General features: G+C 43.0%; 2 protein-coding genes across 3 annotated transcripts; both read left to right on the top strand.

Annotated features, from left to right (window-relative positions):
* Positions 1–19,095: 19,095 nt before the first annotated feature.
* LOC142741872 (uncharacterized) lies at positions 19,096–22,234 on the top strand. Its single transcript, XM_075851198.1, has 3 exons — positions 19,096–19,353; positions 19,535–22,182; positions 22,226–22,234. The coding sequence occupies exons 2-3, from the start codon at positions 19,774–19,776 to the stop codon at positions 22,232–22,234; spliced, it is 2,418 nt and encodes an 805-aa protein (XP_075707313.1). The 5' UTR covers positions 19,096–19,353; positions 19,535–19,773.
* Position 22,235: 1 nt separating this feature from the next.
* LOC142741353 (uncharacterized) lies at positions 22,236–60,165 on the top strand. 2 transcript variants are annotated; one of them, XM_075850732.1, is made up of 2 exons: positions 22,236–25,963; positions 60,087–60,165. In XM_075850732.1, exon 1 carries the CDS (start codon positions 22,273–22,275, stop codon positions 25,621–25,623), a length of 3,351 nt encoding a protein of 1,116 aa, XP_075706847.1. In that variant the 5' UTR covers positions 22,236–22,272; the 3' UTR covers positions 25,624–25,963; positions 60,087–60,165. The 2 variants fall into 2 exon arrangements, with proteins under 2 accessions (XP_075706847.1, XP_075706846.1); XM_075850731.1 differs by lacking the exon at positions 60,087–60,165 and adding an exon at positions 26,145–26,221.
* The last annotated feature ends 11,924 nt before the right edge of the window (positions 60,166–72,089 follow it).

Genomic DNA, 72,089 nt, shown 5'->3' with positions numbered 1-72,089 from the left:
GTTATTAATTATAATGCCGCCCACAGTATAATGCCCTATATAGTGCCCCCACAAAGTATAATGCCCCTTTAGTGCCCCCATAGAGTATAATAATAATAATATTTAATAATATAATATATTATAACCCCTTCAAGGACAGTATTTTGTCCTCTAATTGTGCCCACACAGTATTATGCCCCTAAATGCCACACACTGTATATTGCCCCATGTAGTACCCCCACACAGTATAATGTCTGCTTAGTGGCCCCCACACAGTATAATGCCCCCCTCCCCTGGCTGCCACACACAGCTCCCCCCTTGTAGATAGTGCCCCCTGTAGTTTGTGCCATACTCCCCCACCTCCTCCTTGTAGATCATGCAATACAGCCCCCACCTCCACCTTGTAGAAAGTGCCATACAGCCCCCCACCTCCCCCATGTAGACAGTGCCATACATCCTCCACCTCCTCCTTGTAGACAGTGCCATACATCCCCCACCTTCTCCTTGTAGACAGTACCATGCATCCCCCCACCTCCTCCTTGTGGACAGTGTCATACATCCCCCCACCTCCTCCTTGTAGACAGTACCATACATCCCCCACCTCCTCCTACTTGTAGACAGTGCCATGCATCCCTCCCACCTAACTCTTGTAGATCGTGCCATAATCCCCACCTCCTCCTTTTAGACAGTGCCATACATCCCCCACCTCCCCCTTGTAGATCATGCCATACAGCCCCCCACCTCCCCCTTGTAGACAGTGCCCCCAAACCAATTTTTTTTTTTACTTAACTAGGCCCCGTTCTCACGACGTACTGAGCTGCTCAACGACGGGATCCTTGCGTAGGCCAGAGTGATCCCGTAATCTAGCATAAATTCCCAACCTTTTCGGACTCGAGGCACCACTGAAAAAATAAAATTTCCTCAGGGCACCCCTACTAAAAACTTTTTCCAGAAAGACAGGAAGTGGCTAAAAACAAGCACTACACCCTTAGGGTATGTTCACACAGTGTTTTTTGTAAGACAAAAAAAAATCATCCTCAAAATTCCTTCAAGAATTTTGAAGAAGATTTTAAATTGACAGCGTTTGACATTTTTTTGCGTTTTTTTAAGACGTTGAAGCTAATGCAAAAGATCCAGGCAAAAAAACACCAAACGAGCGCCGCAGGTATTTTCTGCCTCCTATTAATTTCAATTGGAGCTCAGAGGTGGAAACCACTTGAAGATTACCAGCCCCTGCTAACAGTAAAATGAATATCAGCCCCCCCACTCACAGTAAAATGACCATCAGCCCCCCACTCACAGTAAAATGACCATCAGCCCCCCACTCACAGTAAAATGACCACCAGCTCGCCACTCACAGTAAAATGACCATCGGACACCCACTCACAGCAAAATGACCATCAGCCCCCCTCTCACAGTAAAATTACCATCAGCCCCCCACTCACAGTAAAATGACAATCAGCCCCCCACTCACAGTAAAATTACCATCAGCCTGCCACTCACAGATTCCCCCTCTAGATAGCCCACTGGTAGGTAGTGCCACACAGCCCCCTGGTAGATAGTGCCACAAAGCTCCTGGTAGGTAATGCCACACAGCCCCAGGTAGGTAGTGCCACACAGCCCCCTGGTAGGTAGTGCCAAACAGCCCCCTGTAGGTAGTGCCACACAGCCCCCTGGTAGGTAGTGTCACACAGCTCCTGGTAGGTAGTGCCACACAGCCCCCTGGTAGGGCCGCATAGCCCCTTGATAGGTAGTGCCGCACAGCCACTGGTAGGTAGTGCCACTGAGCCCCTGGTAGGTAGTGCCGCACGACCCCTGGTAGTTAGTGCCACACAGCCCCGTTGTAGGTGGTGCCACACAGCCCACAGACCCTTTCTAGATAGCACCCCCCTTCATGTAGATAGCGCCACTGTAGCTCCCTGAAGGAGTCAAGTACGTGTGGTGCCCCCAATTTTCATAACCAGCCAGATACAACACAGCAGCAGCAGCCTAGCATTACCAGGGTGGGAAGGACCACTGTTTTTGGACTTTGCCAGCCTGAAAATACCAGCTTGTGGCCGCCCCAGTGCCCGACCATCACTACAGATGGTCAACTGCCGACTCTTCCCAGTACCCCTGGTGGTGGTGGGTACCAGGGTAATAATGAGGGTCAGTGTTAGCCTCTGCACCGACTAACACTAAGCCCTGCCTTAGTAATGGACGCTGCCTTTACTAAAGCGGTAGTAATAAAGTTTAAAAGAAAATATAAAGACATAGATAAAATATTTTATTGAAATAAAAACCACCCCACGCAACCCTCATTAACTATTTTATTGAAAATAAAAAAAGCCGTTATTGAAGTAGTCCTCGAATCCGACGTAGTCCAACGACCGAACCAGTAAAAAAACACAAACACAAAAAAAACATTAGTAACACATGTGGCAGGCTTTGATACAGGGCCCATGTGTTATACTGCCTGTTAGACTATGTATCTAAGCCTACCACTAGATAGGCTTAGATTCAGGGCCCCAGCAGACAATAATCTTATACTGTATAAGATTACAGTCCCCTGGGGCCCTGTATCTAAGCCTACTATGTGGTAAGCTTAGATACAGGGCCCATCAGACAGGATCAGACATGGGTCATGTATCTAAGAATACCATGTGGTAGGCTTAGATACAGGATCCATGTGTGACACGGTCTGTTAGACCCTGTATCTAAGCTTACCACAAGGTAGGCTTAGATACAGGACCACAGCAGACAGTAATCTTATACTGTATAAGATTACTGTCTGCTTGGGCCCTGTATCTTTGCCTAACACGGAAGGGTCCATGTGTGATACTGTCTGCTAGACTCTGTAACTAAGCCTACCACAAGGCAGGCTTAGATACAGGACCCAGCAGACCGTAACATTACACTTACCCTCCTCTTTGGCTCCGGGTGCAGTGGATGTCCCGACACCATCTTGCATCGTGACGTCATCTACAGCGCACAGCGTAGTGACGTCATGACACAAGAAGACGTCAGGACTTCCACTGCACTTGGGAAGGAAGATGGGTAAGTATGTGTCGTTACTATAGTAACAGGGGCCCATGTATTTTGTTAGATAGGCCCCAGTTACTTTTTGTAACTTCTATAGATGTAGTGCGGGAGGCCGCGGCTCGGTCGCAATTGTGCCCTGAATGTGGCAGTTGCCGTGGATCCGGGGCTCCGGGCCAAAGATCCAGGGCTTGGGCCCCAAAGGCTCGGTGCTAGCAACGCCCCTGCATATGCATTTAATATATTCCTAACTCTGAGCACACGTGCTCCTTATGGGTACTTTCAATATATTTCTACATTTGAGTACATGCGCTCTATACACATTTATTCAATATATTCCTAAGTTTGGTCTTTGAACATCTATCTCTAAAAGTCTTTGGACTCAGTTGTTTCTAAATCGGACTTAGTACTGAGATGTATCGATCGTGTACGTTACTGTAGGCGCTGACAGACAATTGGCTTTTAGATTTTCTTCTCGCCATTGGCCATATTTTAGGTGCTGAGTATGGCTAATATCACTGCCACTCAGGAAATAGAGGAGGCAGAACACGATACCATCTGTGGATTGGTGGGGGTAAGACACTCCTATTCGAGTGATGCCAACCGAGGTTATAAATACTCTGTTTGTCTAATAGACGCTCTCATTAGCTCTGTTACCCATGAGGACGTAAGTATAGCAGGAAAACATGTCTTTAATATAGCAAAGACATCAACTGAAAATGACTATTGTATAGTGTGAATTGCTGCCACACTAATGCATCTATTCCAGCTATACTCTAGTTGGCTTGAATCTGTTGAATCTTGGCTGAACTGAATATTGTTGTAGGCCAGTTCAGCAAATGAATGCTAAGGACAGACAGTTGCATTTTTAATATTAGGATTTATTTGTTAATAATATATTACTAATAAAAGTTATATCGTAAATAGGGTGGAATAAGATTTTTGTTTCCAAATGCCAAATAGTATTTAAAAACGAATGAACTGTCACATATAGATGAGGAAAGAGCATTATGTGCACATAGGAGAGCTGGGGTTGGGAGTGGTCTGGCGCATACAGTAGTAGCGCTGAGGAGGCAATGGCCTGTTCATAGAAGAGCTGTGAAGGGAGCGGTTTGGCACATAAAGTAGTAAAGCTGAGGAGGCAATGGTCTGTGATAACTAGAGAGAGAGGATAGTCTTGTATATAGAGCATTTTTAATGGAGGGTTAGCAAGAGTGTTGCTGCCCACGAAAGAGGAGGCAAATTTCCCCTGCTTCCTCCTCCCACACCTGATAATACTCACCCAAATTTCTACATGGATTACATCATACATTTTTACATAGGGTGGTTAGCTGGTTATTGACAGTATTCTTGTAATATCATAGGGATCTAGATTGCCTTAACAGTTCACATCTCGAATTTCTGGTAGTCTAGGGGGAATAATAATGATATCCTCTATCCATGGTGGTCTAGGACTGTGATGAGGGAAGGATGTACCGGTTAGTAACCTGTTACACAGACTAGAACAGCATGTCACAGACTGAACATCCATGCAGGTTGGCTCTGTTAATAAACTATTTTTAGACACCAATACACTACATCCAGTAGCCAACAAATATAGAATCCCCAATAACTGCTGTTGTATTGAAACCTAACTTTTATTATATCTATTTAAAATATATTTATCTACCACAAAAGAACCATTTTAACAATGATTTTGGTTAAAAGGCCCGCGGTATGATTGTATTAGCTATTTTGTGTAGATTTCAGAAATATCTGGTTTTCGCAAGCTTATTTATGTATGTGTCCCCCGTGGAGCGGTAGAGCTCAAACCCTCCACATAGACATTATTTTCATATAAATTGCTATTTGCAGAAGTGACTCGCTGCAACAAATTACGGTAGCTACAAGGAACAGGCCATAAACAACGTTCACACTGGTGATTAAAAATTTCCACAGAAACTATTGAATAATAGGACATGTTTTGCCGATAGAATGGCATCCTCAGGGTTCTCTGCACACAACGGAGCCTATGAGGAGGGTTTTAATTCTACCGCTATATAGGGGGCATATACATAAATAAGCTGTGAAAAGCAGCTATTTCTAAAATATACTCAAAATGGCTAATACCATCATATTGCGGCCCTTTTCACAAAAGTCATTGCTAAAATAGTTATTTTGTGGTAGATAAATAGATTTTAAATAGATATAATAAAAGTTACGTTTCATTACACCAGCAGTTGGTGAGGATTCCATATTTGTGAACTACTGCATGTAATCTATTGGTGTCTAAAAATGTTAGTAACTAGGTCACAAGTGGTGATGCAGCAGAGTGGAGCAGGCCAAGAGTGGGCCATAGACACTGTGATGTGAACAGGGTCTGAGGTCGCAATCCTGAGAGGAGTAATCTACGACTGATTGGCTGGAAAGGGCCACCGCAAGTAAGAGAGTGTCAGTGACCCAAATGCAGTGTGAAACAACCATCCTAACCCTTCTCAGGCCATCTGTGTGCAGGGCCGCCATCAGGGGGGTAGTAGGGGAACTACTGTAGGGCTCCCGGCCAAACTTAATTGAAAGGGGGGCCCGGCAACTGCCGCGACTTGCCTTTGGTAGAAAAAAACAGGCCCCTGCAATGGGGCCTGTTCTTTTCACCAAAACAATGTCGTGAGCTGCGGGCCCCCCTCTCGTCAAACACCGGCGTGAGCTGCGGGCCCCCCTCTCATCACTGCCGCGAAACACCGCCCGCTTGCGCGCGAACGACCGCACGTGCGCACCCGCGCGCGCATGACCACAAGCGCGCGCGCCCACGCGCGAACGACCAGGTGCGCTGCCGAGAGGGCGGCGGTGCGCCCGCAACACATCGACCGATCTACGGGGAAGGACAGTCACACAGGGACAGCGGCGCACAGTCTACTTACCTGCTGGCCCGCCTCCGACTCCGCCTCCTCGTCCTCCTCGTCCTCCTCCTCCGCCTCGTCCTCCTCCGCCTCCTCGTCCGACTCCGCCTCCTCGTCCTCCTCCTCCGCCTCCTTGTCCGACTCCGCCTCCTCCTCCTTCTTCTCCAGAGCGTAGCTGCGTAAGGAGAGGGGGAGGAGTTTAATTGTTGCGCGACGGCAGGAGTTCTACGATCCTTGCCATTTTCTGGAGCCTGGAGGTGAAGAACTGGACGTCTGGACTGAAGACATCGCCTGAAGAGGACTGGAGTGGGAGCAGCTCTTCTGACACGGTGAGTAAAGTGTCTCAAAGTGCTGTTTATGTATGGCCCTGTTCACACAGAGTATTTTGCAGGCCGAAAAAATCTGCCTCAAAATTCCTTAAAGAATTTTGAGGCAGATTTTGACCTGCCCACACTATTTTGCCGCGTTTTTTGCTGCGTTTTTTGCCCGCTGCGATTGAGGACAGCAGACAAAAAACGCAGCGAAAAATGCATTTTCTGCCTCCCATTGATTACGATGGGAGGTCAGAGACGGAACAGCGGCAAGAAAGGACGTGCTGCTTTTTATTTTTTCCGCGACTGGCTCCCATTGATTTCAGATTAAATCAATGGGAGGCGGTTTTGGAAGTTCTTTGGTGCTGATTCTGACGCAGTGTCCGAGTCAATATCAAGGCCCAAAAACTCTGTGAACTGGGCCTTATTGTTAGGGTTTATGCAGACGAACGTGTAATACATCCGTGCAACGTGTGTGATTTTCACGCGCCTCGCACGGACCTATGTTACTCTATGGGGCCGTGCGGACTGTCAGTGATTTTCATGCAGCGTGTGTCCGCTGCGTAAAACTCACGACATGTCCGATATTTGTGCATTGTTGGCGCATCACGCACCCATTGAAGTCAATGGGTGCGTGAAAATCACGCCCAGCACTTCCCAGCAGTATAAACTATGAATGAAAACAGAAAAGCACCACATGCTACAAACAGAGTGTCATAATTATGGCGGCTGCGCGAAACTCACGCAGCCGTGCATCATACGCTGCTGACACACGGAGCTGTTATGGACCTTTTGCATGCGCAAAACGCCACGTTTTTGCTCACGCAAAAAGCACACGCTTGTGTAAATCCGGCCTTAGGGTAGGAACACACTAGGCATGAACACTGCGGATTTTATGCAACACATTTTATTTAGGAAAATCCGCAGCGTATACGAGTGGATGAGATTTTAACAAATCTCATTCACACACTGCAAAAAAAATGGACCTGCAGTGTGGCTTTTTAAGCCGCAGCATGTCAATTTATTCTGTGGAATCGCTGCTCCTCTGTTGCGGAAATGCTGCGGTTCTGCCGCAAAAATCACACATGAGAAAAAAAAAAGGTACTTTTTTACATTTATAAAAATGTTTAGACTTACCCCGGCCGTAGTCCTGGTGACGCGATCCTCTATTCTTAGCGCAGCTCAGCCTCCTGTCATGACGTTTCATCTCATGTGACTGCTGCAGCGGTCACATGGTCTACAGCGTCATCCCAGGAGGCGGGGCTACGTTCAGAAGAGAGAGATGCGTCACCTAAACTACGGCCGGGGCAAGTCTAAACTTTTTTCATACTTACCCTGAACTTCCTGCTTCCTCCAGTCCGGTCTCCCGGCCGTTGCCTTGGTGACGCGTCCCTCTCTTGTCATCCGGCCCCACCTCCCAGAATGACGCGGCAGTCCATGAGACCGCTGCAGCCTGTGATTGGCTGCAGGCTGTGCTTGGCCTGTGATTGGCTGCAGCTGTCACTTGGACTGAATTGTCATCCCGGGAGGTCAGACTGCAGGAGTCTCGGTAAGTCAGAACTTCTTTTTTTTTTTACACGTTCATGTATATTGTGATCGGAAGTCACTGTCCATGGTGCTGAACCAGTTTAACTCTTTCATCACCGTGGACAGTGACTGTCTCCTGCCGTCGCGTACCCGAACATTTTTTGCCGGGTTCGGTCAAAACAAGTTCGGCCGAACCCGGTGAAGTTCGGTGCGCTCATCTCTAATTTGACACTCCGTTTGGATGTTTGTAAACAGAAAAGCACGTGGTGCTTTTCTGTTTACATTCATCCTTTTGACAGCTCTTGCGCGAATAACGCAGTTCGCACGGAAGTGCTTCCATGCGGCATGCATGGTTATCACGCACCCATTGACTTCAATGGGTGCGTGATGCGTGAAAAACGCACGATTATAGAACATGTCGTGAGTTTTACGCAACGCACTCGCGCTGCGCAAAATTCACGCATCGTCTACACTGCCCCATAGACTAATATAAGTGCGTACGACACGCGTGAAAAGCACGCGCGTCGCACGCGCGTATATTACGCTCGTGTAAATGAGGCCTAATACTGTTGTTTCAAGTTGTTTGCAGCTCCTGCCTAAGCAAAAGAAGGAGAACCGTTATCTAAGTCTTTGCCTCCATTATTACTTATATCACAGCAGTTTGGGGAACTTCGCTGAAATATTGCTGGCCGCGTACAATATGAGCGCCCTCGCTTCCTGTTTCCAAAATATTAGGGCCTTGATAAACATCTCTTGAAACAGAAGGAATGTTCCCCTCTGGCCTGCACATCAGCATAAATTTAGATCCCCGCCTTACAGTAGCCATAACTTCTTTTATTTTTCTATTGAGGTAGCCATGTGAGGGCTTTCTTTTGTGGGATGAGCTGTTTTTTTATTGGTGCTATTTTGGGGTATATTTGACTTTTGATCACTTTTTATTCCATTTGGGAGACACCAATAAGACAATAAGACAATTCTGTCATTGTTTTTTATTTTTTTATTTTAATAGCATTCACCTTGCGGTATAAAATACATGTTTACTTTATTTTGAAGGTCAGTATGATTACGGCGATACCAAATTTATTTAGTTTTTACATTTTACTACAATTACAAAATAAACACTTTTTCTTTTAAAGAAAATCATATTTGTGAGTCGCCCTTTTCTGAAAGCCATAATGTAGTTTTTTTTCTGTCCAAGGAGCTTTGTAAGGGCTTTACTTTTTGCGTGTCATTTTTATGCTTGGGAATGGCTGCAGAAGTTAGAGGTCAAAGATGTCTCAGCAAATGTCGACGAGCCCAGAAGCAAGGAGGGTAAGTATATGGAGGCGTCTGGTCTGGGGTCATATTATTTTTTCTGGTCTGGGGTTCTTAATTTAAAGAGGCTCTGTCACCAGATTGTAGGTGCTCTATCTCCTACCTAATCTGATCATCACTGTAATTTAGATAACAGCAGTGGTTTTTATTTTAAAATACGATCATTTTTGAGCAAGTTATGAGCAATTTTAGATCTATGCTAATGACTCTCAATGGACAACTGGGCGTGTTTTTACTTTTTACCAACTGGGTGTTGTACAGAGGAGTGTATGAGGCTGACCAATCAGTGACTAATCAGTGTCCTACACTTCTCATTGTTCCAGCCCAGCATGATCCACAGCACAGTGTGATTGTGCAGTGAGAGAAGTAAACACGCCCAGTTGCTAAAAACACAATACACGCCCAGTTGGAAATAAGAGAAAACACGCCCAGTTGTCCATTAGAAAGGCTCATTTGCATAAATATAAAATTGCTCATAACTTAGCCAAAAATGATCGTTTTTACAAAAAAAAAAACGTTACTGTTATCTACATTGCAGCGCCGATCACATGAAATAGGAGATAGGGATTTGATAATCTGGTGACAGAGCCTCTTTAGGGGTCTGAGGTCTGCATTAACTTAGGGTTCTGGTCTATGGTCTGAATAATTTTGAATTCTTGTTTCAATATTAATTTAGATGTCAGTTCTGGGGTCTGAATTAATTTAGGGGTCTAGATTAATTTTGAGGTTTGGTCTTGAATCTGGATTAATTTAGAGGTCTGTTCTGGGGTCTAGATTAATATAGTGATCTGGTCTGGGGTCTGGATTAATTTAGGAGTATAGTCGGGGGTCTGAATGTATTTAGATCTGATCTGGGGTCTGAATATATTTAGGGGTTTGATTTGGGGTTTAAATTTATTTAGAGATATACTCTGAGGTCTGAATTCATATGTGCTGCTATAGAGGCTAGGCATGGGCTGCAGAAGTGAGATCCCAAAAATGTTTCAGCAGCAAACTGCAGTTGTCAGGAGAAGTCATCCTCGTCGTCTTGGCCAGATGAAGAAGAAAATAAAAAAGAATGACTCCAATCAAAGAAGACATCACCTGTGAGTCACTGGATTTAAAGACATCTGTTTAAGTAAATATTTATTTTCCCCGTGAGAAAACAATTCTGGAAATTTTTTCTTAGAACTCTGTGTAGTGCTGCTCCTCTATTAAACCTCCTGGAAATGTATGAATAAGGATTGGGCTACATGGAGACTTTTTGTAGCGCAACAGATTCATTTTTAACTATGGTGATACAGCAGCGGTACAAAGTAATGCATTGAGTTGCATGCGATTTTGTGGAGTGCAGCAGTCACTCAATCAAGTAGTGCTACAAAAAGTCTCTGTTTAGCTGTAGCCCCATCTGTATCTTATTTGTGCCTCATTGTGCCTCACTGTGCCTCACTGTGCCTCATTGTGCTTCATCATGCCTTATTGTGCCTTACTGTTCCTTGCTTGAGCCATATATGTGTCTCAATTGGCATACTGGGATCAACGTGAACTGTGAACCATGTGTCTCTTTTGAGCTCTATTCGTCCTCCAACTGAGATACCGGTGCTATTGTAATATTGTACCCCGAAAGTACCTGGGCCTGTGCCTCATTTGTGCATTATCTGTGCCTTATTTGTGCTTCATTTTTGCATTACTTTTGTGATCTAATCGTATTCTAACTGTGCCTCACTTTGCCGCATTGTGCCTCATTGTGTCTCATTGTGTCCCATGTTTCTTGGGTGCCTTGTCTGAGTCACGTATGTGCCTTAAGGGACGCTATTATGCTATTATATTGAACTTTAATGATACCACCGTTATAATGAATCTTGAATGGCACTATTATTATATTGAACATAGAGGGCACAACTGCTATACTAAACCCAGAAGGTACTTTTCTAACATTGAATCGAGAAGGTGTTATTACCTTACTAAAATTCAAAGGCACTAATTTCATACTGAACCCAGGAGATATCACTGCTATATTGAACATCGTAGGCTCTAATGTAATATTGAATCCTGAAAGTATTGCCGCTATATTGAATCTTGATCTGTTGCGGGACTATGACTCAAAAAAATAATCATCTCAGAAAATAGAAGATCTGGGGTTTTATCACTGGCAGTTGATAGAATTAAAACACAGGATCAAGAGAACAAGATGGAAAAATATTTTAATTCATCTGGCAATCAGGCTGCTTCATCTCCAACAGTTTGTGTCAAAAATAAAGCCAAGCTAACTAATAGCAATACTATTGCAGCCAAGGGCAATTCTGACCATTTTGATGACAACGAAAGTGATGATGAGGCACAAGAAACATATCCACACAGAGCAAGACAGAACCAAGGTGACATAGCTGAACCTTCCCTGTGTCACGAAGTGTTCGTGGACCCACTGGGCTGTACCGTCTTGGCGGTATGGCATCTGGCCAACAGGACGCCGGTCAAAGTCTATAGTTCGTATAGGGTACCTGTGGCAGCTCGGACAGTAGCGAGGCAGGCTTGGCAGGAACTTGGCAGCAGGTAGACATCAGGTGTGGAGAGGCAGGTCAGGCGTGGAGTATAGCACAGCACGGCTACAGTACAGCACGGCACTAGATCAAGATACAGGAACAGGAAAAGGAAACCACTGGGAGCAGGAAACACTAGGGGGCCATTTGCAAGACAGACTAGGGATACAACAACAAAGCTCAGGCATAGAACTAGGGGGCTGGACCCCTCTTATAGTCCAGAGTACTCACAGGTCAAAGGTCAGGAACGAGGTCCGGTGCGTGCGCTGCCCCTTTAAGAGCGGGCACGAGCGTGTGTGTGCGCGCGCACCCTACGGGATCGGCATTGGTGAGTAGATGCGAGCGCTGGCTTCTCCTGAGGAGGAGGCTGGGGCCAGCGCTTGCCGACTCGTGGCTGCGGCTGCCAGGGGAGGAATGGAGCTGACAGCCCGCAGCCACGGACATGACACCCTGGCAGAAATAATGAGCAAAAAATATGGTGCTCCAAGAGAGGTGATCTCTCTGTGCAAATTGGCTCCCTAGGTACGGACATTGCTCTAGTTCGTGGGGATCTTAACACTATAAGCGGCAGAATTGCAGAAGTTGAAACTAGAGTGAGTCAATCTGAGGACACATTATATAGCCTTAAAAAAAAGGTAGGCAATGTAACTAAAATTATTAAACAACTGGAAAATAAGACTATGGATTTTAAAGATAGGTCACGTAGGAACAACATCCAGCTCATTGGATTCCCTGAAGGAGCTGAAGAAGCTGATTGCAAAAATGTTGTAACAAAATGGTTCTCAGATTTTATGAGAGAAGGAAAACTGTCCAATATATTCGCTCTTGAGAGAGCACATAGAATACCCTTTAAGAAACCTGTACCTAGACCGATTTTGGCCAGAATTCTACTCTCCTCAGATAGAGACGTAATATTGGCTCAAAATAGAACCTCTACACCAATAGTCTATAATGGCACTAAAATTCGGCTGTTTCCTGATTTTTCCAATCAAACAGAAAGAAAGACAAAAATTTAAGGACGTGAAATTTTGTTTACAGAAAGCTAACTTGAAGTAGTCATTACTGTTTCCAACAAAACTTAGAGTCATCTATATTCAAGAATCAATATTCTTTGCTTCAGCAATATCAGAATCGGAATGGCTGGACTCTAAGGGTATGTTCACACACAGTGTTTTCAGGTGTATTTCAGGGCATTTACGCCTCGAAAAATGCCTGAAAAAACGGAAGCTGAACGCCTACAAACATCTGCCCATTGAAATCAATGGGAAAAAAAGCATTTAGTTCATATGGGGCGTCTTTTTACGCCCCTGTTTTAAAAAACGGAAAAAAGACGCTCCATAAATAGAAGTAGCATGTCACTTCTTGACGCGTTTTTTGGAGCTAATTTTCCATTGAGCACTATGAAAAATGCCTCAAAAACAGTCTCAAAAGAAGCCTGAAAAGAAGCCTCAAAAGAATATCCAAATTAAAAGAAGCTTCATTTTCAGCTTCCAAAAACGCCTAAAAATAAGAGGCTGTTTTCTCTGAAAACAGCTCTGTATTTTCAGACTTTTTTTGTTAAGTGTGTGAACATACCCTAAGGCCTCATTCACATGACAGGGTCCGAGTGTCGGCCGGGAAAATCGGCCGTTTTTGGCCCATTTTCCCGGTTGGTTTGCATCCAGTTTGCATCCGTTCCGATTCCGTTCCGGGCCGTGTTGCCATTTTTACCGGACAATTTGGACCCGATTTGCATCCGTTTTTTTCCCTGTCCGTTTTAAAATCGGATGAATTTCATTTAAATTTGTTGCCAAACACAGCTCTCTGTAGATAATGCCACACAGCCCCCTGTAGGTAATGCCACCCAGACCCCTGTAGGTAATGCCACCCAGACCCCTGTAGGTAATGCCACCCAGACCCCTGTTGGTAATACCACCATGCCCCCTGCAGGTAATGCCACCCAGCCCCGTGCAGGTAATGCCACCCAGCCCCCTGCAGGTAATGCCACCCTGCCCCCTGCAGGTAATGCCACCCTGCCCCCTATAGATAATGCCACCCTGCCCTCTATAGGTAATGCCACCCTGCCCCTTCTAGGTAATGCCACCCTGCCCCTTGTAGGTAATGCCACCCAGCTCCCTGTTGGTAATGCCACCCTGCCCCTTGTAGGTAATGCCATCCTGCCCTTGTAGGTAATGCCACCCAGTTCCCTGTTGGTAATGCCACCCTGCCCCTTGAAGGTAATGCCACCCTGCCCCTTGTAGGTAATGCCACCCTGCCCCCTGTAGGTAATGCCACCCAGTCCCCTGTAGGTAATGCCACCCAGCCCCCCCTAGGTAATGCCACCCAGCCCCCTGTAGGTGATGCCACCAAGTGCCCTGTAGGGGTTGCCACCAAGTCCCCTGTAGGTGATGCCACACAGCCCCCTGTAGGTTGCACCCATCCCCCCCCCCACATTCCAGGAGAAGTCACTGACTTCAATGTCCATATATGGACAGTGTAGTCACTGACTTCTCCTGGAGAGGAATTCCCTGCCACAGGTCGGGAATTCCGCTTCAGAAGTGAGTGACGTCACTGTGTCCATATATGGACAGTGTAGTCACTCACTTCTCCTGTAGCGGAATCCCCGGCCATAGAGTCGGGGATTCCGCTGCAGAAGTGAGTGACTTCGCTGTGTCCATATATGGACAGTGTAGTCACGCACTTCTCCTGTAGCGGAATCCCCGGCCATAGAGTCGGGAATTCCGCTGCAGAAGTGAGTGACATCGCTGTGTCCATATATAGACAGTGTAGTCACGCACTTCTCCTGTAGCGGAATGCCCAATCCCGGCCGGGGATTGGGGATTCCGACTCCTACAGGGAGCAAAAAAAGACCCGCCTCCTCCTCACATGCACTCTGCGCTGTGAAGAGGAGGAGAGAGTGCGCGAGCGACGGTAGACCCGGCCATCACTCGGGACACATTCCGGTGATGGCCGTGTATTACCCGGCCCCATAACCGGGCGTTATTGGTTTTAGGAGGTGACCTTGAGCAGGATCGTTTTGGTCAAAAGAAAAAAAATGTCTAATTCTATGACTCCTTTAGCTGGATTAATAGAGGACTTGGGTTGGGCTGATATATGGAGAATGAAATTTCCAGATTAAGTGGCTTTTTCATGTTTCTCCAAGTCACATGGTACGTTATCCAGAATCAATTTGGCTTTGGGTAACGATTTATTTAGATCTATATCATATAAGATCAAATATGAAGCTAGAGGAATTTCTGACCATTCCCTCTTATTAGTCCTTATTACATCAGATGAGACCAAGATCCCAAGATATAGAATAAATGTAGATTTATTGGGCCTATGTAACAAGGATGAGCTAATAGAGACCGAATTGAAATTTTTTCTTGAGTTTAATGTAAATAGCACAAGTAGCCTTTGTGTATGGGTTAGACTCAAAGCTTTTTTGATGGGGTTAGTGATAAAAGAAACTAGCACCTATAAAAAAAACTCCAGAACAAGGAGGAAAACCAGCTAAAAGAATCATCCCTGGAGAGGGAAAAAGCATGACTTACCAAGACTAGTGCTGTTCTTAAAACTGAGTGGGAAAACGCGAAAATCAAATACAGGAGCTTCTTAGAAAAACAAGCCCTACGTTATACCTACTCTAATAGGAAAAATAAATATTTCCAAGGTGGTAGACCTAATAGTCTACTTTATAGAATTATTGACAATAAAAACAGGAAATCATGTATTGCTATTATCATGCAGCACAAGGATAGGTTTGTCCGGGACCAAAATATATATTTTTTCTTTTTCTCTCTCTCTATCTTCCATCTCGTCACCCTCTTATGTGGTTGGGTTAGGGGGCTAAGGAAAATATAATAGGAATTTTTATGTCTTACTGTCATTTGCTGAAAATTTGGTTCCATACTCGTGGTTTTGCATATACAGCAAGATAAATATGTACCTTTTCCATCTTTTGCGCTTATTGTAGATATAGTTTGAAATATGATATTGTACAAGTGGTATTGTATTTACAGTAGATATTTCTTTTTGAAATAAAAAGATTAATAAAAAAAAAGTAGAGCTACAAAAAGTCTCTGCTTAGCTGTAAGCCTAATTGACATTTGTGATTGTCAGCAATGATTGGACAGTATCTCTTTGATACGGAGAATGGTAACAGCAAGTTGTCAGTTTATCCATACAAGCAAAACCAGGGTATACTGTTTAGCCAGAATTAAACCTGCTAGCACAGAAAAGTGGTGTTGACTCTAGACATGCCGTGGCGGTGGGGAGGGAGGGGGGGGGCTATTTTGGAGAACAGCCCAGGGCCTATGGTCTAGTTAATTCACCACTGGGTTTGACCACTTAAGCCCTTGCCAATTGTGTAAATAAAAGGAACAAGGTCCTTTAAAAGGGTTTACTCATAATCAATATTTATCACCTATCCACAGTATAGATGATAAATATCTGATCGGTAGGGGTCCCACCGCTGGGACCCTCATGGATCCTGAGAACGGGCTTACCTTGCTCTCCCTGTGTGCCCCATATGAATGGAGCTGGGCTGCACATGCTCAGCCACCGCTTAATTTATTTTCTACGGGATGCCGGACGTTATCTCCATAAGGGGCGCACTGGGACGGCCAGGTAAACCCATTCTCGGGATAGGTGGGGGTCCCATCGATAATATATCTATCACCTCTCCTGTGGATAGGTAATAAATATTAATTATTGGAAAACCCTTTAAGGTTTTTCCCTGCACAGTGACACTCCCATCCATCAGAAGAATGGGGCTGTGTTGCATTTTCCTGTGAAGGAGCAACAGCGCTGAAGTGACAGCATAGATTAGCTATATACCATCACTTCTAATGGTGGGAAAACCATAGCTCATCTCTACATATATGAATAATCATATAATCATATAAATGTGTTTTTTTAGCTAAATCATTCTCTCCAAGTTTCCGCAAAAAATTGTATTTAACATATTTTTGTTACTTTTGGACTATACTATATGATTTATACTATAGCTTATGTATACTATAATAAATTTATACCTGCATAAAACTGTGAAGGTTAAAAGGTTGCACAAGCAAGTCAGAGCATATTTGTTTTTTCTACCCAAGCAAAATTCCAACTACCACGTAACCATAGCTATATAATTAGCCAGTGCTAAATGTCCCACATTGGATGAGTCAATTTGATGTGCCATGATTTACACTTCTGTGATTCAGTACGATTTGATATTAAAACAAAGGCTCTAAAAAATGCATTAAGTCTAAATTAGCTGGAGCCAGGGAGTGGGTTGTGATACCTACCTCTCACTGCAGACAAGCCATCTGCTTCCCTGAGTGTCATTGCCTTTATCGTTTTACCATTCATTCCAGATATAGCAATTTCAAGCAGTAATGTCCCTCCTGCCACATTTGCCTGGGAATTAAATAAACAGAATAATGGGTCAATTGCCGCTCTCCAATTTGAGAAGCCAGTTTAATAGCTTTGGAAAAAAGCACACGGACCATATGCGGCAGCAAAAATATAATGGCTTGGATGTGGAGCGCATGCACAAATGTCAAGGGGGAAAGAATACAAGGATAAGATTGTTTGCCTGAAAATATAGTCATAAGAACTAATGATAGAACACATAAAGGATATGCTGGTGCTAATATCGACTCCAAGCGGAATATTGCTTTTTCCTAAATAAGTCATACAATATAGACATTAATTAGACAATGTTTCCTTTTCCTGGAATGCAGCCGGTTTGATATTATTAGACCTTATGGCAACAAAGTCTAGTTCAGTTATTTTTTCTCATTTTAGAGCAACACATTATAAATCAGAGATGCGCTTACAATAATGCATCCAGCGTAGTGTCTATGCTAACTATGTGGAAGTATTTTATGGTGAATTTATAGAAGCAGCATTTTTGTAAAGAGATTGGCATCAGTTCTCCATAATGCAATCACAAATTGTGGCTGAAACAATTTCACAGTCTGTCAAATGCTCATAAATGTGCAAACATAGATATAAAGTGTCTGGGACTTAAATTTTCAGGAAAGGATTTAGGTAAATCAAAGAAGGTAATTGACAACATTGCAAATGGCCAAGGTGCCATCCACAGTTATCTTTGATGATGTCATATCTGATGTATGGGCTTTCTAGCAAGATGTCTTAATGTGGGAGGGGAGATGTTTGTTATAGAAAATGGAAAAAAGAGAAATCAGCAAGGCATGAAGAACTATGTATGTCAATAAAAACAAAAATAGTGTGTAGAAAAGGCAGATCCAGCACTCAAATATAAAAAATTCGATTTTTATTAGGTCATTTAAAAAAAAATAGGGATAAAACAATAATCCCGGGACCACGCTTACGCGTTTCAGACCACTGGGGTCCTTAATCATAGCTATATTTGAGTGCTGGATCTGCCTTTTCTACACACTATTTTTGTTTCTACAACCTGCTGTCGACACAGGATCAAGTTCAGGAGGATTTACGAGCACCCACAGCTTTCTGGATTTTTTATGCTTACATTGCTTCACAAAACGCATTGGAAAAATGCAATTTAAAATGAAGGATATGAGGTGAGCAAAACTTTTGGTAAACTTTTTTCACTTTTCACTATGTATGTCAATGGTCCCATACACTTTTTTTTTTTTTTTTTTTAAAGAAATGGGGTATATTTAATTTCACCTCTTCTTTAAAAAAGCTTAGGCTGGGTTAATAAATAGTGGCAGTACTGTGGCATGGAGCTATACCACAACCATATCTAAAAACTGCAGTAAGAAATGTGCAGTAAAGAGGAGCTCCGTATTTATGCATAATTTTCAATCTTTTCTGCAACATATAAAACAGATTTGTATAAGGATACATCAAAGAGATCAGGTCAGAAGCATGACAAAACAACTTGCGATGGTTGCTCCAAATTTGTTTTTGACTTTAATGCTGCGATATTTACATATCTTTTCCTTGGCTGGTCAATAATTTAATATTTTAAATGGTGTGCAAAACATACAATATATAATAATCCAGTTTTCTTTTATTTGGTCACAACATCTGACATTTAAAAAAAACAACAAATTGCATTATTATACAGTACATTGTATATATTGCATAATTAACCCAATTTTGGACAGTCGATTCTCAGTTAGGCTGGGTTCACACGAGCACATTAACGTCCGTAATGGACGAACGTATTTCGGCCGGAAATCCCGGACCGAACTCAGTGCAGGGAGCCGGGCTCCTAGCATCATAGTTATGTACGATGCTAGGAGTCCCTGCCTCTCTGCAGGACAACTGTCCCGTACTGTAATCATGTTTTCAGTACGGGACAGTAGTTCCACGGAGAGGCAGGGACTCCTAGCGTCGTACATAACTACGATGCTAGGAGCCCGGCTCCCTGCACTGAGTTCGGTCCGGGATTTCCGGCCGAAATACGTTCGTCCATTACGGACGTTAATGTGCTCGTGTGAACCCAGCCTAACTGAGAATCGACTGTCCAAAATTGGTTTAATTATGCAATATATACTGTTCTGTCCTCGCCAGCTAGTCCAGTTATTTACGTAATAATACCTCTTTTTTGTGTATGATTACCAGTACAGACATTGCAATTGCCTATTCTTGTACCCCATCTATATTGTATTGTATGGTTATAGCACCATCTACTGGTGGTTTTGTGTATTCCTAGATTGTAGTTCTCTATGTATTATGGGAAAGCACCTGAGGCATTGTGGGTTATTTCCTGTTCCTGTTTGTGTATGAGTAGCAGCCATTTTTCTCATCATGCCAGTGTGAGGGGCCACTCTCCATTTCTACCTCAAGTTCAGTGCCATCAGCCTGTTCTAAGCATAGTCGGTAAGATCCAAATCTATATGTTATAATCCTGTGGTTCACTGTATGTTTTGCTGTATCAGATATCATATTGTCAGCTTGCAGTATTACCTCATGTTATATTGTGTATGTATAGCAGATTATTTGTATCCTATGCACTGTACAGTTGATATATTCTGAATACTACTGTTATTTCATCCTATAGTTTCACCCTTTCCTGTCTACCAGCAATAAAGAGAAAGATTTCACAGTTTCACAGCCTTTTTCTTAAGAAGACAGGGGGTTTAGCTACATGTCAGATTACACACCGTGCTAACGTGTATGAGGACAGAATAGTGAAACGACTGCTGAGAACAAGCTCAGAAGATCAGACCATAGGGTGCCCGCCATTATCCACGCAGAGCCTGCATACGGATATCGCAGCAACCTCCTAACGGTCGCATCATGTCTCAAAGTCGAGCATCTTCGGTCAAGACAAGGTCCCTTAGAAGTGGCTCTAGCAGGACATCGATCAGAGAAGCTGCCGCCATTGCCCGCGCAAAAGCTGAAGCGGCAAAAGCGAAAGCCAGCTTCACAGAACAGGAAATACAGATAAAGCTAGAGAAAGCGCGCCTTGAAGCAACTCTAGAGAAACTCACTGTTGAGAAAGAGACAGCGGCTGCCATAGCAGAAGCAGAATTTCTAGAAGCAGTAGAACTTCCAGAAATAGAGAATCGTCGCGACGTTCTCCAGCCGGAACTTGAACACCAAGATCCAGAACAGCGTACCTTACAATACGTCTATCAACATTCCAAGTCAGAATACGATACCGACTTCCAACTCAACACAAAGGGTTTTATTAACAAGCCAAGCCACCCTGATTATTCAGACCGCCAGAAAGTTGACTATCAGTCTCCTTACTGCAAACAAGACAAGACACATCAAAGGGAAACCGGCTACAACAACTTCTCTTCAGAACAGAAGATCAAAAACCCGCTCCAGCTAAGAGAGACGCCCTTCGCTTCAGAACGGTACTATGCAGGTTGTAATAAATCAGAGACTCCCAACAGGTATGGTCGCACACCACACATGCACTCTGACCACACACCAGTAGTCGGATCTAATGTTAATCAAGCCACAATGGACTTTGCCAGATTCCTTGTTCGACGTGAGCTGGTCACCAAGGGACTTGTAAAGTTCAGCGATCGCGCTGAAAACTACAGAGCTTGGCGAGCTTCCTTCCAAAATGCCACCAGAGACTTAGATCTATCATGTAGTGAGGAACTGGATCTCCTGGTAAGGTGGCTAGGAAGTGAGTCCGCCGAACACGCTAAAAGAATCAGAGATATCAATGTCAATTATCCAGATGTTGGTCTTAAAAGGGTCTGGGACAGACTTGAAGAGTGCTATGGCTCTGCCGAAGTCATAGAAAGTGCCTTATTCAAGAGAATTGAGGACTTTCCTAAAATAGCAAACAAAGGCTATACAAAGCTTAGGGAGTTAAGTGATCTGTTAATGGAGTTGTGTGTAGCAAAGGCAGAAGGGGATCTGGTAGGATTGACATTCCTTGACACTGCAAGAGGTGTGAACCCCATAGTTCAGAAGCTCCCATACAACCTGCAAGAGAAATGGGTTATGCATGGTTCTAGATATAAACAGACTTACAATGTACTATTTCCTCCATTTAATGTGTTTGTAGATTTTGTCTCTGAACAAGCTAAAATTAGAAATGATCCTAGCTTTGATTTCACGCTGTCATGTGCCGCCACCCCTGTTAGTAAACCTCGTAGAGCAATGGTGGAGGTCCACAAAATTAACGTTTCCTCCACAGGTTCAGTCCATAAAGAGTTCAGCTCCCGTCAAGGAGACAAACCCAAAGACCCGAACAGACAGTGTCCGTTACACAGGAAGCCACATTCCCTACTTAGGTGCAGAGCCTTCAGGGAAAAGTCATTAGAGGACCGCAAGGCCTTCCTTAAGGAAAACAACATCTGCTTCAAATGCTGTTCTTCAACATCACACTTCGCCAGAGATTGCGAGGTTCGTGCAAAGTGTATCGAATGTGGTAGCACAGAACATAACACAGCTCTACACCCTGGAGCACCATCGTGGACTTCGCCCCAAGACCAAGAGCATAGCGGGGAGCTGAAGGACACAAGTACTGACACTCCAGCGGTTACTTCTAAATGCACAGAGGTTTGTAGAGGCCTCATAGGAGGAAGGTCCTGCTCAAAAATCTCCCTAGTGAGGATTTACCCAGCAGACGACCGGGACAAAGCCATCAAAGTATATGCTATTCTAGACGATCAAAGCAACAAGTCGTTAGCCAAGTCTGCCTTCTTTGATAGCTTTAACGTCAGAGGCCCTGGCGCCCCCTACTCTCTAAAAACTTGTGCCGGTACTGTAGAGACAGCTGGAAGGAGGGCAAGCGGCTATGTAGTCGAGTCTATAAATGGCCAAGTGTGTCTGCCCTTACCAACCATACTGGAGTGTAACCAAATTCCTGATAACAGGTCTGAGATACCTACGCCGGAAGTAGCAGCGCACCAACCTCACCTGAAGCGTATAGAACACTTGATCCCGAAACTTGATCCAGAGGCTCAGATAGTCTTGCTCCTCGGGAGAGATATTCTTCGAGTCCACAAGGTTAGGCAACAGATCAATGGCCCTCACAATGCTCCATATGCACAGAGACTCGACCTAGGATGGGTCGTCGTAGGAGAGGTCTGTTTGGGAGGTGTACACAAACCGACAACTGTCAACAGCATGCTTACCAGTACACTGGAAAATGGACGTCCATCTCTTCTCCGACCATGTGAAAATCATTTCTTCATAAAGGAACTGCCACACAGCACTTCATCATCAAGTATCCTTGTAGGCTCTGCCTGCGATGACTACATCTGGGATGGCAACCAAGATCACCTAGGGTGCACAGTCTTCCGCCAGACGAAGGAGGACAATCGTATGGCGATGTCATTCGAAGATAGACTGTTCCTAGACATAATGGAGCAGGGAATGGTGCAGAACAAAATGAAGAGCTGGGTTGCACCTCTACCATATAGGCCTCAAAGACAACGCTTACCTAACAACAGAGAACAGGTTTACAAACGTTTCGTCTCTCTCAGACACAGCCTGCAAAGAAAACCAGAGATGAGAGACCACTTCTTTACCTTCATGGAAAAGATATTCCAGAACGGCCATGCAGAGTTAGCACCTATACTTCCAGACTCTGAAGAGCGCTGGTACCTGCCCCTGTTTGGAGTGTATCACCCGAAGAAACCAGGTCAGATCAGAGTAGTATTTGACTCAAGTGCCAAGTATGAAGGTGTCTCGTTGAATGACGTCCTGATGTCAGGCCCGGATCTAAACAACAAGCTCTTGGGAGTACTTCTACGCTTTCGCAAAGACTCTGTTGCATTCACGGCTGATATCCAACAGATGTTCCATTGCTTCCTCGTCAAAAAAGAACACAGAAATTTCTTGAGATTCCTTTGGTACAAGGATAACGATCCCTCTAAAGATGTTACAGAGTATCGAATGAAGGTACACATCTTCGGTAATAGTCCTTCCCCTGCAGTCGCCATCTATGGGCTGAGGCGTGCGGCTCAAGATGTCGAAACGAAGTACGGAACGGATGTCAGACGCTTCGTAGAAAAGGATTTCTATGTGGACGACTGTTTGAAATCAATGCCCACAAATGAAACCGCAATTTGTCTTCTGAAGAGAGCCCAGGAGATGCTTGCTCTATCTAACCTGAGGTTACACAAGATCGCTTCTAACAGCCAGAAAGTGATGGAAGCCTTTCCTCCTCATGACCACTCAAAAGACTTAAAGGATTTAGATCTAGGCATCGACTCCCCTCCCATGCATCGGAGCCTTGGCCTACTCTGGGACCTAAAAGCTGATACCTTCACCTTCCAGGCCAGCAGAGAAGAAAAACCCTTCACTCGCAGAGGAGTACTGTCGGCCATAAGCAGTTTATATGACCCACTGGGATTTGCAGCTCCTGTAACCATCGAAGGTAAAGCTATGTTGAGAGACTACACCAGGGAAGTGTCGAACTGGGATGCTCCTCTTCCCATGAAGGAAAGAGCCACGTGGACGGCTTGGAGAAATTCCCTCACAGCCTTATCTGGTCTTCACATACCACGCCCGTATGCTTCTGTACCAACTACCAAGGTTGAGACACAAAGACTTTGTGTTTTCTGCGACGCTTCAGTCAAAGCGATTGCTGCTGTAGCTTACTTAAAGACGATAGATACCAGCGGACAATGCCACGTAGGGTTCGTCATGAGCAGAGCAAAACTAGCGCCACTTCTTGAACACACAATACCACGCCTGGAACTTTGCGCCGCGGTGTTAGCAGTGGAGTTAGCCGAACTCATCACTACGGAATTGAACATGGAGATTAAAGATGCTGAGTTTTACACTGACAGCAAGATAGTACTAGGATACATCTGTAACTTAACTAGACGCTTCTATGTCTACGTAAGCAACAGAGTGCTAAGGATTAGAAGATCTACCTCTCCCGAACAATGGCATTACGTACCTACTCATCTCAATCCTGCAGACCAAGCAACCAGATCCGTTGCCGCTAACCGTCTGAAAGACACAATCTGGTTTACAGGCCCTACGTTCTTGTATAGACCGATGCACAGCACCGCAGAAACCGCCATGTTTGAACTAGTGGACCCACATGCAGATGTTGAGATACGCCCTCTGGTATCTGCGTTGCACACGGAGACTTTGGACAGCCACCTGAAATCTCATCGATTCAGTAGATTCTCTACTTGGGGATCACTTGTCCGTGCAATCACCTGCTTGACTCACATGGCTCGGTCGTACAAGACAACCTCGTCAGCAGATAAAAGGGACTGTAAAGGCTGGCATCGTTGTAAACATGTTTACACAGCTCTCGATCTGGAACAGGCAAAAAATGTAATCATCCGAGCTGTACAGCACGATATCTATGCCAAGGAAATCGACTGTGTAATCGGTCAGAGACCCGTACCCAAAGACAGTGTTCTGAGGAAACTTGACCCAGTCATCGATGAAAATGGGCTCTTAAGAATAGGAGGACGCCTTAAGGAAGCCAAGGTAGATTTTGCAGAGAAACATCCCTTGATAGTTCCCGGACAGCATCATATAGCTACTCTGCTGGTGCAACATCACCATGAGCAAACAAGGCACCAGGGTCGTCTGTTCACAGAAGGAGCCTTACGATCAGCCGGACTGTGGATAGTTGGAGCAAAGAGATGTGTGTGCAGATTCATCTTTAAATGTGTTACTTGTCGGAAACTTCGTGGTATGTCACAGACTCCAAAGATGGCGAATCTCCCATATGATCGACTTAGCACAGATCCACCCTTCTCCAATGTCGGCCTAGATGTGTTCGGTCCTTGGTCTGTGGTTGTCCGGCAAACCAGAGGAAGCCGTGCGAACGGAAAACGTTGGGCGGTTATGTTCACTTGTATGTCCATCAGAGCTGTCCACATAGAAGTGATCGAATCTATGGATACTTCATGCTTCATAAATGCTCTCCGGCGTTTCATTGCTATCAGAGGACCTGTCAAACATATTCGTTCTGACAGAGGCACAAACTTTGTTGGGGCAGCAAGGGAACTACAACTCTCTTCTAACTTGGACGCTAAAAACATAGAAAGATACCTTAGTGGACAGGGATGTACTTGGACCTTCAACCCACCACACTCTTCACACATGGGAGGTGCTTGGGAGAGAATGATAGGCATCGCACGTAGAATCCTCGACTCAATCTTCTTACAAGTAGGATCTACAAAGCTGACTCACGAAAGCTTGACCACCTTTATGGCGGAAGTATCGGCCATCATAAATGCCAGACCGTTGATTCCGATTTCCAGTGATCCTGATGACCCAACTGTTCTCACCCCTGCCACGCTGCTTACTCAGAAGACTGACACTATTTGCACTCCACCTGGAGAATTTAATGCTAAAGACCTCTACAGAAGTCGATGGAGGCAAGTACAGAGTCTCTCCAATACTTTCTGGGACAAGTGGAAAAAGCAATACATTCCCACTCTGCAACCAAGGAGAAAGTGGCAAATCAGCAAGCCTAACCTCCAGCCTGGCGATGTGGTGCTAATGAAAGATTGCCAGTCACGAAGAAATGAGTGGCCGTTAGGTCTTATTACCAAGACATTCCCGAGTAAAGACGGAAATATACGTAAGGTCGAAGTAAAAGTACGGAAGCAGAGTGAGACCAAATTGTTCCTCAGACCAGTAGGGGAACTCGTTCTACTGTTTTCATCCAACGAACCCAATAGTGACGTCGGCTGACGTCAAGCGGGGAGTGTTCTGTCCTCGCCAGCTAGTCCAGTTATTTACGTAATAATACCTCTTTTTTGTGTATGATTACCAGTACAGACATTGCAATTGCCTATTCTTGTACCCCATCTATATTGTATTGTATGGTTATAGCACCATCTACTGGTGGTTTTGTGTATTCCTAGATTGTAGTTCTCTATGTATTATGGGAAAGCACCTGAGGCATTGTGGGTTATTTCCTGTTCCTGTTTGTGTATGAGTAGCAGCCATTTTTCTCATCATGCCAGTGTGAGGGGCCACTCTCCATTTCTACCTCAAGTTCAGTGCCATCAGCCTGTTCTAAGCATAGTCGGTAAGATCCAAATCTATATGTTATAATCCTGTGGTTCACTGTATGTTTTGCTGTATCAGATATCATATTGTCAGCTTGCAGTATTACCTCATGTTATATTGTGTATGTATAGCAGATTATTTGTATCCTATGCACTGTACAGTTGATATATTCTGAATACTACTGTTATTTCATCCTATAGTTTCACCCTTTCCTGTCTACCAGCAATAAAGAGAAAGATTTCACAGTTTCACAGCCTTTTTCTTAAGAAGACAGGGGGTTTAGCTACATGTCAGATTACACACCGTGCTAACGTGTATGAGGACAGAATATATACAATATATACAATACGTCCGTCCATTACAGACGTTAATGTGCTCGTGTGAACCCAGCCTAATACAATATAATGCTAACCAGTCCACTCCCACATTAGTAACATTATGTAGCTTGTGATTACAAATACAATATAACTACACATTGGTGTAACTTCAACCTCCTGGGCTCCAGTGCAAAATCTGTAACAGGGCCCCCACCTACTATGTGGCATTTATCATACTAGTATCTTCTTACTGTGATTAGCAGACATTTGGACCCCCTCGGGCAAAAGGGCTTGGGTGCGACTGCTACCTTTGCACCCTCTATGCCTACGCACCTGTATCTATACACCACAAAGTCTTTAAAATTATCACTTTTACACTTTTGTTTTGCATCTGCAAAGTGTCCAGACTGAGGCACATACTATATTTTTCATTAATAATTATTTATTATGCATTTGTCGATTTAGCCAAATCATACAATTTTGCACGCAGCTACACCATTTATGCACACAATGCCAATTTGGATAGCATTTATGTTGAGCTCATACTTTGATTTTGAACTTGGTGCCTTGTATGACATTACGATAGCCATGGACCAAAATATTTGCTTTTGTTTATTTTATAATTTCTCAACGATACTATGGCAGGAATTTATTATTAGATTTACGTCACATTTCTAGCTTAAAAAAGTCACTTTTGTTGCGTCATATTTGAGCTAAATGTTCTTATATTTTCTGTTCTCTCAACATTTCTTGAAAGTGGGTGGGGTTAACTGGGAGTAGGCGTGGTCAGCAAGTGTCCAACAGTTTTGATTTCTAAAAACAGAAAATTGTGCAAATTGTAGCGCAACTCCACCCCACTTATAGCAGACATATATTTCATCTTCTGTCTTAGGACTGCCCACGTGTGTCTCTTAATAAATTTGGTGCATTTCACTCTGACGTAGTTTAGTTTAAAACTGGCGTATGAAATACCAGTCTTAATAAATTACCCCCTATGTGTCTAGATTCTTAACACAACTCTCACACTGACATTATGTATATACTATACTGTAAGTACACAAGCAATCTTGCTGACGCTCATATATATGATTTTTTCGTTTTGGGATTGATTGGTAATGTAATAGGAGAGTTCAGGAAAGTGAATGTTCTCTGAAACAGTAAGTTCCATTTCATTGGAGACCTTAAAATACATAACACAAAAAATCTCCGAACCTGTTACGAAAGTCAACATAGGTACACCAACGCAATGGAATAAAAGGTAACATGTTGACCTGTTTCCAGATCCAAATATGTATATTAAGTGGAGATTATTTCAACTATTAGAGTGACTATAGTTCATTGTGTTTAAGCCATGCAGTAGAAAGCCTGGAAATAAGTATTGCAATGCACATGCAAGGGGAAAGGTGGCAATGTATACTTATTGTAATATTTTATAGTGTACTAAACATATCAAAATAGATTTAGTTACGTACAAGGCTATGTTCACACTGATATTCGGGTCTGTTCAGACACCTGTGTGTTGCTCTTTGGTGGATAGAATTACATAGTCTGCTTTACTATTCCTTTCTGTGACCAAAAACAGAACCCTGACGGACCCAATTAAAGTCAATGTGATCTGTTAGGATCCATTAGAATACAATATAGAAGTGATCTGTGATATTCTTAATGGCTTCTGTAATAACTGAAACATGACACCAGTGTGAACAGAGCATTATACTTAAAGAGGCTCTGTCACCAGATTTTGCAACCCCTATCTGCTATTGCAGCAGATAGGCGCTGCAATGTAGATAAGAGTAACGTTTTTATTTTTTAAAAACGAGCATTTTTGGCCAAGTTATGACCATTTTTGTAGTTATGCAAATGAGGCTTGCAAAAGTCCAAGTGGGTTTGTTTAAAAGTAAAAGTCCAAGTGGGCGTGTATTATGTGCGTACATCGGGGCGTTTTTAATACTTTTACTAGCTGGGCGTTCTGAAGAGAAGTATCATCCACTTCTCTTCAGAACGCCCAGCTTCTGCCAGATCATGCTGTGACGTCACTCACAGGTCCTGCATCGTGTCAGACGAGCGAGGACACATCGGCACCAGAGGCTACAGTTGATTCTGCAGCAGCATCAGCGTTTGCAGGTAAGTAGCTACATCGACTTACCTGCTAACGCCGATGCTGCTGCAGAATCAACTGAAGCCTCTGGTGCCGATGTGGCCGACACGATGCAGGACCTGTGAGTGACGTCACAGATCTGCACTGCCAGAAGCTGGGCGTTCTGAAGAGAAGTGGATGATACTTCTCATCAGACCGGCCAGCTAGTAAAAGTATTAAAAACGCCCCGATGTACGCACATAATACACGCCGACTTGGACTTTTACTTTTAAACACACCCACTTGGACTTTTGCAAGCCTCATTTGCATAACTACAAAAATGGTCATAACTTGGCCAAAAATGCTCGTTTTTTTAAAATAAAAACGTTACTGTAATCTACATTGCAGCGCCTATCTGCTGCAATAGCAGATAGGGGTTGCAAAATCTGGTGACAGAGCCTCTTTAAATATATTTCTATTAGTTGAAAAAGGAATAGTAAAAGAAAAAAATATGTGACCTCATGTTTCCATAAAAAATGCACTAATACATGTTGAAACAAACCCTTCAAGTAATAAAACGAAAAAAAAAATCTAATAACTAGCCCACAAGTTTGGTGGTAATCCCAAGAGTATCAGTCAAAAAGACAAGTGTAAGGCTATGTGGTCTCGAAACCACAACGAATAGCCATTCCGTCACACAACAGATACCACTGGTGCCTGACGGTTCTCATTGACTTACAATGAGGTCCGTCAGATTCTGCAAAAGTATCCAAAATTTTGAAGAGAATAATATTTTTGCTGTCAAATATGACAGAATCTGCGATAGTATCCCCGAACGGAGCCTCCGATGCAAATGGGAACAAGGCCTTACACAAGTATTCTAGACTTACACAAGTATTCTAGGGTTGCGAGCTTTGCGTATTTTGGCCAAAATAACAACTAATACCCCATGTTTCATGGATATTTCTTACTACGTATACTACACTTTTTTTCAGGACGCAGCCGGGTCTTATATGCTGGGAGGGCATGATGTGCTGGCGTTTGGTTTGGAATGCAGAGCAGCCCGCTTTAGCTAACACTAGCGGCGTTACAAATAGGCTGTTATTCGGCAAGATACGCCATGCCTGACGACCAGCACATTATCCCTCCACGTATTACACTTAGTACTGACACCCCATGTACTATTCACAGCACTGACCCCTATTCATCACATTTATTTTATTTATTTATTTTTATTACATTATTACACAGTTCTGACACTTTCATACATACATATTTATTTTTTACCATCCATTCACACCCTAGCACTACACTGACACACATTTATCGCACACCTTTGAGCACTTAGTCCGCCACTCCCCTCAAGACTAGTGGGAGGGGCTATCACTATTTAATGCACACTCCTTCTGCAGCATTCTTTGACCCGTCTGCGTCCTGATGGGAACGGGTTTTCACCCACCCACCTACCTAGTGAGTATGGCCTTTTTTGTGGTTTTGATATTTATGTCCCATTTTTTCTGTTTGTGTTTTTAAATTAGGAACGAAAAGTTCTGGTTAGGGACTCGCAAGGCACTGGGGACCCTTGACGTTGGGTTGCGAGCTTTGCGTATTTTGGCCAAAATAACAACTAATACCCCATGTTTCATGGATATTTCTTACTACGTATACTACACTTTTTTTCAGGACGCAGCCGGGTCTTATATGCTGGGAGGGCATGATGTGCTGGCGTTTGGTTTGGAATGCAGAGCAGCCCGCTTTAGCTAACACTAGCGGCGTTACAAATAGGCTGTTATTCGGCAAGATACGCCATGCCTGACGACCAGCACATTATCCCTCCACGTATTACACTTAGTACTGACACCCCATGTACTATTCACAGCACTGACCCCTATTCATCACATTTATTTTATTTATTTATTTTTATTACATTATTACACAGTTCTGACACTTTCATACATACATATTTATTTTTTACCATCCATTCACACCCTAGCACTACACTGACACACATTTATCGCACACCTTTGAGCACTTAGTCCGCCACTCCCCTCAAGACTAGTGGGAGGGGCTATCACTATTTAATGCACACTCCTTCTGCAGCATTCTTTGACCCGTCTGCGTCCTGATGGGAACGGGTTTTCACCCACCCACCTACCTAGTGAGTATGGCCTTTTTTGTGGTTTTGATATTTATGTCCCATTTTTTCTGTTTGTGTTTTTAAATTAGGAACGAAAAGTTCTGGTTAGGGACTCGCAAGGCACTGGGGACCCTTGACGTTGGGTTGCGAGCTTTGCGTATTTTGGCCAAAATAACAACTAATACCCCATGTTTCATGGATATTTCTTACTACGTATACTACACTTTTTTTCAGGACGCAGCCGGGTCTTATATGCTGGGAGGGCATGATGTGCTGGCGTTTGGTTTGGAATGCAGAGCAGCCCGCTTTAGCTAACACTAGCGGCGTTACAAATAGGCTGTTATTCGGCAAGATACGCCATGCCTGACGACCAGCACATTATCCCTCCACGTATTACACTTAGTACTGACACCCCATGTACTATTCACAGCACTGACCCCTATTCATCACATTTATTTTATTTATTTATTTTTATTACATTATTACACAGTTCTGACACTTTCATACATACATATTTATTTTTTACCATCCATTCACACCCTAGCACTACACTGACACACATTTATCGCACACCTTTGAGCACTTAGTCCGCCACTCCCCTCAAGACTAGTGGGAGGGGCTATCACTATTTAATGCACACTCCTTCTGCAGCATTCTTTGACCCGTCTGCGTCCTGATGGGAACGGGTTTTCACCCACCCACCTACCTAGTGAGTATGGCCTTTTTTGTGGTTTTGATATTTATGTCCCATTTTTTCTGTTTGTGTTTTTAAATTAGGAACGAAAAGTTCTGGTTAGGGACTCGCAAGGCACTGGGGACCCTTGACGTTGGGTTGCGAGCTTTGCGTATTTTGGCCAAAATAACAACTAATACCCCATGTTTCATGGATATTTCTTACTACGTATACTACACTTTTTTTCAGGACGCAGCCGGGTCTTATATGCTGGGAGGGCATGATGTGCTGGCGTTTGGTTTGGAATGCAGAGCAGCCCGCTTTAGCTAACACTAGCGGCGTTACAAATAGGCTGTTATTCGGCAAGATACGCCATGCCTGACGACCAGCACATTATCCCTCCACGTATTACACTTAGTACTGACACCCCATGTACTATTCACAGCACTGACCCCTATTCATCACATTTATTTTATTTATTTATTTTTATTACATTATTACACAGTTCTGACACTTTCATACATACATATTTATTTTTTACCATCCATTCACACCCTAGCACTACACTGACACACATTTATCGCACACCTTTGAGCACTTAGTCCGCCACTCCCCTCAAGACTAGTGGGAGGGGCTATCACTATTTAATGCACACTCCTTCTGCAGCATTCTTTGACCCGTCTGCGTCCTGATGGGAACGGGTTTTCACCCACCCACCTACCTAGTGAGTATGGCCTTTTTTGTGGTTTTGATATTTATGTCCCATTTTTTCTGTTTGTGTTTTTAAATTAGGAACGAAAAGTTCTGGTTAGGGACTCGCAAGGCACTGGGGACCCTTGACGTTGGGTTGCGAGCTTTGCGTATTTTGGCCAAAATAACAACTAATACCCCATGTTTCATGGATATTTCTTACTACGTATACTACACTTTTTTTCAGGACGCAGCCGGGTCTTATATGCTGGGAGGGCATGATGTGCTGGCGTTTGGTTTGGAATGCAGAGCAGCCCGCTTTAGCTAACACTAGCGGCGTTACAAATAGGCTGTTATTCGGCAAGATACGCCATGCCTGATGACCAGCACATTATCCCTCCACGTATTACACTTAGTACTGACACCCCATGTACTATTCACAGCACTGACCCCTATTCATCACATTTATTTTATTTATTTATTTTTATTACATTATTACACAGTTCTGACACTTTCATACATACATATTTATTTTTTACCATCCATTCACACCCTAGCACTACACTGACACACATTTATCGCACACCTTTGAGCACTTAGTCCGCCACTCCCCTCAAGACTAGTGGGAGGGGCTATCACTATTTAATGCACACTCCTTCTGCAGCATTCTTTGACCCGTCTGCGTCCTGATGGGAACGGGTTTTCACCCACCCACCTACCTAGTGAGTATGGCCTTTTTTGTGGTTTTGATATTTATGTCCCATTTTTTCTGTTTGTGTTTTTAAATTAGGAACGAAAAGTTCTGGTTAGGGACTCGCAAGGCACTGGGGACCCTTGACGTTGGGTTGCGAGCTTTGCGTATTTTGGCCAAAATAACAACTAATACCCCATGTTTCATGGATATTTCTTACTACGTATACTACACTTTTTTTCAGGACGCAGCCGGGTCTTATATGCTGGGAGGGCATGATGTGCTGGCGTTTGGTTTGGAATGCAGAGCAGCCCGCTTTAGCTAACACTAGCGGCGTTACAAATAGGCTGTTATTCGGCAAGATACGCCATGCCTGACGACCAGCACATTATCCCTCCACGTATTACACTTAGTACTGACACCCCATGTACTATTCACAGCACTGACCCCTATTCATCACATTTATTTTATTTATTTATTTTTATTACATTATTACACAGTTCTGACACTTTCATACATACATATTTATTTTTTACCATCCATTCACACCCTAGCACTACACTGACACACATTTATCGCACACCTTTGAGCACTTAGTCCGCCACTCCCCTCAAGACTAGTGGGAGGGGCTATCACTATTTAATGCACACTCCTTCTGCAGCATTCTTTGACCCGTCTGCGTCCTGATGGGAACGGGTTTTCACCCACCCACCTACCTAGTGAGTATGGCCTTTTTTGTGGTTTTGATATTTATGTCCCATTTTTTCTGTTTGTGTTTTTAAATTAGGAACGAAAAGTTCTGGTTAGGGACTCGCAAGGCACTGGGGACCCTTGACGTTGGGTTGCGAGCTTTGCGTATTTTGGCCAAAATAACAACTAATACCCCATGTTTCATGGATATTTCTTACTACGTATACTACACTTTTTTTCAGGACGCAGCCGGGTCTTATATGCTGGGAGGGCATGATGTGCTGGCGTTTGGTTTGGAATGCAGAGCAGCCCGCTTTAGCTAACACTAGCGGCGTTACAAATAGGCTGTTATTCGGCAAGATACGCCATGCCTGACGACCAGCACATTATCCCTCCACGTATTACACTTAGTACTGACACCCCATGTACTATTCACAGCACTGACCCCTATTCATCACATTTATTTCATTTATTTATTTTTATTACATTATTACACAGTTCTGACACTTTCATACATACATATTTATTTTTTACCATCCATTCACACCCTAGCACTACACTGACACACATTTATCGCACACCTTTGAGCACTTAGTCCGCCACTCCCCTCAAGACTAGTGGGAGGGGCTATCACTATTTAATGCACACTCCTTCTGCAGCATTCTTTGACCCGTCTGCGTCCTGATGGGAACGGGTTTTCACCCACCCACCTACCTAGTGAGTATGGCCTTTTTTGTGGTTTTGATATTTATGTCCCATTTTTTCTGTTTGTGTTTTTAAATTAGGAACGAAAAGTTCTGGTTAGGGACTCGCAAGGCACTGGGGACCCTTGACGTTGGGTTGCGAGCTTTGCGTATTTTGGCCAAAATAACAACTAATACCCCATGTTTCATGGATATTTCTTACTACGTATACTACACTTTTTTTCAGGACGCAGCCGGGTCTTATATGCTGGGAGGGCATGATGTGCTGGCGTTTGGTTTGGAATGCAGAGCAGCCCGCTTTAGCTAACACTAGCGGCGTTACAAATAGGCTGTTATTCGGCAAGATACGCCATGCCTGACGACCAGCACATTATCCCTCCACGTATTACACTTAGTACTGACACCCCATGTACTATTCACAGCACTGACCCCTATTCATCACATTTATTTTATTTATTTATTTTTATTACATTATTACACAGTTCTGACACTTTCATACATACATATTTATTTTTTACCATCCATTCACACCCTAGCACTACACTGACACACATTTATCGCACACCTTTGAGCACTTAGTCCGCCACTCCCCTCAAGACTAGTGGGAGGGGCTATCACTATTTAATGCACACTCCTTCTGCAGCATTCTTTGACCCGTCTGCGTCCTGATGGGAACGGGTTTTCACCCACCCACCTACCTAGTGAGTATGGCCTTTTTTGTGGTTTTGATATTTATGTCCCATTTTTTCTGTTTGTGTTTTTAAATTAGGAACGAAAAGTTCTGGTTAGGGACTCGCAAGGCACTGGGGACCCTTGACGTTGGGTTGCGAGCTTTGCGTATTTTGGCCAAAATAACAACTAATACCCCATGTTTCATGGATATTTCTTACTACGTATACTACACTTTTTTTCAGGACGCAGCCGGGTCTTATATGCTGGGAGGGCATGATGTGCTGGCGTTTGGTTTGGAATGCAGAGCAGCCCGCTTTAGCTAACACTAGCGGCGTTACAAATAGGCTGTTATTCGGCAAGATACGCCATGCCTGACGACCAGCACATTATCCCTCCACGTATTACACTTAGTACTGACACCCCATGTACTATTCACAGCACTGACCCCTATTCATCACATTTATTTTATTTATTTATTTTTATTACATTATTACACAGTTCTGACACTTTCATACATACATATTTATTTTTTACCATCCATTCACACCCTAGCACTACACTGACACACATTTATCGCACACCTTTGAGCACTTAGTCCGCCACTCCCCTCAAGACTAGTGGGAGGGGCTATCACTATTTAATGCACACTCCTTCTGCAGCATTCTTTGACCCGTCTGCGTCCTGATGGGAACGGGTTTTCACCCACCCACCTACCTAGTGAGTATGGCCTTTTTTGTGGTTTTGATATTTATGTCCCATTTTTTCTGTTTGTGTTTTTAAATTAGGAACGAAAAGTTCTGGTTAGGGACTCGCAAGGCACTGGGGACCCTTGACGTTGGGTTGCGAGCTTTGCGTATTTTGGCCAAAATAACAACTAATACCCCATGTTTCATGGATATTTCTTACTACGTATACTACACTTTTTTTCAGGACGCAGCCGGGTCTTATATGCTGGGAGGGCATGATGTGCTGGCGTTTGGTTTGGAATGCAGAGCAGCCCGCTTTAGCTAACACTAGCGGCGTTACAAATAGGCTGTTATTCGGCAAGATACGCCATGCCTGACGACCAGCACATTATCCCTCCACGTATTACACTTAGTACTGACACCCCATGTACTATTCACAGCACTGACCCCTATTCATCACATTTATTTTATTTATTTATTTTTATTACATTATTACACAGTTCTGACACTTTCATACATACATATTTATTTTTTACCATCCATTCACACCCTAGCACTACACTGACACACATTTATCGCACACCTTTGAGCACTTAGTCCGCCACTCCCCTCAAGACTAGTGGGAGGGGCTATCACTATTTAATGCACACTCCTTCTGCAGCATTCTTTGACCCGTCTGCGTCCTGATGGGAACGGGTTTTCACCCACCCACCTACCTAGTGAGTATGGCCTTTTTTGTGGTTTTGATATTTATGTCCCATTTTTTCTGTTTGTGTTTTTAAATTAGGAACGAAAAGTTCTGGTTAGGGACTCGCAAGGCACTGGGGACCCTTGACGTTGGGTTGCGAGCTTTGCGTATTTTGGCCAAAATAACAACTAATACCCCATGTTTCATGGATATTTCTTACTACGTATACTACACTTTTTTTCAGGACGCAGCCGGGTCTTATATGCTGGGAGGGCATGATGTGCTGGCGTTTGGTTTGGAATGCAGAGCAGCCCGCTTTAGCTAACACTAGCGGCGTTACAAATAGGCTGTTATTCGGCAAGATACGCCATGCCTGACGACCAGCACATTATCCCTCCACGTATTACACTTAGTACTGACACCCCATGTACTATTCACAGCACTGACCCCTATTCATCACATTTATTTTATTTATTTATTTTTATTACATTATTACACAGTTCTGACACTTTCATACATACATATTTATTTTTTACCATCCATTCACACCCTAGCACTACACTGACACACATTTATCGCACACCTTTGAGCACTTAGTCCGCCACTCCCCTCAAGACTAGTGGGAGGGGCTATCACTATTTAATGCACACTCCTTCTGCAGCATTCTTTGACCCGTCTGCGTCCTGATGGGAACGGGTTTTCACCCACCCACCTACCTAGTGAGTATGGCCTTTTTTGTGGTTTTGATATTTATGTCCCATTTTTTCTGTTTGTGTTTTTAAATTAGGAACGAAAAGTTCTGGTTAGGGACTCGCAAGGCACTGGGGACCCTTGACGTTGGGTTGCGAGCTTTGCGTATTTTGGCCAAAATAACAACTAATACCCCATGTTTCATGGATATTTCTTACTACGTATACTACACTTTTTTTCAGGACGCAGCCGGGTCTTATATGCTGGGAGGGCATGATGTGCTGGCGTTTGGTTTGGAATGCAGAGCAGCCCGCTTTAGCTAACACTAGCGGCGTTACAAATAGGCTGTTATTCGGCAAGATACGCCATGCCTGACGACCAGCACATTATCCCTCCACGTATTACACTTAGTACTGACACCCCATGTACTATTCACAGCACTGACCCCTATTCATCACATTTATTTTATTTATTTATTTTTATTACATTATTACACAGTTCTGACACTTTCATACATACATATTTATTTTTTACCATCCATTCACACCCTAGCACTACACTGACACACATTTATCGCACACCTTTGAGCACTTAGTCCGCCACTCCCCTCAAGACTAGTGGGAGGGGCTATCACTATTTAATGCACACTCCTTCTGCAGCATTCTTTGACCCGTCTGCGTCCTGATGGGAACGGGTTTTCACCCACCCACCTACCTAGTGAGTATGGCCTTTTTTGTGGTTTTGATATTTATGTCCCATTTTTTCTGTTTGTGTTTTTAAATTAGGAACGAAAAGTTCTGGTTAGGGACTCGCAAGGCACTGGGGACCCTTGACGTTGGGTTGCGAGCTTTGCGTATTTTGGCCAAAATAACAACTAATACCCCATGTTTCATGGATATTTCTTACTACGTATACTACACTTTTTTTCAGGACGCAGCCGGGTCTTATATGCTGGGAGGGCATGATGTGCTGGCGTTTGGTTTGGAATGCAGAGCAGCCCGCTTTAGCTAACACTAGCGGCGTTACAAATAGGCTGTTATTCGGCAAGATACGCCATGCCTGACGACCAGCACATTATCCCTCCACGTATTACACTTAGTACTGACACCCCATGTACTATTCACAGCACTGACCCCTATTCATCACATTTATTTTATTTATTTATTTTTATTACATTATTACACAGTTCTGACACTTTCATACATACATATTTATTTTTTACCATCCATTCACACCCTAGCACTACACTGACACACATTTATCGCACACCTTTGAGCACTTAGTCCGCCACTCCCCTCAAGACTAGTGGGAGGGGCTATCACTATTTAATGCACACTCCTTCTGCAGCATTCTTTGACCCGTCTGCGTCCTGATGGGAACGGGTTTTCACCCACCCACCTACCTAGTGAGTATGGCCTTTTTTGTGGTTTTGATATTTATGTCCCATTTTTTCTGTTTGTGTTCACTTCTATATGCCCTTCTATTAGCTGGAGTGGAGAGCAACTATCAAAGAGTGGTCATCGCTGTGGCAGACCTGGCTCGTCTATGTAGTACATGGAATGGCTGAAATGTAACACTACATTTTCCTTGCTATGGGCCTTATAGTTGGCCGAATCTAATCACATGGGGGTTTTCTGAAGCCAGATTTGCAGCGATCAACTGATCATTGGGTTGGGTTAGGTAAAAAAAAATGTTGTGTTAATGCCTTTAATAACAGTAAAAAAAACATATATTTTGGGTCTTACAACATATTAAAAATATACATCAGTCAATACTCAAATTAATGAAATTTTTTTAACATTTTCCCAACCTATCTCAGTGATAAATCTGACCCTATGTGCTTAGAGTGAGCACAGGCATGTAGCGAGAGTCATCTTTGATGATATCTAATAGCTCAGCAGCTGCATCATTTGTGAGACTTCATCTAATAGCCTACGAGGTGTGAAGAGGGTTGTATATGTTGGAGTTTTGATCTGCTGGCTAAAGAAGCCGTATTATAAACCTGGATGCACTTGTGTTTTGTACAATGTCTTTATTTAATTTTCAGTGTAAGTAAAGTTACAAACCTTTATAAATTTATAAACCTGAATGCATTTATATTTTAACTTGATTCCAAAGTGTACTCAATAATGATCTAATGACGAACAATTCATTGGAATTCAGTGCTTTTAGATTTATCTATAGAATAGATGTAATCACCCAGTGTTACGCTCCCCATCCTGGTGTGCACCACCCTCACAGTATAGTCACATATTGCATTGGGAAGAAAAAATAGAAATGGGCAAAAGAGCAGTGTGGCTTACATTAAAAATTACTTTTATTGATCATTTCTATAATGTCAGAGATTGTGACAATAATATTATCATTAAAATGAGCCACTGTCCTGAATAAATAGTAATGTTGCTTAATCTATCAACCTATTTGTCCCCACATTTGATACTAGAAGCAGGTCATAAATATGCAAACTTATTGCAGTGTAAGGGGCCGTTCACATATGTCCGGCGTCTGCTTCACTTTAGCTCCGGCGTGTTAAAGAAAAGCCGGAGGCAAACTGATGCTAGAACAGATCCCATAGCTTTCTATGGGATCTGTTCTGGCGCAGGGGACATCAGTTGTGGCGCCGTACGGCACCGGACCTCCCTGGGAGTCGGATCCAAAAATGTTACCTGAAGCGTTTTTGGTTCCAGCTCCCAGGGAGGTCTGGCACCGTATCCTATCTATTTTAATTGTGGCCGGATAAACCCCCGGGTGCTGGCACATCCACCTTCCAGCAGAACCCGGGAAGGTGGATGTGAGCTAGGAGCGGAATCCCCGGTCATAGCATTGCCGGGGATTCCGCTCCAGGCAAACCACATGACTCCATGTGGCCGGAGGTATGTCCCACTGCCAACTGTGTTTGCATCCTCAGCACGCAGACACAGTTGAACTTAATACTGAAGCAGTGAACTATCAGGTCCCCGCTTCAGAATGAGTTCAGAGCGGAGGAGCAGAGGAGCTACTCCGCTCGCCAATAATTCCCCGTCACAGTGCTACTTTACTAACTGTGCTCGGGAAAGCCCTTGACATCACTGTCCATATATCGACAGTGACGTCAGTGGCTGCTGATTGAGCGGAATCCGCGTTGCCGATGATCTGGCCAGGGATTCCGCTCCTAGATGAAAATCCCTGAGGTTACTGTCCATATATTGACATTGACATCAGGGGCTCCTCCTGGAGTGGAATCCCCGGCCAGAGTCGGCAACGGGGATTCCGCTCAAGCAGTAGCCACTGACGTCACTGTCCCTATTTGGACAGTGGTATCAGTAAGTCCTCCATGAGGGAATCCCCGGACACAGCGTCGGCGATGCTGTGGCCGGGGATTCTGTTCAGGGAGTAACCCCTGACATCACTGTTTATATATGGACAGTGGCGTCAGTGGGTCCTCCGAGAGGCAATCCCCGGCCACAGTGTCGGCAATGCTCTGGCCAGGGATTCCTCTGCTAGAGGGTGCTTCAGTGGTGCTATCTACAGGGGAAGGGGGATAGCACTATATACAGTGGGGGTGGCGCAGGAGGGCGCTATGTGGCACAATCTACATGTTGCGCTGAGTGGCGCCATCTACAGGGGGCGCTGTGTGGCGCTATCTACAGGGGGCTGTGTGACATTATCTACAGGGGGTACTGTGGCATAATACTTAGGGGGTACCGTGTCATATACAGAGGGCACTGCGGCATTATCTACAGGGCGTGTGTGGCGCCATCTACAGGGGGCTGTGTGACATTATCTACAGGGTGTACTGTGGCCTTATACACAAGGGGTACTGTGACATTATATACAGAGAGCACTGCGTCATTATCTACAGGGGTATGTGTGGCGCCATCTACAGGGGGCTGTATGACATTATCTACAGGGGGTACTGTGGCATTATATACAGAGTACACTGCGACATTATCTACAGGGGCATGTGTGGCACTATATACAGGGGGGCACTATATACAAGGGGGTGTGGCACTATCAAAAGAGGGCACTGCGGCATTATCTACAGGGGTGTGTTGCACTATATACAGAGGGCACTGCTGCATTATCTACAGAGGGCAGTGTTTCATTATCTACACATGAAATTCATCTGTTTTTAAAGTTTGTCAAAAACGGAAAACACGGAACGGATACAAAACGGATGCAAAGCAGCCATCAAAAACTAACTTAATTGGCTGTTTTTAAAAGCCAACACCCGAACCCTGTTGTGTGAATTCCTGCTTGGTTTAGGGTGGGTAGGAGATGCAGGGTGGTATTGGATAGCTGTAAAGGCGCCAAAAACGATCTACTCCCTGAAGTTAGGGCTAGTGTTTGGCATATTTTCAGGCTCCCATGGCTGCTTCGTAGATTTGATCTGAGGTCAGTGGACAGCAGCTGCCTTTTGGGCTCTCTCTCTCTTGGCACCGGTATTGGCGCTCCACTGAATATGACACACGTAACATTACAATGTGTGCGTCAGACTTCAGTGTAGCGCCAATGCCGGAGCAGAGAAGCCGAGCCCTGACATGGTACACAACAAGTATCTAATCTATCATGTATCCAATCTATCACAAACTATGCACCACTCTTATAAAATTGGCAAATTTTCACACCCTAGACTACCTTTTTGGTGGACCATTGTGGTAAAAACTGACGTTAAAAACTGATGGTAAAAACTGATGACAACTAACGACAACTGATGACAACTAACGACAACTGATGACAACTGATGGTTTTGTAGTAAAAATTGTGAAAAAGCCTGATGGCAACTGATACATTTTTGCATCAGTTTTTGCATCAGTTGTAATCACTTGAGAGATGAAAAAACTGATGCTGATGCAACTGCTATATATGAACGCACCCTAAGGGCCTGTTCACATCACCGTTTGCTTTCCGTTCCGGGGCTCCATCGGAGGTTTCCGTCGGGTGAACCCCGCAACGGAAAGTGAAAGTGAAACCACAGCTTCCGTTTCAGTCACCATTTATATCAATAGTGATGGAAACATCGCTAATGGTTTCCGTTTGTTACCATTCCGGCAGGTTTCCGTTTTAACGACGGAATCAATAGCAGAGTCGACTGCGCTATTGATTCCGTTGGAAAACCGGAAATCTTCCGGAATGGTGACGAATGGAAACCATTAGAGATGTTTCCATCACTATTGATATCAATGGTGACTGAAACGGAAGCTGTGGATTCACTTTCACTTTCCGTTGCGGGGTTCACCCGACGGAAACCTCCGATGGAGCCCCGGAATGGAAAGCGAACGGTGATGTGAACAGGCCCTAAGTCTTTTTATTACATTATTACACAGTTCTGACACTTTCATACATACATATTTATTTTTTACCATCCATTCACACCCTAGCACTACACTGACACTCATTTATGGCACACCTTTGAGCACTTAGTTCGCCACTCCCCTCAAGACTAGTGGGAGGGGCTATCACTATTTAATGCACACTCCTTCTGCAGCATTCTTTGACCCGTCTGCGTCCTGATGGGAACGGGTTTTCACCCACCCACCTACCTAGTAAGTATGGCCTTTTTGGTGGTTTTGATGATATCTATGTCCCATTTTTTCTGTTTGTGTTTCTAAGTCTTGCATTGTTTGATATTGTCATGGTGCGGGTTAGTGGACCCCCTAGGCCATACCGCCGTAGCGGGGAGGCAGCTGGCCAAACAACAGGAAACCCCAGAAATACAATGTCCCGCACAAGGGCACCTGGATAATCCAGACGGTGGCCGCAGCTGTGGCACAGATGGAGATGGGTGTAGCAAATAACGCCAAACGTGGCGGATGACACAGGTGCTGCAGGTTGCGCCAGACGTAGCGGATTCCTCCGGACGTGGCAGATGACACAGGACGTGGCGGATTCCTCCGGACGTGGCAGATGACACAGGACATGGCGGATTAATCTGGACATGGCAGATGACACAGGACTTGGCGGATTCCTCGGGATGTGGCAGATGACACAGGACGTGGTATGACCAGATACTAAAGGCACAGCACGGGAAACAGGAACAGGGAACAAGGCACGGGTAACAGCTGGAATGGGAAACACTTAGGGACCATTTGCAAGACAGACTGGGAAAACTAACAACGTTCAGGCAAGGATTAGAAGGCCTGGGGCCTTCTTATAGACCAGGAAATCGTGGCAGTTGATGATGACGACGACTTACTATTTGCGCGCGCTGGCCCTTTAAGGCCGGGCACGAGCGTGCGCGCACCCTACGGGACACAGCAGAATGGAGCGGAAGTGAGCGCTGGTGTCTCCTAGGAAGAAGATGGGGACCAGCGCTCACGGATCCAAGACTGCGGACATCAGGAGGTGAGTAACCCGACGGCCCGCAGCCATGGACGCTACGGTATCCCCCCCTCTTATGCCCCCTCTTCTTGGGGCCAGAGCGAGGGAGGAATTTTCTAATAAGAGCAGGAGCGCTGAGGTTCTCTTCTGGCTCCCAGGACCTCTCCTCAGGACCAAACCCTTTCCAGTTCACCAAATAGAAAGTCCTTCCTCCTATCCTTTTGCAGTCCAGGATCTCTTTTACCTTGAATACATCAGAAGGACTGCTGGGAGCAACTGTGGAACTAGAAGTCTTGCTGTAGCGGTTCAGGACCACTGGTTTCAGGAAGGACACATGAAATGAGTTGGGGATTCTGAGGGCAGGAGGCAGCCGCAGCTTATAGGAGACAGGGTTGATTTGTTGCAGGATCTCGAAAGGGCCAAGGAACCTGGGAACAAACTTGTATGAAGGCACCCTCAAGCGAATGTTCCGAGAGGACAGCCAGACTTTAGTCCCCGGAAGATACTGACTCGGCTCTCTTCTCCTAGTATCTGCCTTTCGCTTCATGCGATCTACCGCCAGCAAAATAGAGGACCGGGTCTGTTGCCAGATTTGCAGGAAGTCCCCATATGCAGAGTCAGCAGCGGGTACCTGAGATGAAGTCGACACAGGAAGGGGGACTCTAGGATGTTGACTGTAAACAATGTGAAATGGAGTGGAAGTGGTGGACTCACTTGTGTGGTTGTTGTATGAAAACTCGGCCCATGGAAGAAGCTGTACCCAGTTATCGTGCTGTGAAGAGAAGAAGTGGCGGAGATAATTCTCCATGATCTGGTTGAACCTCTCAACTTGCCCATTGGACTGGGGGTGATAGGCTGAGGAAAAGTCCAAACTCACATCCAGGAGTTTACAGAGGGCTCTCCAGAACCTTGAGGTAAACTGAACACCCCGGTCCGACAACGATTTGAAGAGGCAAGCCAAGCAAGCGAAAGATGTGTAGAATGAGGAGACTCGCCAGACGAGGAGCAGAAGGTAGGCCGGTCAGCGGGATAAAATGTGACATCTTAGAGAACCGGTCCACCACCAGACAGTGTTGCATCCTGCTGAGGGGGGAAGGTCTGTGACAAAGTACATCGCAATGTGCTGCCAGGGGGCATTGGGTACAGGCAGAGGATGAAACAGGCCGGCAGGCTTGGAGTGAGTCACTTTGTTAGAGGCACACACCGTGCAAGAAGAGACAAAGTCCAGAACATCTTTAGGTAGCGGAGGCCACCAGAAGTGACAAGCAATCAGGTCTCGGGTTTTCCGGACACCAGCATGTCCAGCCAGTTTAGAACTGTGTCCCCAGCTGAGAATTCTTCTCTTGTCTGTCAACCGAACAAAAGTCCTCCCAGGAGGGATGTCTCTAACCTGCAGAGGATTAGCAGTGACAATGCAGGACGGGTCTATGATAGTCTGAAGGGACTCCACCGTGTCTTCCATCTCAAACGATCTGGACAGGGCATCAGCCCTCACATTCTTGTCGGCGGGATGGTAGTGGAGCAAAAACTGGAAACGGGTGAAGAACAGCGACCACCTGGCTTGACAGGGATTCAGTCGTTGTGCAGACTGAAGGTAGGTAAGGTTTTTGTGGTCGGTGAAGATCAGGATGGGGTGAGCAGCGCCCTCTACAAGATGTCTCCACTCCTCCAGGGCCAATTTGATGGCCAGCAGCTCCCGATCTCCAATGGAGAGTAATTGCGCTCAGCAGAAGAAAAAAGTCTAGAGTAGTAGCCACATACTACTGCCTTTCCTTTGTAGTTCCTCTGGGACAGAAGTGCACCTGCACCAACAGAGGAAGCGTCCACTTCTAGAGAGAACTGCCGAGATACGTCAGGATGATGGAGGATCGAGGCTGAAGTGAAGGCTTTCTTGAGGCTAATAAATGCGGACTCTGCCTCTGGAGTCCACACTTTGGCGTTCACACCCTTCGTGGTAAGGGTCGAGATGGAAGCCGTCAGAGAAGAGAAGTTAGGAATAAACTGCCGGTAGAAATTGGCGAATCCCAGGAACTGCTGTATGGCCCTCAAGCCTTGAGGACGTAGCCACTCCAGGACAGCTTTCACTTTCTCAGGATCCATCTTGAGGACTTGATCTGAGATGATGTAGCCCAGGAAGGGCAGAGAATTCCTCTCAAAGACGCACTTCTCCAGCTTGGCGTATAAACGATTCTCCCTTAATCGTAGTAGAACCTGACGGACATGCCTCCGATGAGTCGTCAAATCTGGGGAGAAAATCAAAATATCATCGAGATAAACAACAACACAGACGTAGATATCGTTAACGAACTCCTGAAACACTGCGGGAGCGTTACACAGTCCGAAGGGCATCACTAGATATTCACAGTGCCCGTCCCGGGTGTTAAATGCCGTCTTCCATTCATCACCCCAGCGAATCCGGACTAGATTATAAGCCCCCCGCAGGTCTAGCTTAGAATTTTTTTTGGCTCCTCGTATGCGATCAAACAGCTCAGAAATAAGTGGCAACGGGTATTTGTTCTTGACTGTGATCTGGTTGAGACCACGGCAGTCAATGCAGGGTCGACGGGATCCATCCTTCTTTTTAACAAAGAAGAATCCAGCCCCGGCCGGGGAGGAAGACTTTCGTATGAAACCCCTCTCCAGATTCTCCTTGATATAGGCCGACATGGATAGAGACTCTGGCAAGGAGAGAGGATATATCCGTCCATGGGGGAGAGAGGCATTAGGAACCAGTTCAATAGGGCAGTCATAAGTCCGATGTGGAGGCAGTGTCTCAGCCTCCCTTTTGCTGAAAACATCTGCATACTGAGCAAACTGGGGAGGCAGTCTCGCCAATGACTGAGGCAGAGGAGGCTTGACAGGATGGATCTGCAACAGACAACGACCATGGCACTTGGAGTCCCATTGGAGAACCTCTCCAGAATTCCAGTCCAGGACTGGGGCATGTAGTCGAAGCCAAGGCAGGCCCAGCAGAATAGGATTGATGGCCTTGGGCAAAACAAGGAAAAAAAGTAATTCAGAATGAAGTACTCCAACCTGGAGCTTCAACGGTTTGGTTTTAGAAACGATGGGATCCGGCAGAGGCAGTCCATTAACTGAGGCAACAGCCAAAGACGTCTCTCGGGGAACTGTGGGCAACTGAAGATGATCCACAAGCTCTTTCTGGATGAAGTTTGCAGCAGAACCAGAGTCAAGATAGGCAGAAACTTGATGCGTCCTGTCGCCGGATACTAGGGTCACAGGAATAGTCAGCTTGGAACAGAAGGCTTTATTAGGTACCGTTCCATCTAGGGTTACCTCTCCAAACAATCCTAGGCAATGGGATCTCTCTGGCCCCTGGGGATATAAACACACAATATGGCCTCTGAGGCCGCAATACAGACAAAGTCCAGAAGTGCGTCTGCGTTGTCTCTCCGGATCCTCTGGTGGGACGACTGAGGAAGATTGCTGAAAAGTAGAATCCAGCCTAGGAAGTTCTCTCTCCCAGAGAACCTCTTGGGAACGTTCCCGGATCCTCATGTCAACCCGGGAGGCGAGTAGGATAAGATCGTCCAGGATAGATGGCAGATTGCGAGCAGCCATCTCGTCCTTGATCCCTGAAGACAGTCCCTGCCAGAATGTGGCCACCAAAGCCTCGTTGTTCCCGGTCAATTAAGCAGCCACACCACAACGCATAGCCAATCAGTTACACAACAAATACCACTGGTACCTGACCGTCCTCATTGACTTACTGTCATGACTCTGGGGTATTTGGACCCACTAGGCCGTTCTGTTGTATCGGAGTAGCAGCTGGCCAAACAATAATCAATAGGACAAGAGTACCTGGATAGATGATTTCACAGACACTCGGCGTGGTGTAGCAGACACATGGTGTAGCAGACACGTTGCACAGATAACACTGGGCACAGATAACACTGGGCACAGATAACACTGGGCACAGATGACACTTGGCACAGATAACACTTGGCTTCACACTGCAACAAACACAATTACTGGATACGGGATACAGGACACGGAAAAACAGGATACAGGATACAACTAAGGGAACATTAATAATGAACATGAACAACAACGCTCAGGCAAGGATGAATAGGGAAGAGTCCTTTTTATACAGTGGATATAAAAGTCTACACACCCCTGTTAAAATGCCAGGTTTTTGTCATGTCAAAAAATCAGTACAAGATGAATAATTTCAGAACTTTTTCCACCTTTTAATGTGACCCATAATTTGTACAATTCTATTGAAAAACAAACTGAACTTATTTAGAGGGGAAAAATAAAAATAACAAAACTACAATAATGTGGTCGCATAAGTGTGAACACCCTCTTATAATTGGGGATGTGGTGATGTTCTGAATTAGCCAAACACATTTAATATCATGTTAAATAGTAGTCAGTACACAGCTGCCATTATTTAAGTGATTCTGGGTAACCCCATATAAAGTTCAGCTTTTCTATAAGGATTTTCCTGTTATTTTCTTTATTGCATGTGACAGCAAAAGCCATGGTCTGTAAAGAGCTTACAACACATCAAAGTGATCTGATTGTTGAAAGGCATCAGTCAGGAGACGGGTACCAAAGAATTTTCAAGGCATTAGATATACCATGGAACACAGTGAAGACGTTCAGTAAAGAAGTGGATTACATTTGGCACAACAGTGACATTACCAAGAACTGGAAGTCCCTCAAAACTTGATGAAAGACAAGACGAAAATTGGTCCGCGAGGCTACCAAGAAGGCTACAGCAAAATTAAAGGAGCTGCAGGAATTTCTGGCAGGTACTGGATGTGTAGTACATGTGACAACAATCTCCCGTATTCTTCATATGTCTGGGCTGTGGGGTAGGGTGGCAAGACGGAAGGCCTTTTCTAACAAAGAAAAACATCCAAGCACGGCTATTTTTTGCAAAGACCTGCATCAAGTCTGCCAAAAGCATGTGGGAAAAAGTGTTATGGTCTGATGAGACCAAGGTTGAACTTTTTGAGCATAATTCCAAAAGGTATGTTTGGCGCAAAGCCAACACTGCACATCACCAAAAGAAACACCATACCCACAGTGAAGCATGATGGAGGCAGCATTATGCTTTTGGGCTGTTTTTCTGCACTGGTACTGGGGCTTTAGTCAAGGTGGAGGGAATTATGAACAGTTCCAAATATCAGGCAATATTGGCACAAAACCTGCAGGCCTCTGCTACAAAGCTGAAGATGAAGAGGAATTTCACCTTTCAGCACGACAACGACCCAAAGCATACCTCCAAATCAACAAAGGAATTCACCAGAAGATCAAAGTTTTGGAATGGCCCAGCCAAAGCCTAGACCTGTATCCCATTGAAAATCTGTGGGGTGACCTAAAGAGGGCTGTACACAGGAGATGCCCTCGCAATCTGACAGATTTGGAGCGCTTTTGCAAGGAAGAGTGGGCAACAATTGCCAAGTCAATACGTACCATGCTGATAGACCAAAAAGAATTTCAAATGACAGAGACAGGGCATCAGCCATCATATTTTTACCTGCTGGACGGAAGTGGAGAAGGAACTGGAATCGGGCGAAAACCAGCGACCATCTGGCTTGGGGAGGATTTAATCGTTGTGGAGACTGCAGATACGTGAGATTCTTGTGATCCGTATAGATGATGATAGGATGAATAGCGCCCTCCAGCATGTGTCTCCACTCCTTGAAGGCCAACTTGAAAGCTAGTAACACCAGGTCCCCAATGGAGTAGTTGCGCTCTGCATGAGAGAATAGTTTGGCAAAGAAGCCATAATTCTAGACCTCCCTTCTATAAGCCCTTCTATTAGCTGGAGTGTGGAGCCACTAACAATGAGTGGTCATCGCTGTGGGGGACCTCGCTCGCCTATGTATTACATGGAATGGCTGAAATGTAACACTACATATCCCTTGCAGTGGGCCTTATAGTTGGCCGCAGCTAACCACATAGGGGTTTCTGAAGCCAGATTCGCAGCGATCAACTGATAATGTTGTTGGGTTCAGTCGGAAAAAGGATTGTTTTAATGCCTTTACTAAGCGTATAAACATATATCTTGGATCTTACAACATATTAAAAATATGAATTAGATCAGGAAAAGGATAAGGGGAAAAGAATGTGGTCTGTGAGAAAATTAATAATTAACTTTTATTATATTTGCATTAAAGGGAACAAATGATTAAAAGGTCCAGTGGTGCAATTTGGTATGTGTGAGTGACCCCTCAATTCACATACCCTTGGCCATGAATTAAATGATGAGGTGATATATAATATTGCTGTCCGTATGTTCCGTAAGTGGTACTAGATGATTATACTATAACTGCCACAGATTGCATTATAAATGAATGAAGCTGTTAAACTAAGAGTTCTACCGATCACTCTGTCTTGAATTGAGACTGGCTGTGTAGCCTTAGTTGAAGTAATGACTGTTGCACTATGTGGCAATAAGTGCAGCTGGGCCAGTAGAGATATGCCCTGCTGCGTATTGAGAAGAAGTGTAATGATAAGCGAGGTGAGACCTTGCAAGCCTCTCTCCCCTGCGTTAGTGTTGGCATAACGGTGTGAACAGTCACTAAACCGCACCCTCACGCTGGTGTCCCTGGGGATCAGAGCAGCAGCGTGGGGAACGGGCGTGTGTAATAGTAGGAACACTCTCAGCTGTCAGCTGAGAGGCAATGTGAGAAAGTCATTCACAGGAATGATTCTGCTATTAGGACGGCCGTGAGCAGTAGTGGCCGTGCTCGGCTGTAAGCCGAGAAGCAGTGTCACATTGACCGCCTGCAAATTGCCTGATGGCAAGGTATGCCTCAGTGGTACCTGGGCAAAAGCAGAGCGGCGAGGGCTAAGGTCCGACACCGAACCTCACCCCGGGAGCAACTGAATGTGTGCGGCGAGGCTGCTGTCAGTACCCGCAGGTGAACAGGAGTCACCAACGGGAGTCGGCAAGAAGCCAGACAGAATTCAAACACCCAGCTGATAGACTCACTTCGACCCCTAGTAGAAGCCAGAATTCTGGCGAAACGCACGTCGGGTGCTTAGCAACTATTTTAACAATCCTCTGGTGCACCACTTGGCCCTAGCTGTCTAAGTTCCACTACTCGTTCTACGATCCTCTCATTGTAATCACGGCTGCCAGCTGCCTGCTGGTTGTCCGTGCTCGTGGCTGCAGTGCGCCCTGCTGAGTCTATCAGCTGGGTGTTTGAATTCTGTCTGGCTTCTTGCCGACTCCCGTTGGTGACTCCTGTTCACCTGCGGGTACTGACAGCAGCCTCGCCGCACACATTCAGTTGCTGCCGGGGTGAGGTTCGGTGTCGGACCTTAGCCCTCGCCGCTCTGCTTTTGCCCAGGTACCACTGAGGCATACCTTGCCATCAGGCAATTTGCAGGCGGTCAATGTGACACTGCTTCTCGGCTTACAGCTGAGCACGGCCACTACTGCTCACGGCCGTCCTAATAGCAGAATCATTCCTGTGAATGACTCTCTCACATTGCCTCTCAGCTGACAGCTGAGAGTGTTCCTACTATTACACACGCCCGTTCCCCACGCTGCTGCTCTGATCCCCAGGGACACCAGCGTGAGGGTGCGGTTTAGTGACTGTTCACACCGTTATACCAACACTAACGCAGGGGAGAGAGGCTTGCAAGGTCTCACCTCGCTTATCATTACACTTCTTCTCAATACGCAGCAGGGCATATCTCTACTGGCCCAGCTGCACTTATTGCCACATAGTGCAACAGTCATTACTTCAACTAAGGCTACACAGCCAGTCTCAATTCAAGACCGAGTGATCGGTAGAACTCTTAGTTTAACAGCTTCATTCATTTATAATGCAATCTGTGGCAGTTATAGTATAATCATCTAGTACTACTTACGGAACATACGGACAGCAATATTATATATCACCTCATCATTTAATTCATGGCTAAGGGTATGTGAATTGAGGGGTCACTCACACATACCAAATTGCACCACTGGACCTTTTAATCATTTGTTCCTTTTAATGCAAATATAATAAAAGTTAATTATTAATTTTCTCACAGACCACATTCTTTTCCCCTTATCCTTTTTCTGATCTAACTCAGCTCAACTTGGTGGTGTACACCAATGTGGTCTCTTTGACACGATACAATATTGTGTAATAGGTGATCTTCACCAATCTTTGCATATTAAAAATATGCACTTGCCAATACTCAAATTAATTAAATTTTTTACATTTTCCCAACCTATCACAGTGATAAATCTGACCTTATGTACTTAGAGTGAGCACAGACATGCTGCGAGAGTCATTCTTTGATGATATCTAATAGCTCAGCAGCTGCATCATTTGTGAGACTTCATCTAATAGCCTACGAGGTGTGAAGAGGGTTGTATATGTTGGAGTTTTGATCTGCTGGCTAAAGAAGCCGTATTATAAACCTGGATGCACTTGTGTTTTGTACAATGTCTTTATTGAATCTTCAGTATAAGAAAAGTTATAAACCTTTATAAATTTATAAACCTGAATGCATTTATATTTTAACTTGATCCCAAAATGTACTCAATAATGATCTAATGACGAGCAATTCATTGGAATTGAGTGCTTTCAGCTAGATTTATCTATAGAATAGATGTAATCACCCAGTGTTACGCTCCCCATCCTGGTGTGCACCACCCTCACAGTATAGTCACATATTGCATTGGGAAGAAAAAATAGAAATGGGCAAAAGAGCAGTGTGGCTTACATTAAAAATTACTTTTATTGATCATTTCTATAATGTCAGAGATTGTGACAATAATATTATCATTAAAATGAGCCACTGTCCTGAATAAATAGTAATGTTGCTTAATCTATCGACCTATTTGTCCCCATATTAGATATTAGAAGCAGGTCATAAATATGCAAACGTATTGCCGTGTTAGTCTTGCATTGTTTGATGTACACAGGGCCAGTAGGGTCCTACTGGGAGAACAATCTCCATGTAAGATTATAAAGCCGGACTGATGCAGACAAGCCAAGAGACCCATGGATCCTCTGTGTTGTGCCAAAAGACCGCCGTGTAAACGAGCACCGATAAACAAGACAGCGCGTTGATCGGTACTCATTTGCAACTTGCACAAGGAGCTAGTATGGGGACGAGCGCTCGTTACTCCAATCGCGTGTCCCCATACATTATTATCATGTCGGCTGCACGTCTCCCTGCTTACACAGAGAGACGTGCCTGTCGATAACAATAATATTTTTCATTTTTAAAATGATACGATCAGCAGATAAACAAGCGTTTGGTTGTTCATCTGCTGATTGGTCCCCTGTTTACACAGGTCAATTATTGGCAACGAGCGTTCTATGAACGAGTGTTTTCCCGATAATTGGCCTGTGTAAAAGGGCCTTAACTGGGGCAGATGGATAAACTAGTGGTTCTTATCCTTGACTTTTTCAGGTTTTATATTATGTTTATTTAAAATAATTTTAGTATGTTTACCTGCTAATACACACCTCTGTGAGGGAAGGGTTATGATATATTTTCTGGCATGAAAAAAATTGTCATGGAAATAATTTGGTCCTTAAGGAAAAACTATGGCATAACATTAACCCTTTAAGGATTGGCCTGACTGGCCTGGGTCTTCAGGACCAAGAAATGAAATATTTTTTTTCCATGCTGCATTCCAAGAGCAATGACTGTATGTGGGCTTGTTTTTTGCAGAACAAGTTGTTTTTTTCAAATTCACCATTTTATATATATATATATATTTTCATTTTATGGTGAACTATTTTTAATCATTCATATCATTTTTAATGAAAAACTTTGTTACATTTTTTAAAAATCTTTTACCTTTAGCATGGCATAATAGCAAATGCCTATAGCATTCTTAGGGGATTTTGTTTGACGCCCAGCTGCCATGGTAACCCATTGGCATGCTGAGAACGCATCGCAGTGGGTGCCCATGGGCTGACCGAGGCATTAACGGGGGAGTTAAACAGCCAAGATCTGAGGTTTCTCTGATCCCAGCAGTCACAGTAGAAGCTCTTGTGCCCGCACGATCACTAGGACGTATTATTACATCCTATTGCGGTAAGGAGCCTGTAATTAGGAAGTAATAGTACATACTTTCACGTGAAGAAGTTTAACACAGACAGCAATCTTTGCAATGTGCAAGTTAAAAATGCATAGAAATACCATGTAAAATAATTTTTCACTGGCGTCTTTACTTTCGTAATTTTTATGTTAGTTTTACTTTAAGTAAAGCATTTCATTATCAGCAAGAACACTAATAAATCCTATCCAATTACTTTGTCTGCGAAACTGATAATCAGTTAACCACCTGCTTTGTCTTTACAATAATAACTGATCATCAGTCGAATCATTACTAGTTTTAGACCTTTTGTATAAACTCATTTCTATTTTTATAAATGTAAACCAAGCATGTTCACAGAAGTGTTCAAGGATAGTACCCCTAGAATAATGACCTTAGGCCTTGACCTTGGTTTTCATTAAATACAGTGTTTGGGTGTTGACAATTGTACTGTACTGGTTACTATGCTAACAAACTGTCTCTCACATTATGACTCTATCTGCCATCTTTATATGCCTATGATGCCCTACAATACAAAAGTATTGTAATGTATCATGGAAGTATTTAGGAGGACCACAAGTATACGTCCCCAAATGGGGCAATTATTTTTTTTAAGTAAAGTTCATTGAAAAAATTATAACCTTTTTTGTCTTAAAAAAGTTTTACTGTGTACAAGAACACCACGCCTCCCTAGGAAGTCATCACAGACCATGTGGAATGCCAAACCTCCATCTACAACTTTCACAAATCAGGATGTTTTGTAAAATGGATTATCTTCATCAGGGTCGGCCTTAAGGGTGTGCGTCCTGTGCCATTGCACAGGGCGCATCACTCCAGTAGGTAGAAGTGGGCGCTGTACTGGCTCCCTTCCCCTGCTTGTTTCAGAAGCGCCTGGGCCCGGTGACTCAGCAGCCACCTTTCCTCCCGGGCGCTTCTTCACTCAGTGGCGTCGCTACCACTGTAGCAGCCATAGCGGCTGCTAGCGGCGATACCAGACATGGGAGCGTATTTTACTGTGAGTGGGGGCTGATGCTCATTTTAATGTGGGTGGGGGGCTGATGGTCTTCAAGTGGTTTCCCCCTCTGAGCTTTAATTGAAATTAATAGGAGGCAGAAAATACCTGCAGCGCTCGTTTGGAGCTTTTTTGCATGCGACTTTTGCATTAGCTTCAACGGCTTAAAAAAAATGCAAAAAAGGTCAAAAAATATTATTTTTGCCTTACAAAAAAACGCTGTGTGAACATACCCTATGAGCGTAGTGCTTGTTTTTAGCCATTTTCTATCTTTCTCTAAACAATTTTGTGTAGGGGTGCCCTGAGGAAATTGTATTTTTCCAGTGGTGCCTCGAGTCCGAAAAGGTCGGTAAACTCTGTACTAGGTTACAGGATCACGCCGGCTTATGCAAGGTTCCCATTGTGGAGCAGCAGCTCAGTTCGTCGTGGGAACGTGGCCCAGGTGAGTAAAATATTTTTTTGTTTGGGGGCACTGTCTACAAGGGGGAGGTGGGGAGCTGTATGGCACGATCTACAAGGAGGAGGTGAGGGATTATGGCACTGTCTACAGGGAGGCTGTATGGGAAAATCTACATGGGGCACTATCCAAAAGGTGGGGGGCTGTGTGTGGCAGCCAGGGGAAGGGGGCATTATACTGTGTGGGGGCCACTAAGTGGACATTATACTGTGTACGGGTACTACAGGGGCAATATACTGTGTGTGGCAGTTAGGGGGCATAATATTGTGTGGGCACAATTAGGGGACAAAATACTGTGTCCTTAAGGGGTAATAATATATTATATTATTAAATATTATTATTATACTGTATGGGGGGCACTAAAGGGGCATTATACTGTGTGTAGGCACTATATAGGGTATTATACTGTGGGGGGCATTATACATTTTATATGGGCCATTTTTTTTATGATGGGGTGGGGTGCCGAAAGATAATTTTGCACGGGTCGCCATCTATCATAAGGTCGGCCCTGATCTTCATCCACCTGTTCCTTCCTCAGCCAATTGTCATCTTTACTCCCAGGAGTCGTGAGTTGTAATTTGGCACAAATGCCGATACAAGCAAATATTTATTATAAATGTATCTACACCTTTATAGGTCTCCAATTACACACAAATTGGCCAGTATTGTCCCTTATTGAACCAACTAGGTTGAGGAAATGTCTTGGGACGGTTATGAAGTGCCATTGTTATGACTATTTTATGCAATATTTGTTGCTTAGAAATGACACTAACTGTGTGTGATAAATTTTTTTGTATCCCTGGAGTTTGTCCATAGGATATGTATGGTACCACGCCATCTAGATATAATTTTCTGGGTACTCCAGTTGATAATTGTGGATTGCTTATTGATTCAACACTGTCTGTGTTAGGGGTATTTGAGTATCAAAAGAATTACCTAGAGTATTTTAATCTGAATAATGAATAAAGGTTATGTTTTATAAAGAGTTCCCACTCTGTGATATTACTTATGTGTAAAACAACAATTTAAAAACAAAACACAAATAACTAAAAGACAATAGCAATAATGCTGTTTTTTCCTACCCAACCAAAATAAATTAATAAATTAATAGTAGCCGTAAATAATGCCATTAAAAAATAAAAAAAATTGCTGCGTCCTGAATACCAAAGCTTGTTAACATGCAGTGTATTTGTTGCCGTTTTTCGCTGGTGAGGTTTAACTGATCCGATCTTTACATTCATACACTGTAGCTAGGCTTGAGTTTCCATGATTCTATGAATAAAGTGCTAGTGAAGTTTGTAAAGTACAATAGCTTCCATCAGGGGCGTAGCTGGGGGGGCAGGCGGGGCCTGTGCCCCGGGCGCAACTTAGATCAGTGTCGGCGGCCTGCCTTCTAGGTGAGCTTCTGGCCTCAGGCGCAGGGCACAGCAGCTAAGAACTGCCGCCCGACTGTAACAGCAGCTGTAGTCTGTGCTGCTAACAAATCTCCCCCCTCCCTACTCTTTACACCTCTCCTGTGTGTGATGTGTTCATGTGTGTATATATAGTGTATGTGATGTGTACATGTGTGTATATATAGTGTATGTGATGTGTACATGTGTATATATAGTGTGTGATGTGTTCATGTGTGTATATATAGTGTATGTGATGTGTATATATAGTGTATGTGATGTGTACATGTGTATATATAGTGTGTGATGTGTTCATGTGTGTATATATAGTGTATGTGATGTGTATATATAGTGTATGTGATGTGTACATGTGTATATATAGTGTGTGATGTGTTCATGTGTGTATATATAGTATGTGATGTGTTCATGTGTGTATATAGTGTGTTATGTGTTCATGTGTATGTGTATATATAGTGTGTGATGTGTACGTGTTCATGTGTGCCCATGACTTTCAATGGAATGGCTGCAGACATTTTCTGCAGCAATTCTGTTGTGTGTGTGGACAAACCCTAAATCCGCAGTACAAGGGCTTCTCCACACGTTTTGGAATTGGTACAGAAAACTTCTGGAGCAACTAGCAGATATTCTGCTGTGGAAAAACAGCACCATTTCTTGCGTTTTTTGATGCATAAAATGGTGCGGATTTTGCTGCGTTTTTCACAATGCTGGGGGATGGTGACATCTCTGAAAAACGCAGCAATTCAGTCCACTTTCCGCAGCAGGAATTGACATGCTGCGGTACGAAAAATACGTCAGAAATTTTACGCAGCGTGTGGATGGGATTTGATAAGTATCACCCACTTTGCTGCTACTGTATTTTGCTGAATATTTAAGTATGCAGCAATTCCGTTACGTGTGGACAAGCTCAAATGCAGTAGCAACAGAGTGGGTGAGATTTGAACAAATCTCACCCACACGATGAGTGGGAAATAGGCTCAGTAATTGACCTCCGCTCCGCAGCATGTTAATTGTATTTGCGTAAATGCTGCTTATTTGTTTCGGGTTTTCACCATTTAATTCAATGGGGAAGTAAAACTCGCAATAAATAGCAGATGTTGTGTTTTTGGTGGCAGAAATGCAGCGATTCCGCTGCAAAAAACGCAACTCCGAAAATTTTTTAATCTTATACTTTCCTAGACTTCTGTTTCTTTTTCCGGGCTGGCCTCCTGGGACGAAGTTTCATCCCATGTGACCGCTGCAGTCAATCGCAGGCTGCAGCGGTCACTTGGGATGAAACATCATCCCAGTGCTGCAAGATGTCGGAGGGAAGCATCGCAATGGTAAGTATCCATTTTTTTTTTCTGCTCAGTTTTCCGCAGCGGCCATTCCTTGCCGAAAAACTGCACCACAGGGCAGTGCTTTTAAACAGCGTATCTGCCATGTGTGAACATACCGATACAAATACAGTATATACATATAGTAGCTGCTGTCTTACAATGATACAGCTGCAAACCACGTCAACATGCTGCATTCCCACGAGTCTGTGCAATTTTCAAATGATTGTCCATGGAGTTTTTTGCAGACATTAACAATCATTTAAAAACTGCACCGACTTTTGGTAAAACTGCATGTGCTGCGTGTTTTACTGGACAATGGTTGTTACGATCTGATTGTTTGCATTAAAGGTTATGTACACCTTTGAAAGGGATTTTTTTTTAAATGGCAGTCAGTGTGTTTTGTGCAACTGTATAATTCGTTTTTATTAAAAATCTTTTTACTTTTTGAGATACAGCTGCTCTGTATCCATGGGTTCAGTGTCAGCGGGTCCTGTGTGTCTCTGACATGCTGGATCCACCTGTAATACATCACATCTAAGTTAGATGTGATAGATTACAGGTGGATACAGTCGACTACTCTATTGATAGCGCCAATAAAACGGAAATCTTGTGAATCGGAGACAAACAGAAACCATTAGCAATGGAAGCGTTACCATTGAAATGGTAACGCAGAGCTATGGTTTCCATTTGGTTTCCGTTCATGGGTTCCCATGACGGAACCCATGGATGGAACCACGACGCAGGTGAGAACGAAGCCTAATTATTACTGTATGATCTTTACAGATGGTGGAGGGTACTATTTTTTGGGGAATATGCAACTCCCAGTATATGATTATTCAGGTCATACTGGAAGCTGCTAACCTGACCTGCAAATGATCTCTGTACTGAAATGTATTTGTACTAAACTTTGCTCTGGTGTTGTATTCATGTACTGAGCTTGGTTCTGGTGCTGTGTATATATATATATATATATATATATATATATATATATATATAATGAGCTTTGTTCTGGCACTGTATATATGTAATGAGCTTGGTTCTGGTGTTGTATATATGTACTGAGCTTGGTTTTGGTGCTGTATATGTGTACTGAGCTTGGTTCTGGTGCTGTATATATATGTACTGAGTTTGGTTCTGCGGCTGTATTTATGTACTGAGCTTTGTTCTGGTGTTGTGTATAGAACTATATTGCTTGTAAAATGTACAAATGTTTTTATGCTCGAGTTACTTAAAAAAAATGTGGAAAAGAAATTACACGTCATTGATTGGTAGAGAAAACAAACATGGCAAGGGGGAAGGAGAGCCGTGTTTTTATTTAGAAAAACAATCTATTTCCACCAAGTTACGACCTATTTTAGCTTTATGCTAATAACTTTCTTAATAGACAACTGGGCGTGTATTACTATTTTGTCAGATCCATTACATAAAATCTAATTTAAAATCAATTTTTAGTTCCAGGTTGTAATGCAACTAAACAGGAAAAATGGAGATGTATAATTTTTTCAAGGCACTGTATATGATACAATGCATATAATATTTGTGTTGTATAGTATTTTAGCCTTTTGCAAGCTTAGATAAAGAATGTCAGCAATTTCATTGAACTTAAAGACTGTGGTTTAACAGTTCAGTAATAGATTATTACACAAAATACAGTGTACTCCTCTATACTAGAGCACAGGCTTTTATTATAAATAGAAGCTGTCAATATAAAATGTTTTCATAATACCACATGGAATGACTAGCTGAGTGTTAAAATCCATTTTCATCAATCACAGGCTGCCAATCACATTTATAGATCATGATCTCAGAATTCCTCAGGAAGCAAAAGCTAATTATCTACAAGTCCTATAAGGAACCCAGCTTGCTCAAGATTGTAGTCACCTTGAACCTCACCGGCCAGAGCACTAACTCCATAGAGACCTGTGTCAGATTGAGATGGACAGCCAAAAATAAGTTAGCGTGATGTGACTGAAATGGAAGAAGAAATGATTAACTATAAGAAATGTTTAATTTTTTAAGATCCTAAGATGACAGATCTCCATATTCTCTTGAATAACACGATGAGCAGATGTCCAGGGCTTGGTGTACAGTCTTGTCATGCAAATTGGTTACTGTGAAAAACATTTCACTCCTATCTCAGGCAACAGAAAGTTAATGTCACTCACAATCACTCTCTAAAATTATTTTAATTTGTCACCACTTTTCTCCTATTTTCTATGTTTTCTCCTGCCAGGTAAATGCACTTCTTTTATAATAGGTGTGATTAACTGTATTTGCAACACGCAGCTACTTTGGGGAGAATTTGAGGAAAATATGAAGCAAGTAAAATTTAAACATTTTAAAACATAAAACTTGATGTTAGGCTCTATTCACTGTAGCCATGTGTAGAGACCCTGGATGGTGGCACATAGAGTTACTACCTGTCCGTATTACAGACTCATAGGCGCATTGTGTACCATTGTATGGTACTTCTGTGAAGAACTAGGGGAACTTCTATAACACAAAATGCGATAGAGTATGTCTCCATGTGGTACTATATGGGCGTATAGAAAGCTATCAGTGTCATATTATGGACTCGTAAAACACAAATCTATAATACAGCCATGTGCGTGAGGCCTATATCTTATTTTATAGGACACCTTTGACAAAGAAAATATATATATTTTTTTACATATGTTAGTGGTTACCTTGAGTTAAAAAAAAAAAGTTTCAGGCTGCAATCTTCATTCATTCATTAATTTACAGTTCCTAGGTTTAGACTTGGCTCATGTGGCCATGTCATTAACAGCAATACATGCTGGATGTGAGATCTGCATGTGCAAGATGCTGCTGTCTTCACTAGCTCTCATAAACTAGCAAAGCTTTATTCCTGTACTGTTTCCCTTTTTTTACAGCCTAAAAGGGATCTCCTCTACCTTGTCCTGGCACTGATGATGAAGAGTGTGTGATTCCTCCTGCAGAGTCTGCCGTAAGTGCTATCATCTCTCTATACACTGATACATAGCATGCATGATTCTCCCCCTGTGCGCTTGCCGCCCTATTTTCCCTTTGACACAATACAGTCTGTGTGACCACCCCCCCCCCCCCCCCTGAAGATTGGGATGATTTCCTCGCTCTCCACACTATGATTTGCTGTATACAACCCCCTCCGGGCTGCTATCTCTAACACTTAGAGAAGGGAGTGGGAGAGCAGAGAGAGCAGTCCTGATTGGAGCTGTGTGTTGTCGGATTTACGTTAGAATGTGCAGGACAACCAGCTATATGAAGGAGTTACATAGATGTTACAGCAGCAGAATGGTATGACATTTTTAATGAAGACTATTTAGAAAGTTGATTGATTTTACATTTAGGATGCAAATGAACAATAAAAATGAAAAAGTGTTCAGATCCTTTAACCCCATGCAGATATTGATTTTCCTTTTTTTATTCAAACCTAGGTTCCTAGTGCTTTGCTAGCTCTGCACCAACCATTAACATTAGTATTATTTGGAGGCTACACTTCCACAACTAGGTTCTTGGCCCACAATAAGCTTCTGGCTTTGCGGAAACAGAATAATCCCTATAAACGTGAACAAATATTTGTAGCAAAGACTCAATCATCCAAATTGAAAAAATTCTAGAAGATAAAGGGAAAGGCACTGACAATACAAAAAAATATTAACCCCAAGTAAACCAGTACAATTTACTAGGAGCCTGATGTACAGTGTATGATGAGATGCCCTCTGCTCTTTATTCGTTTTCAGACAGTTCCCCTAAATGTACTATACCTTTAATTCCCCTTGTGGTATGATATACATTAGATGACAAACAACCATGTTCTTTTTTTATAATTACAACCTACTACATAACAACACAATTGCTCCTCCACTCTGGAAGAAGAACATCCATTCATTCTTTCAAATATTCTGGTCATTGCCATTATACATCTGCATTTAGCCCTAAGATTCTATTCATGTAACAGATAATAAGCCGATACAATGTAATACTTCCAAAATGATCCATATATATGTTAATACATAGATGAGTGTTAGAAAGGAAATGTGAGAAAACATTGTAATTAGCATAACAGTTGCATCCATTCTTTTATGCCAAGAAGAATAAACAGTCTACAAAATGGGAATGACATTAAAAAGAGGCCTGGATTTCTAAAACCTAAGATTAGAACTCACATCCATTGGTGTTAATGTACGCTGCTAAGTTTCTTAGCAGACAATATTTATATTACCATTACAATATGAAATATTCAGCAGTATGCAGACAGGAAAAAACAAATCCGATGCAGCAGAAATATATAACAGATATAACCTGTCACCGTTTAATAGTTTAATGGTGAGTATAAAATGGCAATCAAACTTTACTAATTATTAGAAACTGTTTCACTACATTGTGCCTATATGGCAGTATCTGCAGGAACTTGTTCTCATGCAAAATACTTGACAGAGCTTTTTTAAAGTCTACCCTAAATGTTATATTTATTTGCTGAAGTAAAAGAGAACAACAGCAGCACTCCAGTAGTGAAAAGGGCTTTTGTATTTATGCACTAAGCATAAAAACATGCAACGTTTCAACCCTGATATGGTCTTTATCAAGCATAAATACAAGGACTATACACACTATACACTATATATAACACATAACCTGTGACATTATTTAATATGCATAATTAACATAGAAACATTATAAACCTCATATATAAACATTATACACGTAAAACATTCCAACAATATCAGTGAAGCATACATTATTATTTCGTTTAACCCCCTCCCGACCTCCATCATATATATACGGCGCTGTCGGGAAGGAGTTCCTGCAAAGTGCAGTACAGTTACGTTGCGGTGTCTGCTGTGTTTGCCTTGTATGGGAGCCTATGAGGACCCGGTCTTTAAAGGCTTGCTGTCAGTCTTAGATAGCTATGACTGACAGCTCTAATACACTGCACTACGTATGCTGGAATAGCGATCAGCGGTGCAGGCCTTCAGGTCCCCTAGTGGGACAAAAGTAAAAAAAAGTTAATTTAAATAAAAGCTTCAAGTTAAAAAACACAGAATTGCCCTTTTTTCCCCATAATAAGTGTTTTATTACTGGAAAAAAAGAAACTATACATAATTGGGATCACCGCGTCTGTAACGACTCATACTATAAAATTGTAACATAATTTATCCCGCATGGTGAACGTCGTAAAAAAAAAATATGAAAGACAACACCAGAATCTGTGTTTTTAGGTCCCATCTCCTCCAAAAAAGTGGAATAAGAAGTGATCAAAAACACATTTACAGCAAAATAGTACCAATAAAAACAACAACCCATCCCGCAAAAAAGAATCCCTGACACAGATTTGTCCACACAAAAATAAAAAAGTTATGGGTCTTAGATGGTGACACAGAAAACGAATGTTTGTTTTTTTTTAGAAAAGTGATTTTATTGTGCAAACGCGGCAATACATGAAACAAACTGTATAAATTTGGAATCGCCGTAATCATATTAACCCGCAGAATAAAGTTAACATGTAATATATGGTGCACTGTTAGGGCGGGTTCACACATAGCGGAATTTCACTTAAATTCCGCTGCGGACACTCCGCAGCGTTAATCCGCAGCGGAGCCGTTTCTCCATTGACTTTCACTTTAATTTAGCAGTGTTCGTTTACACGATGCGTACAATTCCGCTGCGGAGCATAGGCTGCGGAGCGGAATTTGGTGTCCGCAGCATGCTCTGTCTGTTGCGGAGCAGTGGCGGACTGGTTGCGGACTCATGGCGGAATTTCTCCATTGACTTCAATGGAGAGTCAAAATTCCGCAATGAAGTCCGCAGATCTTATGTGTGCTGCGGAGCGTATTGTTTTTACTACCATGACATTTCTTCATTCTGGCTGGACCTATGTATTTCTAGGTCTACAGCCAGACTGAGGAAGTCAATGGGGCTCCCGTAATGACGGGAGCGTTGCTAGGAGACGTCTGTAAATAGTCACTGTCCAGGGTGCTGAAAGAGTTACGCGATCGGCAGTAACTGTTTCTGCACCCGGGACAGTGACTACCGATCTCAATATACATGTATCTGTAAAAAAAAATATAAGTTCATACTTACCGAGAACTCCCTGCGTCTGTCTCCAGTCCGGCCTCCCAGGATGACGTTTCAGTGTAAGTGACGGCTGCAGCCAATCACAGGCCAAGCACAGGCTGCAGCGGTCACATGGACTGGAGCGTCATCCAGGGAGGTCGGGCCGGATGCCGAAAGAGGGACGCGTCACCAAGACAACGGGCGGTAAGTATGAATTTCTTTGACTTTCACTAGGGAAAGTGCTGTCCCTTCTCTCTATCCTGCACTGAATAGGGAGAAGAGAAGCACTTTTCCTGCAGTCCGCAGCGGCCAGTCCGCATCAATTTTCTGCACATTTTGTGCAGATCCGCTGCAGAATCTGCAACGCAGATTCTGTGCGGCATTGATGCGGACAGTTGCGGAGGAATTCCGCCATGTGTGGTCATGCCCTTAATGCTGTAAAAAAAAGAAAATAAAAAACAATTCCAGAATTGCTTGTATTTGTTAATTTCCGCTTCCAAAAATGAAATAAAAAGTGATCAAAAAGTCATATGTGTCCCAAAATGGTACCAATAAAATCTACAGCTTATCTCGCAAAAAACAAGCCCTCACCATGCTCCATAAACTGAAAAATAAAAAAGTTATAGCACTAGTAATACGGTGATGAAAAAAATATCCCAGTGTGCAAGACCAGAGAGGAACATTCATTCAGTTTCAAGAAGTGGTTATCAAGGCCCCTAGTATTTAGGAACTAGGAAGGGAAGGGACATAGCACATCTGCTGGAAGCGAGGGCGCCCGTATTATACCAGGACAACACTTTCCCAGCAAAATATCTCAAACTACAAAGGAGGAAAAGTCCGAAAAAGGTGAGGTGTTATAAAAGAATAAGAAAGGACACCATTTATCAGTGCGACACCGGCCTGCGCACAACGGATTGCTTCACAGCGTACCACACATTTATGGATAATTGTATGATTTACCGGATTTTTTATACCCTCTTATTATGCCCCTGATGTACTCTGCCCAGCTTACATATTTCCCCACATTATAAACTGAAATACCAGTAAAACTCTAAAAAAAAACTACTACAAAGCAAACTCCACACTCCAAATGGTGCTCCTTCCCTTCTAAGCCCTACAGTGTGCCCAAACAGTAGTTTATGTTCACATGTATGGCAATGCTATACCTGGGAGAACCCGATTAAAAATCTATGGGGTAAGATTCTCCAGTGGCACAAGGTGGGCACAACATATTGAGCGGTGAAATGGCAGATCAGTGGAAAAATTGTCATTTTTCACTTTGCATCATCCACTGCGTATTCATTTCTGAAAAACACATGTGGGGTCTAAATGCTTGCTACACCCCCTGATAAATGCCTTTAGGGGTGTAGTTTCTAAAATGTTGTCTGTTTTTTAGGTACAGATGTAGTCATTAAATACACAGTGGCAAGATTCTTTATCTTGACTTTTTCAATGACTTTCAATGGCTTTTGTTGCATGATATCACGCTGCAGCAAGTTATCAGAGTCAAGATAAAGATGGCTACAGCCATACATCAGGGTTTTGCAAATGTGACATGGTGTCCGCAAACCATTCCAGCAAAATCTATGCTCCAAAACACAAATGCCACTCCTTTTCTTCTGAACCCTCCCATAGGTCCAAACAGCGGTTTATAACCACATATGGGGTATTACCATACTCGGGAGACATTGCTTTACTAATGTTGGGGTGTTTTTTCTTCTTTATTCCTTGTAGAATTTAAAAATGCTGATCTAAAACTACATCTTATTGTAAAAAAAAATAATTTGTAATTTTCATGGCTCAATTCTAATTAATTCAGCAGAAAACCTTTGGGGTCAAAATTCTCACTATACCCACAGATGATTCCTCAAGTGGGGTAGTTTCCCAAATGGAGTCACTTTTGGGGGGTTTCCACTGTACTAGTACTACAGAGGCTCAGCAAATGTGACATGGCGCCCAGAAACCATTCCAAAAGCCAAATGGCGCTCCTTCCCTTCTGAGACCTGCAGTGGGTCCAAACAGCCGTTTATGACCACATATGGGGTATTGCTGTACTAGGGAGAAATTGTTTTACAAATGTTGGAGAGCTTTTTCTCCTTTAGTTCTTGTGGAAATTAAAAAGATTCTATATTTTATTGGAAAAAAATACATAATACATTTTTAGTTTTTATTTCTCTGGTAAATCCTTCTGTGTTACAGAAAAAAATGAATTTCCATGTTACAGAGAAAAATGAATTTCTGCAAAAAAATTAAATTTGTTAATGCCACCTCTGCTTTGATTTAATTCCTGTGAAAAGCCTAAAGAGTTGAGAAACTTTCTGAATGCTGTTTTTAATACTTTGAGGGGTGAAGTTTACAAAATGGGGTGATTTATGGGGACTTGTAAAGCCATTTCAAAATAGCCTTTTTAAATTTTCTTGAAAATTTTATAAAGTTATAAGCCTTGTAACGTCCTAGAAAAATAAAAGGATGTTCAAAAAATTATGCCAATCTAAAGTAGACATAAAGGAAATGTTAATTAACAACTATCTTGTGTGGTATTACTATCTGTCTTACAAGCAGATGCATTAAAATATATAAAAATGCAGATGTTTGCAATTTTTCGCTACATTTTGGTGTTTTTAACAATTAAATATTGAATGTATCGATCAAATTTTAGCACTAACATAAAGTCCAATGTGTCACGAGAAAACATTCTTCGAATTGCTTGAATAGGTAAAAGCATTCCAAAGTTATTACCACATAAATTGACACATCAAATTTGAAAATGAGGCTGCCAAGAAGGTCAAAAGCGGGAAGGGGTTAAAGATCGCCAGGAATAAAGTGTGGGAAGGTCTAAAATTAAACATACCGAATGTTCACCATCTTTCTCCTCGCATTGCGCATGACTGACACAAGCACAAAGACAGAATAATTTGATTGAACACCACCCCTATCATTCAAATAGTCCCTTGGCTATATTCGTAGCCCAGTGTAAATTATACAATTCTATAACTATAATTAATTACAGTGGGGCTGTACCTAATATTCTTTAGGGAATTATAAGTCAAATTTATCACTAGTGGTATTAACTAACAATATAAAGCACAGTCTTTCAACAAAAATTATGAGTAGGGAAGAGGGGGGGGGGGAACCTCCAGCTCACCATTGGTTGTGTCTGGGGACAGACAGCGCTCGGATTCCCGCACGGCCAGCAGCGAACAACAGGAGAAAAAGTAGAGCCAAGATGCATGCCATGAATAAGGACACAAGACGTGTCAGAAACGCGTAGGCACAATTAAACAAGGCAAATTCTGATCCTCTACCCATCACTCATCTCTGTACTCTGTTACACTGAAGAACTCTCCTATTTAGTTATTTTAATTTGTTATACCAATAAAATTGGAACAGGAGTTCCTTTTTACTCACACCCAGCGCTGGATCTTGGCTCTACTTTTTCTCCCAAAGTCTTTCAACTTGTTACACCTTCGCCATGTATACTTTTTTCTGACACATGTTTAGACTATATAGCCATTTTATAGGTTCAACTAAACACTTGCATACGTCTCAATAGCCTAAATAAGGACAATGAGTCAAACCAGGCAACAACCTTTTACTTAGCTGAGCATTAGACCCATACATACTCTCCCCATATATGATCGGGCTAGTCATCAGGGAGGAGTCATTCCTTACCACTATTTCACAAACACAAATCTTTTCCACTCAGTCCCCCAAATAAAGGAAAACCCCACTTCCATCTTTAAATCAACATGATAGTATCTATTTAAAGAACCACTGTGCCACAAACACAACCAAGAGACTCCTCTGACAATAAGGATGAGTCTTCCAACAGGATTCAGACGACAACAAAGTTCCTATGCCTTCATAACCCACTGTATTCCTGGTTCTCCTCAATAGTAGTGCAAAAGACATCTATAAAAAATCAGTTGAAATCACAACCATTGGTTGGGCACCTCATCATAAATCTAACCTTTCTGTGATAATGCCACCAGAATCACATGCGGGAAACATAGTTAACAGATACCAATCACCCTATTGAAACCTTTTGGTTCAAGTGTGTCAAGCTCATAGATCCATTTTAACTCAAGCTTTTTCAAAGTCTTTTCTCTATCTCCCCATCTCCTCATGTGAAACGCTCCAGTTATAATTTTGAAATGCAATTGAGAGATATTATGACTAAATTTAATAAAATGTTAACGGACAGGTAATTTGGTTTTCTCACTTCTAATTGTATACTTATGTTGGTTTATTTGTCTCCAACATTCTTGGGTAGTTTTCCCAACATACAAATTTGCACATGGACATTGGATAACATACACAACATAACTGGACTGGCATGTAAAAAATTGATTCACGTTGTATACCTTACCCGTCCTGGGATACACAAAAGTATTGCCTCTCAACATACTGTTGCAATTGCAACATTCCAAACAAGGAAAACATCCCTTCCTCGTCACACTTATTCTTTGGACCTATATCTTCCGTACTAGTCGGTCTTTTAGGTTAGTGGATCTCTTAAAGGACATCATTGGGAAATCTTGGAACTCTATTGTCCCTGGGAACGTGTCACTCAGTAAAGGCCAATGTTCCTTATAGAGGTTCTGTCACCAGTTTATAACTGCCTTATCTCCTACCTAATCTAATAGGCACTTTAATGTAGATAACTACAGGTTTTTTTTACCAAGTTATGAACATTTTAATATTTATTCAAATTTGTTCTTAATGACCAACTGGACGTTTTTTTACTTTTCACCACTTGGACGTTGTAAAGAAAAGTTTATGACGCTGACCAAATTAGCGTCATACACTTCTCTTCATTCCAGCTCCAGCCCAGCTTGATCCACAGCACAGCGTGATCTCGCGAGATCACGCTGTGACTTCACTTCATTCTTCGAGTCCTTCACCAGAGCGATGGAAGACTGAACAGACCGCCTCCAGCCGCTGCATGTTCCGATAAATGTCCTGGCACGGCTGGAGGCGATGTCTGTTCACTCTACGTTGCTCCAGTGAAGGACCTGCGGGAGGAAGTGATGTCACAGCGTGATCTCATGAGATCAAGCTGTGCTGTGGATCAAGCTGGGCTGGAATGAAGAGAAGTGTATGACGCTGATTAATGTTTAATGGTGCTTTGTGTAAACTCTTGTGTATGTTGGGGAGCAGGTAAAGTACTGGTGTTTTAGGGGGCTCCAAATGTAAATATTATTTGACATCTATTAAATCTACCGCATATTTATTATGAACAGTGATCCTTTTTTTATAATGCCAAACTTAGGGTAATTATCTATCTTTTTATGCACCTGTTGATCCCCCAATTCTCTCAAGGCTTCCTAGATGTAGTGGCTGGTGTCCATGACAACAACCCCAGCGGGTTTGATTGTAAGGTCACCAGCCAGTCCATGAAGGGCCTTAATTTTGTTTGGTTAAATTAGGTTTACACATAGTATTATCCATAGTATTTTTTTAACACTTGTATTTTATCTCTCACGAACTGTATAAATGTTTCCACAGCCCTGTTTGTAGCCACTGGTTGAAAAGTGTTAGGTGTCCATAATTCAAAATCACAAAATCTCAATTTGCTTGTACCACATGATGTAGTTCTCATCTCTCCTTGTTCAATATTTATGAAGAATGTCCTAGGTCGAATCCTCCTGAAAAAAGCAATCATATCAAGTTTGCATTGGGACCAATCAAAATGTCCCAGAGGGCTAAATTACAAACTCCTATTGAGTAAATCTAATTCAATATCCGATAATTATGCAGAAGAGATATTCACCACCAGTTTGTTCATTTCCTCAGAATTTTTGGGACATTCCTCCCAGTTGGCAGCAGTTTGGATCTAGTTAGCCTTCCTTTTCCGTTCTCTTTGGTGTTTTCTACCACCCCTTCTCTGATTTTTTTCTTATCTCCTTGTGCTGTATCCTAAAAAGGCAACAATATGGATCCCATAGGTTGTGAGGATTCCGTATCAGATATCTCATTTAATGGTCCTTTCCGTTTTCTCCTCTGTATCTGTCTTTGGGGAAAACTCATTGAAGATATATCATTCATTTGCCATTTATATACAGTTCCTCTTTTGTAATCTTCCAAATCCTTATGCCATTTATTTTGCTTGGTTGTTTCAGTGTCCCTTTGATATGTTTCCAATGCTATGTGACCTTTTTACAAAATTCTTGATACTTAGATTCAGATAATAATTCTCGCAATTTCGTATCCAAGTCTCCAATTCTTTTTTCAGAATTTTTAATTTCAACTTGTACAAACTCAATATTCCATAATATTATATCAAGGGAACATTTGTTACTTATATGTTCAAATTTAGCAAAAAAAATCAACATTGCGTGGAAAAAGATTTAGACGTAAATGACCCTGCAGCCCCCTAGGTATTTTTTTTTTTCATTTAAAGTACTCTCCCAATGTGGATAGATGTAATTCCAATGCAATCATTTGTCTCCTTTCATTTTCCTATTTTCTTCTGATAATTTCAACAGTCGGTTTACTTAGAAAGGCACTATCTTCCATATGTCCCTCCGTGATTCTAGCAACATCATCATCAGATTAGGAAAAAATGCTTGGTAAAAGATTCTTAGATGTGCCTTGATTGTAGTCCATCATCGGAATGGGTACTCCCTTTAGGGCCAACATTCAAGATTGAAGATATCAGCAGCCCAACCAGCATACAATGCACACCATTGCTCCCTCTAAGCCTTTGTAGCCAGTGAGTGGGACAGTTAGGGACCTGGGCACATTTCCAACTAAGGGTGTGTTCACATCACATTTTAACACTACGTTTGCAGTAGTCTATACAGAGGCATCCAGTAAAAACGTGTAAGAGGCGCTGTGTACATTTTTTTCACAGTGGGAGCCTATGGAAAATATATGCCACTGTATGCCTATACATTGGCTTAATTTAAAGCCTCCTGTTTGAGGCACACGTTAGGAACTACTCCTGACGTATACCTCTGATGGAAGGCTCTGACATGATGTGAACCAAGTATAAGCCAGGTGATACAGAACAGCATCAAATAAATATGAACACACAGGGCCCTAAGAATTAGCTGGTCTAGGGCAGTGAAAGGATGAATTTCAATATATCTGGTATTCTATAAATGTGAATGGGTTGATGTCAGTATACGTGGTTGTGGGCAGTGAAAAAGTTAATATCAGTCTACCTTGTGGTCTAGGGCAGTAAAGGAGTTAATGTCAGGATCCCTGGTGGCCTAGAGAAGTGAATGGAGTTAATGTCAGAATCTCTGGTATAATGTAATGTGTAGAATATCAGCCCCACTCTCGTGCTTTCAGTTGGGGAAAATGTTTGGCATGTTAGATTTCCAATTCATTGTTTACCTAGAAGATAAGCAGAGCCAGATGTATCTGACAGCTGCTTATCATTCTCCCTATGGCAATAAGCATGCATGCTCAACCAACAGATATTGTATCATTATCAGTGCCAGCCGGAGAATTTAGTGCCGACCATATTATCAAAATCCCACTATTTTCTCAAAACGAGGAATTCTTTAAAAAGCCAACAATTCTTTATATATTATTTTCATAAGTGTCTAATATTTTACCCACTATATATTCTTATAACCCCATTTTATGGGTAATAGGAGAGGGCCCAGAATAGTGGATGCCCTCTATTAATTCTTAATACTCTAAAATGGTATTTGAAAATGTGTTTTTAAAACCAGACAATTCTTAATAAACTAATATGGTATTTGAAAATGTATTTTTAAAACCAGACAGACTAGTACTGTGAAAGTACTTGTAAGAAGACAAGGCATTCCTATAGGTACGTCTAGATGTTTACATTTTTATCTGTCCGCAGATAGAGACATACAGCAGGTTTCCCCCACTGCAGAAGCTCAATCATTAATGGAAATTTAGCCGCAGACACAAAGGACAAAACCTAGGAAACTGTTTTAGTACAAAGTCCTGACAAAACCAGCACTGCAATAAGATGAATGTTTCACTGTAAACCATCTTTATTGATTTTTATTTTAAACAAGAAAACACAGATACATTTTACTTAGGGGAAAAAAATTCAACAAAATTCCAAAGTGGACTGTTTGTCTGAGGTTAAAAGAGAAGGGTAAAATTAAAGGACGTACAGAATGAGTAACGGGAAGTTTTCTACACATTTAGCAAACTTGATTTAAGCACAAAATCTAAGCAATAAGCAAAGGCAAGCTCAGTCTACAGAATAAAGAGAAACTCTGATAGCAAGTAATTATTTTAGGGAGGGTAGGATATTTAGGACTTGCTAAAACAGTGCAGATTTTGCATGTATTTTTTAGGGCAAAACCAGAAACGGAACCTAAACATAAACAATATATAAAGGAAGACCTTAACCCCTTAATGACTGGGCCTGAAAAGGCCTTCACCCCTTCAGGACGCAGCCCTTTTTAAAATTTTCACTTTTGTTTCTTTCTCCCCACATTTCCAAAGCTATCATTTTTTTATTTTTCCGTCTATATAGCCATATGAGGACTTGTTTTTTGCGGGACAAGTTGTAGTTTTTCATGGCGCCATTTATTGTAACGCAAAATGTACTGGGAAGCTGAAAAAAAATTATTTGTGGGGTGAAATTGGCAAAAAACAACGATTATGTCATATTTTGGGGGGTTTTTGTTTTTACGGCGTCCATCAGGCAATAAAAACTACCTACAAGGGAGCTGTGTGGGACTACCTACAAGGGCGCTGTGTGGCACTGCCTACAGGGGGTATCTGTGGGTGGCGGGATGATGGTCATTTTAGTGAGAGTGGGGGCTAATGGTCATTTTACTATGAATGGGGGGCTGATGGTCTTCAAGTGGTTTCCACCTTTGATCTCCAATTGAAAT

This window comes from Rhinoderma darwinii, chromosome 2 (genome assembly GCF_050947455.1).
Source record: "Rhinoderma darwinii isolate aRhiDar2 chromosome 2, aRhiDar2.hap1, whole genome shotgun sequence".
NCBI lineage: Eukaryota > Metazoa > Chordata > Amphibia > Anura > Rhinodermatidae > Rhinoderma > Rhinoderma darwinii.
Note: the sequence above shows the minus strand (reverse complement) of the source record. Positions and strands in the feature narration are given on the sequence as shown.

Excerpts from the sequence above, each read along its gene's own strand:
- LOC142741353 (XM_075850732.1), top strand. The coding sequence starts at position 22,273 with ATGGCGATGTCATTCGAAGATAGACTGTTCCTAGACATAATGGAGCAG.
- LOC142741872 (XM_075851198.1), top strand. The coding sequence starts at position 19,774 with ATGTCTCAAAGTCGAGCATCTTCGGTCAAGACAAGGTCCCTTAGAAGT.